The sequence below is a fragment of the Dipteris shenzhenensis genome, chromosome 6 (genome assembly GCF_047967505.1).
Source record: "Dipteris shenzhenensis isolate YYH24624 ecotype China chromosome 6, Dip_SZ_1.0, whole genome shotgun sequence".
Taxonomy (NCBI): domain Eukaryota; kingdom Viridiplantae; phylum Streptophyta; class Polypodiopsida; order Gleicheniales; family Dipteridaceae; genus Dipteris; species Dipteris shenzhenensis.
In genome coordinates this window covers 12287815-12359903 of record NC_141601.1, presented here as the reverse complement: position 1 = coordinate 12359903, position 72089 = coordinate 12287815, and the positions used below count along the sequence as shown (strand labels likewise).

At 39.8% G+C, this 72089-nt stretch overlaps 2 pseudogenes; both read left to right on the top strand.

Annotated features, from left to right (window-relative positions):
* Nucleotides 1–28825: 28825 nt before the first annotated feature.
* LOC147900799 (monocopper oxidase-like protein SKU5) lies at nt 28826–42104 on the top strand (annotated as a pseudogene).
* Nucleotides 42105–60830: 18726 nt separating this feature from the next.
* On the top strand, nt 60831–70458 carry LOC147900798 (putative serine carboxypeptidase-like 23; annotated as a pseudogene).
* The last annotated feature ends 1631 nt before the right edge of the window (nt 70459–72089 follow it).

The window sequence follows — 72089 nt, the reverse complement described above, 5'->3', positions numbered from 1 at the left end:
TGGTTTGAGACCCACATATAGGGTTCACCTATTACTTTGTACTTAGAGTTCTTTTGGCTTTCACAACTAAGAAGAGGAAAACTGTTTTCAGCCTCCACCTTTGTGTATATTCCCCCATTGTGTATGTGAGAAAACTACAAGTGAGACTCCTTCCTTCTCTCCCACTCTCTTTATATGGTATCAGAGCTCGGTTCATGGTAAGGAGCTCAAGAAAGCAAACCATGTTCGCAGTGTCCTAGTAAGAGGATCAGTGTTGCTTTCCTTTTTTTTCGAGTTTGGGAGCAAATCTCTACAGGTAGCATAGCTGGAAAGTGCAAGAGTGCACTATCTCAGATTGGGACGCCCTTTGCGGTGTGGCGAGAGGGTAGTATATACTACGGGACGGGGCAAGCCCTTGCTGAAATTATTTTTTTGATTCGAGGCCATTTCGAGGCCCTGTTTTTGCTATGCGACCACTGTTCTACAGGTCGGTGAAAAGCTATCATAGAAATTACATCGTATGCCTATGGGCAAAGATATTGGGAGTGATAGACTCATTCTTATTGCTTGTTGGTGCATAATCGTCACTAGGAAGTGACTGTGTGGTCAAATACCACTCTTGTTAGTTTTGCAGATTTGCCCTTGTGAGGTAGAAGTTGTGTTTTTTTGCAGTGACAGAATATTTTCTAGTGTTCTATAATGGTGTCTGATGCTTTTTCATAGATTGCCACAGAAAAGCTTGACAAGAACAACTTCCAAGCATGGAAGTTTAGAATGACGAATTTGCTTAAGGAAAAGGCCATTGGGAGTTCATTACTAGAGCTGAACAAGAACCAGTTATTCCTAATGTTCCCAATAAACAGGAGTTGCAAGCATTTAAAGGTTGGCATAAGAAAGCCAAAAAAGTTATGTACTGGCTGTCTATCAGTATTTTAGATTCTATGATTGTGCATATTCAAGATGCAAGCACGCTGAAGGAGGCATGGGATACTTTGACAAAAATGTATAGCACAAATACGCAGGCCAAGAAAATGTAGCTCAAGCAGGAGTTGCATAATGTGCAGAGAGAAAATATGAGCATCAATGACTACCACATGAAGGTGAAGAAGACTGCATATGCACTTGCTTCTATTGGGTTGCCAGTGGAAGATGATGATTTAGTTTCTGTGACCTTGAATGAGGATTACGCACAATTCTAGACATCCATTGCCGTCCGTTAGAATTTTCCTGATTTTGAGGAGTTGATTACTCTTCTAATTTCTGAAGAGCAGAGAAATGGTGGTGCATCTTCTTCAAGAGGAACTTCAAAAGAAGCTATCTTCTACTCAAATGCTGGAAGAGGTAGAGGCAGAGGTAGAGCAGGCTGATTTGGTGGCCATGGCAAGAATCAGAATATGCACAAAATTAAAAAAAACTAATCCTATGGAGGAGGACATGGTAACTTTAGAGGTAGGGGGAGAAAAAGAGGTCATGGTGGATGGCAGAGAGGCCAAAATGCAAACAACAATGTTGAATGCTACTACTGTGGTAAAATGGGTCATATGGTTAAAGACTGCTATAAAAAGAAGAATGACATCATGACTGGAAAATTGCAGCAAGGCAATTATGCATCCTCTAGTAGACAGGGTGATGATAGAAATGAGCATCTGTTTATGGTGCAGCACATGACCAATTCTGTGACAAGTATAGAAGAAAGCAATGATGTGTGGTAGGTTGACTTAGGTGCATCAAACCACATGATAGGTCATGCAGAATGGATGCAAGATGCAAGGAAAATGGAAAGACCAGGATTTGTGGAGACTGGTGATGATATTGCACATCCTATTATGCAGATTGGTAAAATTCCTTTGTCTATGCAAGATGGAAAAAAGAAATACCTGTCTGATGTATCTCATGTCCCGAATATCACCAAGAACCTAGTTTCTGTTGGTCAAATGGTTGAGTAGGGCTTGTAGGTCAGATTTAATCCTCATGGATGCTTTGTTGAGGATATGAAAAATAAAGGTTGCTTGATAGCAAAAGGGAAGAAGAAGGGCAGGATGTTTACGTTGGATGTGGACATGCCTGAATTGAGTGCAGCAATGTTTGCACATGGGACCAGTGTAGTTGTAGATATTGATATCTGGCATAAACACATTGGTCATGTTAATGTACAGTGACTTAAATTAATGCAGGCCCAAAATATTGTTGTAGGATTGCCTAAGTTCAAGGTTGCAGAAATGCATAAGGTATGTGAAGCCTATCAATTTGGAAAACAGGCAAGGAAACCATTTCTTAGACATGTTCAAGAGAGTAAGAGGCCATTGGAATTAATCCACTATGATGTGTGGACTACTAAAGCTGCATCTATTGGAGGCTGTCATTATTTTATCACTTTTATTGATGACTACAGTAGAAAAGTTTGGGTGTATTTTATGAAAAAGAAAAGTCAAGTTTTGGGCATTTCAAAGCTTTTAAAGCTATGGTTGAAAAAGAAACAGGCCTGCAAAATGCCTAAGGTCAGATGGAGGGGGAGAGTACCTCTCAAATGAGTTTGCAAGTTTCCTGCAAGAGCATGGCATAAAGCAGCAATATTCATGCTGTCATACCCCATAGCAAAATGGACTTGCAGAAAGGAAAAACATGCATATATTGAAGAGGTATCTCGTGCCATGCTCAACGAAAAAGACCTGCTAGATTACTATTGGGTTGAAGCAGTTGCTACAGCAGTCTACATAATGAATAGGACTCCCACTGCAACAATACATGGCATGACGCCAGAGAAGAGGTATACTGGTAGGAGACCAAATATTTCTCATTTGAAAGTTTTTGGTTGCATTGCCTATGTTCACGTGCCAGATGAATTGAGATCCAAGTTGGTGGATCCAAAAGCTAAGAAGTGCATCTTTATTAGTTATTCTCTGCAGCAGAAAGGGTATAGATGCTATAACCCTCCTACTCGTAAGTTTATAGTGAGTAGAGATGTTGTTTTTTATGAGATGAGCAGCTGGTATAAACCAGTAAATGTGATTGATGATGTAGATGCACAAAATGGTAATGCTACACAGAATTCACAACACCAATCACAAAATATTAGTAGATCTGTAGTGTCCTCTAGCAGTACTTCACATACTTCACCATGGACAGGAAGATTGAGATCAAGAGGATCTCCTCAAAGCAATGCAGATAGTGGCATGCAAGTATCATGAAAAGGAAAAGAGAAAGTATATCAGCCCATGGTTGAAGTGAATGCAGGTCACTCTTATGTGGATGGTGAATCCAGTGGCTCATGATTTATATGACTATTACCAGGCTAGATTTGAGTTATGCTATTGGGTTAGTAAGTCACTTTATGCAGGCTCCAAGGAAACCGCATTTGGATGCGGTTAGATGCATACTGAGGTATGTGAAGTCCACATTGTAGTATGGACTATTTTATGAGACTGGGGTTCAGACACAGTTGCATGGATACACTGATGCTGATTGGGTTGGTAGTATTTCTGATAGATGATCTACAAGTGGATATATGTTCTCTTTTGGGAGTGCTGCAGTCACTTGAAGCAGCACGAAAAAGCCTACAGTTGCCTTATCGAGCACAGAGGCTGAGTATAGGGGTGCAACAATGGCTGCATGTGAGGTAGCTTGGTTGCATAAGCTACTTTATGATATGCATCAGATAGATGGGCCGGTTGTCATTTATTGTGATAATATGAGCAGTATACACTTGGCAAATAACCTAGTCTATCATGCTAGAACAAAGCACATTGAGGTGCATTATCACTATATGTAGGAGAAGGTTCTAGTAGGTTTTATTGATCTAGTTTATGTCAGCACAGAGGATCAAGTAGCTGACATATTCATGAAGGCATTGGGTGTAGAGAACTTGCACAAGTTCAAAGACCTGCTTGGTGTGCAGGAATTAGGATTGAGCTTGAGGGAGAGTGTTGAGATATCGAGCTCCACTCATGATATGCCAGGGTGACCGTTGTGCATTTATGTCATCGACTTGTTAGCTGTACATGCGGTTGGTACACCGCCCATGTAGAATAGCTGGATGACAGCTATCTTTATGTACTCTAGTTAGTGGCTCAGTTAGTATGCCACCTTAGTTAGTTGAGTTTGGTTTGAGACCCACATATAGGGTTCACCTATTCTTTTATACTTAGAGTTCTTTTGGCTTTCACAGCTAAGAAGAGGAAAACTATTTTCACCTTCACCTTTGTGTATATTCCCCCATTGTCTATGTGAGAAAACTGCAAGTGAGACTCCTTCCTCTCCCACTCTCTTGACAAGAGGAAATCCCTTGTAAATTGATTGGAGTAGTTAGGGGTCTATGAGAAGCCATGGGGTTATTTTGCTCGATTTTGTTTGAGGAGGGTATTAAGGAGGTATGGGATGAGGGCACGTGTGATGGGGATAGAGCAACACCACTTTCATGTGGTATTTTTGGGTCAGGGGAACTAGATGTGTAAGGGCTAGTTGGTCGCCACCATGGTTGCCTGTCTCTGCTAGACAAGTGTCTGGCATGCATGCGACTAACAATTCGTGCATGCAGAGGCAGATCACCCAGCATTAGGAGCAGGTTGTACATCAATCATGATGCCCTAGAGGAGAGTCTTTGCACGGGATAGTCGTGCGGAGGATTAATTTCTGGTGGGCTGAGCGCTGCATGTGTTTGAGACATTGCAGCAGGTGTTTTTGATGGATTCTGGACAAGAGGAGATGGCGGTTTGGCGAAATTGTAGGATTTTTCAAAAGCGATACATTCGAAAGAATCGGAGGATGGATAGGTCCAGCTTCAAGGATTGGGGAATCTGGAACCCACCAGGAAAGAGTGGTGGAAGAACCTTGGTGTTCATGGTTGATGTCACTTTGGGTTTGCGAGGTGGAAGCTTTGTTGGCATTAGGAAAATGATTGATGTTGTTGTTGTGTTCATTTGCAGGTTAGAGAGGAGCGTATCTTCATCAAAGATGATGGTTCTTGAGTAAAGGAACTGATGACTAGTAGGGTAAAGAGTGCGGTAACCTTTAACGCCATGCGGCTCATCGTAACCAACGAAAATCATGCAGAGCGCATGGTTAGCCAATTTGTTGCGATGGGATGGGGGTATGTATGCATAGGCTATAGAAACAAAGATGCGTAGTGATGAGTAGTATGGTGGATAGCCAAACCACTCTGTGTATGGGATGGCGTCGATGTTTCTAGGATGGCTTCTTCCCAATACAGATTTGGGAGATTTGCAACTTTAAGCATGCTGTGAGCTGAGTTCATGAGAGTACGATTGCGATGTTCGGCAATTCGATTCTGTGTTGGATGATCTGGTATAGTCAAGCGAAGCAGTAATTCTATGAGGGGGGTGATTTTCAACTAAGTGTCCAAAATTTTTAAAGGCTTGTAGCACGGTTGCAGATGACTTGTTTTGCAAGAATACGAGGACTGTGAACCTTGTGAAATCATCAATGAAAGTGATGGAGTATTGACTATTACTGAAAGACTGGGTTGGTAGTTCACACATATCATTGTGGATTAATTGAAGAGGATGAGACGTTTTGGACTGGGTGCGGTTGTATTTGGCATTGGCCATCTTACCATAGATGTAATCTTCACACATGAGGAGTTTGCTACCTTTGGGTAAGTTGTTATTTATTGCTAAATTATTGGTAGTAATAAATTGCATGGTCGCAATATTCAGATGAGCATCCTGATAATGCCAAAGTAGCATATGATAGGGTTGAGGCTATTTAGCTGTGGCATTATGAGCTTCTTCGACTGGGGTTATGGTGCGACCAAGTATATATAGATGTTCAATTTTCAGACATGAAACTGTATATTGGCGACGATCAGGTAAGACATGATGGCTATGATGAAATTCAATTGAAGTCTCTGGTCTTGTAACTTTGCTCACACAGAGATCAAGTTCTTTGCAATCTGAGGAACGTAATAGACATGACTAATTCTGACAAGATTTCCATCGGACAACTCAATCATGGCATTACCTATACCTAGTGCTTTGCTAAATGCCATTGTAGATATCAATTGGTTGGAGCAATGGTCGATAGCCATTTAGCAATTCAATTCTTGATGTTAGATTGCAGGTCACTCCCGTGTCTAAGATCTAGGTGGAGGTGGAGGATTCGGGAGGATTGTGGGTGGTGGTTGTGTAAGCTAAGTACACATCTTCAGTGCTCGAGGTATTGGAAACTTCAGATTGGGCATCATAGTCGGGTGGTGATACGGATGGAATACCAGAGCCTGAGGCGCAATTTGCAGATCGAAATTTTGATTTGCCTTTGTTAGAATGGTTAAACTAGTAGTCTTTGGTCTCGTGTGATGGTCCACAAGTTCGAGAGTGTGGTTTAAAGTTAACATGAAAATTCTGATGGTTTTGATTTGAATTATTGGTCTGCATTGTGGGTTTCTGCCTGACTGTGTACTCGGAAAGAATTATAATTAGAATTTTGATTTTGTGGATTGAGTAAGTTGTTATTGTGGTTAGTGGACATGGCCATATCTTACAGGGATTGCGAGTTTTGTTGTGTCAGGGTACCATGCATAGCATGCTCCTCATGGCCATAATTAACAACGGAATTGTTAAATTGACTTGGTTTGTCTTTATTGTGATAAATGCTTGCGAGGTCCGGGGGAAGGTATGGATGCATACGTGACAAAGGTCAAGGACATCATGGAACAACTTGCCAACATTGATGAGGTGGTGCCAAATTCACAGCTTGTCAATACCACATTGAATGGAGTGCCAGATACATATCAAGGGTTTGCTACAACCCTTTGATTAGTGGCCATGGGTAATCTAGACCACTATTCTTTTGATATGCTAGTTACTTTTCTTTTGCAAGAACAGCAAAGTAGAGCTAATAGACAAGCCATTATTCCTGATCATGCATTTGCTTCACAGTAAACAGGAAGAGGCAAGGCTTCCAAGCCTATGGGCAAGCCAAAATCTGCGCATAGCAGCTGCAATTCCTCCCATGCATTTAAAAATACAGTAGATAAGTCAAAGAAGAAAAGATGCAACTATTGTTGCAAGCCTGGACATGACATTTCAGGATGTAGGAAGCGCATTGCTTTGGAGGAAAAGAAAGCAAGATTGACAGCTAATGCCTGTCATGCTATTGAATCCCATGAGCCAGAAGATGCTTCACATGCACATGCTCTTCAGGATGATTGGGCATGGGCTGTCCATTGCTCATTTGATCCCTCCAAAGCCGATGCACTCTTTACTGCTAATGATGCTCAGTCCTGGTACTTTGATAGTGGTGCTTCCAAGCATGTCACATCTTGCAGACAGTTGTTTCATTCTTTAGCTGATGCACCGCGAGGGGGAACTATCACATGTGCTAATAATGCTTCCTATGCTGTAAAAGGAATTGGAGCGTGTAGCTCACATCCATTTCAAGCCATCTTGCTACTTTGACAAATGTTCTTTTTGTGCGTGGAATTGAAGTCAACTTGATTTCAATTTCAGCAATTGCCACTTCAGGTTTCAGAGTTATTTTTGATGGCTATAGATGTCTAGTTCATGATCTTTGTGATGACAATGCCATAGTTCTCACTAGCATTTTGCAAAAAGGGCTTTATCACCTTGATCATCACTCAGCTACACTTTCTATTGAAGCATTGGCTATTTCAGATTCATAGCTTGTTGAAACTCATCTTTGGCATGAGAGAATGGGCCATCTCAATTATAGAGCTCTTGCAAAGCTACATTCACAGCAGAGGGCAAATGATGTAGCTCAAACTCACACAGTTTCCAAACATCTGTGTGAGGGTTGTCTTTTGGGTAAGATGCATCAATTTCCTTTTCAAAAGAATTGTCCAAAACTCTCACAAAGGAAATTGCAGCTAGTGCACAGTGATGTCTGTGGCCCAATGAGGACAAATGCCATTGGGGGGTACAAGTATTTCATGACTCTCATTGATGATTTCACAAGATATTGCTGGATATATCCTTTAAAAGCCAAATCTGAAGTTTTCGTATGCTTTCAGAGATGGCTGAATATGGTTGAGAATGAATTAGGATGCAAGCTTGTCACACTCAACACAGATAGGGGGGGAGAGTATATGTCAAAGGAGTTTGATGCATTTATCTCTTCACGGGGCATTATTCACTTATGTACTACTCCTTACACTCCTCAAGAGAATCCTATTTCTGAAAGGAAAAATAGGTCCACAATGGAGATGGCTAGATGCATGCTTAAGGCCAAGTCTTGCCTTGATGTAGTGATGTGTTCCAACTATGTGCTGAATAGATCACCTACACGGGCATTGAAGACTGTTACACCTTATGAAGCATGGAAAGGCAGGAAGCCTTCACTTTCACACATGAGAGTTTTTGGGTCTCTTGCATATGTTCATGTACCATCTCAGTTGAGACATAAGCTTGATGACAAGGCAATAAAATGCATATTCATTGGTTACAACCAGGAGAGCAAAGGGTATTGGTTATATGAACCAAATACTGGGAAGATTATTGTCAGTAGAGAGGTAATATTTGCTGAACATTCTACTTCTCCTCTTGTGGACTGCAAAGCTAAGCCAGATGCTGACATTTTTGATGCCTTTGAATCTTGGTTACCTCTGCCATCCTCAGAAGAGGCCTTTGAGAAGCAACATGAGCCTCCTGCAGGCCCTCCACCAAGCAATAATCAGCCACTACCCCATGCTGATTTGCAGGTTTCTCTTCCAACACAAAAGGATCCCACTATTCATGATGCAGTCATTGAAGAAAGAGCTGTCAATAGATAGCAAAGCAAGCTCCCAGATGGCTTCTTAATACATTGAGGGACAGCAAACAAGATCAGCCTTTTGTTGCCCAAACAAGATCGGAGAATAGACAGCATGGTCACTTTCTTGAGTTTGCACTCCTTGCTACAACTTGCAACGAAGAGCCTCTGTGCCATAAAGATGCTTTTGATAGCAAAGAGTGGATGGATGCAATGAGAGCTGAGTTACATTCCATTGCTAAAAATGACACATGGGAATTAGTAGATCTCCCTTCTTGCAAGCATGCCATTTGGACCCGGTGGGTCTACAAATTAAAAAGGAAATATGATGGCAGCATAGATTGATACAAAGCCAGTCTAGGGTATGCCCAACAACAGGGCATTGACACATCCAGGATTACTACCATTAGATGTGTCATTGCCATTGCAGCTCATCATCATTGGCAAGTGCACCAACTTGACATCAAGTCTGCTTTTCTTCATGGGGATCTGCAAGAAGAAGTCTATGTCACACAACCTCCTGGCTTTGAGGTTGTTAATTCTAAAAACAAGGTATGCCGGCTTAGAAAAGCCCTTTATGGTTTGAAGCAGGTACCCAGGGCATGGTATGCCAAAATTCATGCACACTTACTATCTCTTGGTTTTCAGAATAGCCCCATAGAGCCCACTCTTTATGTCTATGGGAGTGGATCTAATTTTGTAGTGCTAATTTTATATGTGGATGATATGCTCATCACGGGCCCAGATACTCAGCATATTGCAGCTTTCAAGGCTGATTTGCAGTAGGCTTTTGAAATGTTGACATGGGACAACTCCACTATTATTTGGGCATTCAGTTTGCTCATGTTGAGGGGAGTATCATGATGTCACAGTCCAAGTATATTGGACAGCTCCTTAATCATTTTTAGCTCCAAGATTGCAAGCCAATCTCTACTCCAGTGGACCTTGGCTTCAAATTCTCAGCTCATGATGGAAGGCCACCATGTGATATCACTCTTTATTAGCAGGCTGTTGGATGCCTTATTTATTTATGTCACACTAGACCTGACTTACAGTATGCAATATCTCAGCTCCGCAGATTCATGCACATGCCCAGTTCACAGCATTGGCAGGCAGTGAAGAGAGTCTTTAGATATCTTAGAGGCACTCAGGATTTAGCCCTTTTCTATGGTGATTAGGGTTCACTTACCATGCATGCTTACATGGATCGTGACTGGGCAGGATGTTCCGACACTAGAGTGTCACATACTAGCAATTGTTTTTTGCTTGGAAATTCATGTATCTCTTGGCTCAGCAAGAAGCAACCAGCAGTCGCCACATCTAGCTGTGAGGTTGAGTACAGGGTAGCTTTCACCACTATAGTAGAGTGTGTTTGGCTTTGACAATTACTTATACATCTTGGTATTCGCAAGACATCCTCCACTATTGTCTACACTGACACCCAGAGTGCTTTGGCCATTGCGCGTAACTGAGTGTTTCATGCGCACACCATGCATATTGAAGTTCATTATCATTATGTTTAGGAGCGGTTGTCAGTAGGAGACATAGAGTTGTCCTATCTTCCCACAGAGGGCATAATAGCAAATATGTTCTCGTCCCAAGTTCAAATTCTTCCGACAGGCTTTACACTTGGTTCCATTTGTTACATGATCTGTCATCCCTTGTACATTCATAGGTGGCTATATCCTTTTGGATGAACATGTGCCACCATGATCATAAAATACCATGTATTCTGAGACATTTCCAGAATACTTCAGCCCATCCAATGGAGGGGGGTTTGTAGGCCATCTCTTGGTGGTTCTAGTGATGTCCTATAGGCCATGGTATGTGCATTGTAGGCATAAATATAGGCACTTGTAGTGTTAGTGCCTTTTAGGCCACATAGGACACTTAGTCCTAGGTCTAGGTACTTGTACATTGTACTCCTTTTTCTTATAATCCCAGTTTGACATGACGGCTGATCCATTGACTCTTTTACAACCTGCACTCTCTTTTCAATCGATCCTACAAGAAGGTGAAGTGTAGAGAAGTGAAGCCACAATTTTTACAAGAATTCATGCAGGTGCATTTGCATGTCTATCAAGATGCCTCGAAAAACAAGGAGGTAGGGCAGTCTTTTCCAAAGGCATTCGTGTTGCATTGAAATGATCATAGCCCTATGTTAGTTGATTGGGCCCACTTTGCTGAGTAGGTTGTGCAACTCGTAGAGAAGCACGGAGATTTGGGAGCGAAGATTGCTCAGTGGGAGGAAAAGGAAAGACACTTGAGTAGGGATCTAGCATGGGAGGACAACGAGACAAGGTTGACAACATCCAACCCTGCACCTTCATTCACTGAATCAAATCTTTAACATGGCCACCACTGGTAGGCCTGGATTCCTACAAGTTGGTATTGGTAGGGAAGAGCTGGCTAACCTAATTGGCAATGTTGAAGTGGCTTGGGCAAAAATGGAAAGTAGGAGGAAATTGCTCCATGAGGCATAGGCCTCTTTTGAGCTATCATCTTTGGAACTCCACAGGGCTGAGGGGTTGTCCTCCAAGGCCTCCGACATATCAGAGATCCAGGCAGGCCTACTTGATAGTAGTTAAGCGCTCAAGAAGTGCTACCTGCTACGACGAGTTGCTGCCAAAAGTAGAAGCGATGTAATCCCAACCAGATGTAGAAGGTATTCGAAAGATAGTTGCAGATAAAAAGGTATTTATATTGTGCTTATTTTTCTCTTCAATGTGTTTTTCTGTGCTTTTGTTTGCTTGCATGTGCTTTCATGTATTGTTGTGTTGTGCTTTGAGTCTTGTACAACCTCTAATGAGATATGTTTAGGTGGCCCTTGAGGGCCTTTAGGGGCAAGGGCCACCTAAACTTTTTTGTCTATATGTCCCTTGCTCCTAAAGGGGACCCCTCAAGGGACATATTGACGAAGGCTACATTAATTTTATCTGCAGATTCTTTTTTGTGCTTTTGCATGCTTTTATGTCTTTGAGGTGTGCTTTTATGTGCTTTCAGGTGTGCTTTTATGTACTTGCATGCATTTTTTTGTGCTTTTATGTGTGCCTTTTTGTGCTTTTATGTGCTTTGAGGTGTGCTTTTATGTGCTTTTATGTACTTTCAAGTGTGCTTTTATGTGCTTGCATGTGGTTTTTTTGTGCTTTGTATGTGCTTTAGGCAGTTTCATGTGCTTTATTGTGCTTTTATGTGTGCTTTTGTGTGCTTTTATGTGCTTTGAGGTGTGCTTTTATGTGGTTTCATGTGTTTTTTTGTGCTTTGTATGTGCTTTATGCAATTTCATGTGCTTTATTGTGCTTTTATGTGCTTTGAGGCATGCTTTTATGTGCTTTTTGGTGCTTTTGTGTGCTTTGAAGTTTTCTTTTATGTGCTTTTTGTGCTTTTATGTGTGTTTTTTGGTGCTTTTATGTGCTTTGAGGTGTGCTTTTATGTGCTTTTTGGTGCTTTTATGTACTTTCAAGTGTGCTTTTATGTGCTTGCATGTGTGCTTTATATGTGCTTTATGCAGTTTCATGTGTTTTATTGTGCTTTTATGTGTGCTTTTTTTGTGTTTTTTTGTGCTTTTGTGTGCTTTTATGTGCTTTGAGGTGTGCTTTTATGTGCTTCCAATAGAACATTACTTGTAGCTTACAGTTTCTCCATCGCATATATCACACCAACTGTTGTAGTGTCTGATAGAGTATTCATTGGACCATACACAACATGTTTTGCATGTGGTTTCGATTTTGATTCTTCATGCTTGAAGGTATTCTCATTGCCCTGCAAACATGTCTACCACTTTTTGTGCTTTGTGCACATATGTTTGGTGAAAGAGATGTGTGTAGAGAACAACTATATGCAAACGGTTCCTCCAAGGGTGAAGAAGATGCTCGGATTGCCTGCTCTTGAAAAAGTTAACACATATATTTATCCATTGTGGGAAATTATTTACATTTGCTTCTTATCATTTCTCCTTACCAATGCCTGGTTTAGTTACTATTGTCCGTTTTTTCTTCTAGAACAATTCTCTAGTGCGACCGTGCAAAATATTGCAGATAACACCACTGAAGTTGAGCAAAATCCTGATGATTTGCATGAAAACCTAGTTCCGAAAAATCCAAGAGGAACATTGGAGGAGATGCACAGTGATTTTGTTGGACTATGGAGGGTTCACATTTGGAAGTGAATGCGAGTTTATGCAATAGCTACGTGGGAAGAGGGGGAGCAGTGTTGGTTCTAGGAAGCAAAGCCCTCTAATCACACTAGAGACCATGCCATCTAAGCATGCTGGGGACCAGCAGAGACCACCAGAGGCCACGCCATCAAAGCGGCATGCCGAAGTTGAGGGTATGCATGTGTCTCCAAAGAAGACACCATAGAGGTCTCCTAGGAGGAAAGCACAGATTAAGGAGGAAGCTCTCAAAGAGGATGGTGAAGATAAAGAGGCAGAGGATGAAGTATCTCTATCCTCTTTCTTGCATTCAAGGAAAAAAAAGGCCTCCAAAGATTTGCCTTGTTCTTTTCCAAAGACAAACAAAAGGCATGTAAGAGTGTGTGTGTTGGCATTTGCCCATATTTATGCACGGCCCTTCCATTTTGTATTGAAGTTATGAATTTCTAGCTCTCCTCCAACTCCTTGTTCAATTGATTGTATGCAAAAGCTATGTTTGGTGTATGCGTTTGCTATGTTGAATATAAATTTTGATTTCATGTTCAGTGAATGCTTTCGGTATCTGCTTAGTAGCACTTTTTTTAGATGTAGTAGCATGAGTGCCAATAAGAAAAGCCAGTGATGATGCAAAGGCTAGGGGCAATGTGGAGACGCCCGTTGATGCACAGCCAGATACTGGACAGCTCGATGATGCATAGCCAGATATTGCATAGCCCGATGATGCACAGCCAGATATTACACAGCCCAATGATGCACAGCGAGATATTGCACAGCCTGATGTTGCACAGCCTGGTGATATACCACAGCTTGATGTTTCACAACCTGATATACCACAGCTTGATGTTTCAGAATGTGATGTTGCACCACCTGGTGATGTTGCACACCATGATACACAGCCTGATCGACCAGATCCCCAGGCAGACACAGAGGAGGAAGTTGATGTGCAAATATATTATGGTAGGGCTCCCAAGTACAATGTTCAAAATCCTGCATGGATTGTTGATATGAATGGTGTGCTCATGTTTACAATAAATGTACGGAGAGGGGCGACCTTACCTAAATACTCCCCATGCTTTGCCAGGGTTCCCGAAGCTAGAGGTATCACACACTATGCCAAGAAAGATGCAAAGGCATTTTTGGTGTTGGCTCTCATTTTTATATATATACATATGGAGTTGTGCATCAAGCACAAATGTTTTCAGGAGAGTAGACTTGTGTTTTGGGGATATCAGAGAGAAGCTTTCAGGCTTACTATCCCAAGACTTGTGTCAAGGGCAGCATTCCCATTTGCGAATGGGAAACTGATTTTCTTCAAGCAACTATCTACATTTTGGGAGAGAGGGAGAGAGAATGAAACTTCTAGCAGCTGTGGCTGCCAAGAGAGGGAGGTAGAGAGAGAGAGAGAGAGAGAGAGAGAGAGAGTTCTCACAACCGTGGCCGCCAAGGGAGGGAGGGAGAGAGAGAGAGAGAGAGAGAGAATGAGAAATGAGAGAGAAGAGGGGAGGGAGAGAAAGAGAGATTAAGAGTGAGAAGAGGGACAGAGGAGAGAGAGAAAGGGAGAGAGGGAGGGAGGAAGGCTAGGAGAGATTAAGAGAGAGAGTTCAGAGAGAGAGAGAGACATAGAGAGGGAAAGAATGACAAATTCTAGCGGCCAAGAGGATAGAGGTAGGGAGGTAGAGAGGCTAAGAGAGAGAGAGAGAGAGAGGGAGAGAGAGAGAGAAGAGGAGAGAGAGAGAGAGAGGAGAGAGGTGGAGGGAGAGAGAGAAATAACTACATATCCTAGGGAGAGAGAGAGAGATAGAAAGAGAGAATGATAAATCTTAGCCGCCATGGGAGGGAGAGAAAGAGAGACTTGAGATAAACTAAGAGACAGAATGAGTGGGATGAGGACAGAGAGGGAAACACATAAGAGTTGTGAGAGAGAGAGAGAGAGATTAAGAGAGAGAATGAGGTGTCTTGACTATGGCTACAGAGAGAATTAGGAGTCGAGAGAGAGAGAGAGAGAGAGAGAGAAAGTTTAGAGGAAAGAGAGAGTTTTATATATTTACATGTTTTATATTATACTTTTAAAAAATTATAAAAGAGTAAATTTATGGTTTGTTTTGAACGTGAGATAATATTTTTATATATATTCATCTTTTAAATTGAAAAATGTTACTTTTTTTTAGATACTTGTTCTTCATTTCTCTCACATGCAGGTTTAGCCTCTACATCAAAACCCCTTCTTTTGCATATTTAAGCCTCTTAAACCCTAGCACATTAAAATGAACACAGAAAAAGAAATTATTTATTACTTCTCTTCGCTTCAATAGTTGGTTTAGCATAGTTTAACATAGATTAGATTGCCTTAGAGGAGAGACAATTCTCCAAGTTGCCAATCGAAGCCATGCTCAAATTTTTCTAACGAGTTCCTAATCGTTGTCAGTCCCTTTGCTCACATGCGGTTTAACACTCATAACATGCTATCAAATAAGACCTTTTACCATTCACCAAGAAGTTTATCAGTGGGTAGATTGCATGAGTAGATATCAGTGGACAGATTACATGTCATGGGACATATTGGAGCTTGATGATTATTGGTTATTTTTATTGCATTTGTATAAATATTTAAGCTCATTTATTGTCATAAAAAACCTTGTAAAGCCTTCTAGGCTATTCTTTACATTTATTGTCATATGAAGCGCCTTGTAATAAATGCGACCATCCCAACCATTCACTATTTAATGAGCATTAGTGGCTGCATAAGTGGATATTAGTAGAACAGTTTTGAGTGGGTAGATAACATTCCCAATGCTCTGCAAAATTTTATTCAGTTGGACAGTCTCCACTCACTTAAAGCAGAGCATTTCCAATGCTTCTCTCACTTTATTCCAACCCTTATCCTATCATAGCGAACACATTGTGCCTTAGTGCACTTGTATTCTTCCATCGTAGTCCTTCCACAAACACTCTCTTATTTCTTACATCCTAGTCCTTCTGATTAACTTGTATTCGTCTTTCACTTTACGTCTTCCCTCACTTTCTATCACTCTTGAAGGAGGGGCAGCTCACTGTGCATCCCTCGCTATCGCTCCCTCACTCTCCTTCTCCCACTTTCCCTCTAAGACAATGACTAGTTACTACCCGACTTCATTTACTGAACTCAAATTCTGTCTTACATCTCTTTTGTATGGACCAATGAAGGGAAAATCATTCGAGGAGGATATGTTACGCACATGGCTGCTTGATTTGAACTCAGCAGAAGAGGTGAATATCCTTAGCTTTCTTTTTTGCTTCTTTTAATCACGTACTTCTTATGCAAACGAGTTAAATTTTCGTATAGGATATGGCGGTGGCTAGAAGCTGTATTGAAAAAAATGGTGAAGATGAGGAAAGCCAAGAGAGAAAAGAAGAGTTGTTGAATGCTTACAAGTCGGCGGAAGATTCGAAACAAGTTGTGAGGGGAGTTTGTGAGGAGATTTGCAATGCCAGCCCTGGTTACGCATGGCCTCCAAGTTTAAAGTCTGCTTGTCTTCATGAAGCCAATGCCATAGTAGGCACTTTTGAGGACATATGCTCTCTCTAATGACTTAATAGTCAAGTGATGGAAATTAAATTCCATTGAAATTTAAAGTAACTGTGAAATTTAATTCCATAGACTTATGTGTTTTCTAAAGTAACTACAATAGACAAGAAATGAAACTACAGTTCCAAAAAGACTTTTTAGTTCTCTAATGTAAAGTTGTAATAGATAAGATAGACAAAGATGACATCTTCTAGGTTGAGCTAACGGAAGGTGTTTTTTAACACCATATGGCTTTGAGTTATATGATCCACTTCTTGTACAAATGTGTCATGCTTTTTTTTAAATGTACTCTAGTTTTTTTTCTAATTTGATTTTTTTAAATCTACTTTTTGTCTCTTTTAACAACATGAAGTCCTCTTTTTTTAATGTTTTCTAGTTTTAATAACATGCCACGTCATTTTTTCTAATTTGATTTTTTAAAATCTTACTTTTTGACTCAAAGTTTTGTTTTATAAGAGCTTTTTTTTTAAAATGCTTTATCCAAAATTATCTCACAAAACAAATTTGGACAGTGCACTAGTCCAAAATTAATGAAATAGGTGTGATTGACCTATCCATGGAAACCCTTCTAGAAAGTGAATTGGATTTTATCAACCCATTCAAAATCCCAACACATGTAGGGAGAAACAAATACATTGTGCTAGCAACCAATTATGTCACCAAATGGGCTGAATCAAAATTATGTTGAACTAAGGAATACACTTCATCAATTGGGTGATTGAGATCCTAACAAAGGAATCCCTAATCTAGTATAAGAAATCATCGAGGACCAATGGTCAAGCTAAAGCAACAAATAAGGTGGTTGAGATGATTCTCCAATTGTCTAGCTTCCTATTGAGGCCACCTGCTTGGGCCACAACCATCTTCAAGACATTTCCCCCAAAAATTTCCCATGCAATTTGGTGCCCTTCTCGGTCATCGTTGGTTGCTTTGCATTTTTCTAATGTGAACCACTTTGTAAACTTGGTGGTGAGCTCATTGTTAGGCAGAATCTCCTGGTATACTGTCTGAAAAAGTAGCCACCAAGAACTCAGGGCAAACCATGCTAAGGAAAATTTTATTGCCCTTTATGTGGCTGCTAGTGAACATCGTCAACCACTGACTCTCTAGGAGATCAATGTCACTTATATGTACCAAGAGCTTGCCCGATAAACTCAAACCATACTCTGCATTCAATTCCTTGGCTATATAGCAAAACCGACTAAGATGAGGATATTCAAATTGCTTCCCACTTCCTAGAAAACCATAAAACATAACTAAGATTCATAATTGATTGTGGAATGCTTGCCTCGATTAGAATCATGCATAAACAATGAAGGAATAAGGCATTTAAACTAATCTTGATAGAAACACCTTACCCTGCAAAAAAGATTTTGATGACGACACTCCTATTGCATCATCATCAGGGCACACATTCTTCTTGGCACACTTTCTCAGAGGAGTTTTCATTCTACACAAATGAGGAAGGCATCGTTAGATAAATGAGTACATGGAGAAAGAGAGAGAGAGAGAGAGAGAGAGAGAGATTAGAAAATTAGGTTGCTATTGTCAGGCTTGTATGCACAATGTGTGTCGGAAGTGTGTCAATAAGGACTATGTGATGAAATGGAATCAAAAACTATTGACTGCGCTTGATGTTGAAGTCGTAACAGATGAACCCCTTTTTGAGGGCCACGAAGACTTCCTCAGTCATTTGCTGTGTGAAGGTGACAGCTTTGTTGTTCCTACAGAGCTTGATAATAATGAAGGGGTAGACTTTTACATTCTGAAATGCATAGAGAAAAGGCAATTTGCCACATGTATGGTGAAGGACAAATGGGGAGGGGAGTGCAAGTGAGGTTTTGCATATGTCATTGGTTTGTACTACAAAAAACGTGATGAACATCATTATCAACTTTTGGTTGAAGGCCCCTCTGTCTCATTCTTTCTCATGTGGTGAAGTCCATTAAATTTTTTATGGATGCTAGGAACAATGACAACAACATGTACTACCTGTCTTCAGAGATGCATGAGGCCATATACAATGCAATGCCGGATATTTGTAAATGAGACCTAATGGTATGAACTTTTATGGAAGCAAAATCCTATTTTTTGTACCATTGTGTACATGTATGGATTGTTCACACAGATGCATGAACAAAGAATTCTACATCTTTTATATGTTCTTATGCTTATGCAGAATAGCTCCTTGTAGTATTTAAACAGAAGCTTGATGTTTCATCGCTCATTTGTGAGCTAAAAACATACAAATATACATGATATATTCAGAGGACATGTAAGAATAGTCTATTGTAATGACTTAAGGTGAAATAATTCGTGAAGACTTATTGCAAGCAGATAATTAGGAAGCAAGGGATAATCTTCAGAGCCTTATATGCCCAGATGGGTAAGAATAACAATTTCCATATGTACAGCAATGACAACCCTGGATTGTGACACTAGTAGTTTCTATCAGGTAAAATTTTTAGGTGAGCAGCCACAATTTAGGCAAGCGGGTACTATTTAGGCGAGCAGTCACACTCTATGCAAACGCAGGCAGTGAAAGGCTTCTCCCCACCATGGGGGCCTTACTCTCCATGCAACAAGCTATAGAATCTCCACCTCTTACCATGTATGTGTGCTCCTTTCTCTCCTAGGTGGGCTTGAATGAGCTATGGAGTTTGTGAACCCAACGCCACACAATCATCAAGCTTTTGGAACGTGTCTTTCGAATAGGACATAGTTGTGTAACTATGTTGCCTCCACCCAATTGATGATCCTTGCCTCCAAATGTACTCTTGATCCACCAAACTACATGAAGTCCAGCAAGAAGGGAGCATAGAGGAAGGAAACTACCTTTGGGTGGAGAAGTCCCCAGTGGTGAGCTCTTCCTTAAGGGAGCTGCGTACTTGGCTTTAGCTAGCTTTTGCTCTCTTAGCATTGGTCAAGGGTGTCAGCCCATGGTTGACCCCCCTCCCCTTTTTTTTGTACTCCCTTCCTCCCCTTCCAGCCTCGCCAAAAAAAAAAGGGGGATAAATTTGCAAAAAAAATAATAATAATAAAATTTTGGCTCAAGGTTGAGCCATTTGCATCGGGTGCAAATGGCCTTGACTTCAACCAGACCTTGCCTTCAACACTTGATCTCTACTGCAACACCAAACCCATGAAAATTTCCCCTCGAAGATGATCCCTTAGTCGATTGTCACTACCAGCAACAGTTGCTACTCCTCCTGCCTACTATTTTTGCTTGCCATCGATGTTTACCCCTACTCCAAGAGGACTCCATGGCATGATTTGATGCTTCCTGCTCTGTAAATCCTGACGCAGCATGCAAGCTCTTTGTCTTCTCGTCGATGCTGTGCATGAATGCTGCAACCCATCCTCTCAAAAACCAGCTCTGTCATCATAGCTGCTATGCCCTAGAGAATCTTGAGGGTGGAATGACATGGAATACATGGGGTGTCATCGATTCGTGAGCTTCAATTTTTTCATCCACAGGGTTATGGCTAGTGGTGCTGTGTGTCCAAAAGGGGAGTGTTGCTCATCATCACCTGCTGATGATGGAGAGTTTAGTGGTGACTCTAATGAGCTGCCAAATTTCTTGAGTGACTGCCACTTCCAACCATGGAATCAGCCCAAGGGGGGTGCACTAAGGCAGAGAAGGAGATAGATTTATGCGAGACACGTGACACCACATGCCCGTTTGTTGTTGAAATCCCACAATTGAGATGATTGCATCTACCAATGAGATTTCAAGGCCTTCTCAATTCCTGCTTAGTGGTGGGAGGCTAGCTAGGTAGAGGTGATGGAGGGGAGGGGCTTGAGGGGGGGTTTGAGGTGATGGAGGCGAGGGGCTTGAGTCGATGAGCTTCGAGCTCTATGTGTCAAAAAGAAGATGGTGATGAAGATGAAGATGAAGAAGATGGTCATTGTGGAGTTTTCATAAATTGTGTGTATAAATGATAACATCGAACCCTATACTTAGAGATCTAATACAAAAAAAGAACTCAGACTACTCTGTTCCACTCGCTTAAACTACAATCACTCACCTAAACTATGGCCGCTTGCCTGGGTCCGCTCACCCAAATTTCTTATTCCTTTCTGTCATATGTTTTTCTCAAATGCTTATGGGCTTCTCTTAACAGATTGTGATAGAATTGAAACATCACTGGAATAAATTCAGAATGTTACTTTTATTGTGACAGAATGTCACTGTAGTGAAATAAATTTCGAATTTAAACTTTACAAAGAAAATGGAGAAAACGTACATAATTTTATATTAATAGAAAAATTTACAATGCCTAATAAACTGGGAAGTACAAGAACAAAACTGTAGGCTCTTAGTCAATATCAATCCACCCACGTGCGAGCTTCTTTATCTTCCCATCATGGCACATCTTCTGCTTCACATATTCAAATTTTGGGGTCGAATCCCCCCATATGTAAGGCTGCTTCCTTGCCAATGCCAACCTATCAGGTGAGTGTAGCCACTCATAGAGCCACACACCAAGGTCACAAACTAGAAATGAGCCTAGGTCAGAGACTCCACCTTATCTTCGAACTTGGGCAAAATTAAGTAAGTGCCACGCATGTTCCCTTTGCATTTGTAGAGGCTATCATTAAGTAGCAAAGTGTTCTCCTTCATGTACTGGGGAAACACAGAGTTGCATAATGTGTAGAGAGAAAATATGAGCATCAATGACTACCACATGAAGGTGAAGAAGATTGCAGATGCACTTCCTTCTATTGGGTCGCCAGTGGAAGATGATGATTTAGTTTCTACGACCTTGAATGGTCTAGGAAAGGATTATGCACAATTCCAAACATCCATTGCCATCCGTGATAATTTTCTTGATTTTGAGGAGTTGATTACTCTTCTAATTTCTGAAGAGTAGAGAAATGGTGGTACATCTTCTTCAGGAGGAACTTCAAAAGAAGCTGTCTTCTACTCAAATGCTAGAAGAGGTAGAGGCAGAGGTAGAGCAGGCCGATTTGGAGGCCATGGCAGAAATCAGAATATGCAGCAAATTCAAGAAAACCAATCCTATGGAGGAGGACATGGTAACTTTAGAGGCAGGGGGAGCAAAAGAGGTCGTGGTGGATGGCAGAGAGGCCAAAATGCAAACAACAATGTTGAATGCTACTACTGTGGTAAAATGGGTCATATGGTTAAAGATTGCTATAAAAAGCACAATGACATCATGACTAAAAAATTGTAGCAAGGCAATTATGCATCCTCTAGTAGACAGGGTGATGATAGAAATGAGCATCTGTTTATGGTGTAGCACATGACCAATTCTGTGACAAGTGCAGAAGAAAGCAATGATGTGTGGTATGTTGACTCAGGTGCGTCAAACCACATGACAGGTTATGCAGAATGGATGCAGGAATGCAAGGAAAATGAAAAGACCAGGATTTGTGGAGACTGGTGATGATACTGCACATCCTATTGTGCAGATTGGTAAAATTCCTTTGTCTATGCAGGATGGAAAAAAGAAATACCCGTCTGATGTATTTCATGTCCTGAATATCACCAAGAACCTGGTTTCTATTGGTCAAATGGTTGAGCAGGGCTTGCAAGTCAAATTTAATCCTCATGGATGCTTTGTTGAGGATATGAAAAATAAAGGTCGCTTGATAGCAAAAGGGAAGAAGAAGGGCAGGATGTCTACATTGGATGCGGACATGAATTGAGTGCAGCAATGTTTGCACATGGGACCAGTGTAGTTGCAGATATTGATATCTGGCATAAACGCATTGGTCATGTTAATGTACAACGACTTAAATTAATGCAGGCCCAAAATATTGTTGCAGGATTGCCTAAGTTCAAGGTTACAAAAATGCATAAGGTATGTGAAGCCTATCAATTTGGAAAACAGGCAAGGAAACCATTTCTTAGACATGTTCAAGAGAGTAAGAGGCCATTGGAATTAATCCACTATGATGTGTGGACTTCTAAAGATGCATCTATTGGAGGCTGTCATTATTTTATCACTTTTGTTGATGACTACAGTAGAAAAGTTTGGGTGTATTTTATGAAAAAGAAAAGTGAAGTGTTTGGATATTTCAAAGCTTTTAAAGCCATGGTTGAAAAAGAAACATGCCTGCAAATAAAATGCCTAAGGTCAGATGGAGGGGGAGAGTACCTCTCAAATGAGTTTGCAAGTTTCCTATAGGAGCATGGCATAAAGCAACAATATTCATGCAGTCATTACCCACAGCAAAATGGACTTCTAGAAAGGAAAAACAGGCATATATTGAATAGGTATCTCGTGCCATGCTCAACAAAAAAGACCTGCCAGATTATTATTGGGCTGAAGCAGTTGCTATAGCTCAGTCTACATAATGAACAGGACTCCCATTGCGCGTGCAAAAATACATGGCATGACACCAGAGGAGAGGTAAACTGGTAGGAAACCAAATATTTCTCATTTGAAAGTTTTTGGTTGCATTGCCTATGTTCACGTGCCAGATGAATTGAGATCCAACTTGGATCCAAAAGCTAAGAAGTGCATCTTTATTCGTTATTCTCTGTAGCAGAAAGGGTATAGATGCTCTAACCCTTCTACTCGTAAGTTTACAATGAGCAGAGATGTTTTTGATGAGATGAGCAGCTGGTATAAACCAGTAAATGTGATTGATGATGTAGATGCACAAAATGGTAATGCTACACAAAATTCACAGCAGCAATCACAAAATATTAGTAGACCTATAGTGTCCTCTAGCAGTGGTTCACATACTTTGCCATGGACAGGCAGATTGAGATCAGGAGGATCTCCTCAAAGCAATGTAGATAGTGGTATGCAAGTATCATGAAAAGGAAAAGAGAAAGTAGATCAGCCCATGGTTGATGTGAATGTAGGTCACTCTTATGTGGATGGTGAATCTAGTGGCTCATGATTTATATGACTATTACTAGGCTAGATTTGAGCTATGCTGTTGGGTTGGTAAGTTAGTTTATGTAGGCTCCAAGGAAACCGCATTTGGATGCGGCTAGACGCATACTGAGGTATGTGAATTCCACATTGTAGTATGGACTATTTTATGAGACTGGGGTTCAGACACAGTTGCATGGATACACTGATGCTGATTGGGCTGGTAGTATTTCTGATAGATGATCTACAAGTGGATATATGTTCTCTTTTGGGAGTGCTGTAGTCACTTGAAGCAGCAAGAAAAAGCCTATAGTTGCCTTGTTGAGCAGAGAGGCTGAGTACAAGGGTGCAACAATGGCTGCATGTGAGGTAGCTTGGTTGCATAAGCTAGTTTATGATATGCATCAGTCTACAGATGGACTGGTTGTCATTTATTATGACAACATGAGCAGTATACACTTGGCAAATAACCTAGTCTATCATGCTAGAAAAAAGCACATTGAGGTGCATTATCACTATGTGTAGGAGAAGGTTCTAGTAGGTTTTATTGATCTAGTTTATGTCAGCATAGAGGATCAGGTAGCTCACATATTCATGAAGGCATTGGGTGCAGAGAAGCTGTGCAAGTTCAAAGACCTGCTTGGTGTGCAAGAATTGGGATTGAGCTCGAGGGAGAGTGTTGAGATATCGAGCTCCACTCGTGATATGCCAGGGTGACCGTTGTGCATTTATGTCACTTACTTGTTAGCTGCAGATGCGGTTGGTACACCGCCCATGTATAATAGCTGGATGACAGCTAACACCTATTTCATTAATTTTGGACTAGTGCACTATCCAAATTCATTTTGTGAGATAATTTTGGATAAAGCATTTCAAAAAAAGAGGCTCTTATAAAACAAAACTTTGAGTCAAAAAGTAAGATTTTAAAAAAGCAAATTAAAAAAAATGACGTGACATGTTATTAAAACTAGAGTACATTAAAAAAAGAGGACTTCATGTTGTTAAAAGAGACAAAAAGTAAGATTTTAAAAAATCAAATTAGAAAAAAAACTAGAGTACATTTAAAAAAAAGCATGACACATTTGTACAAGAAGTAGATCATATAACTCAAAGCCATATGGTGTTAAAAAACACCTTCCATTAGCTCAGCCTAGAAGATGTCATCTTTGTCTTTCTTGTCTATTACAGTTACTTTAGAAAACACATAAGTTATGGAATTAAATTTCACAGTTACTTTAAATTTCTATGGAATTAAATTTCCATTACTTTACTATTAAGTCATTAGAGAGAGCATATGTTCTCAGCTCGTGAGGCTAAGTATAGAGTAGCTTTCACTGCTATAATAGAGTGTGTTTGGCTTCGACAGTTACTTATAGATCTTGGTATTCGTGAGACATCCTCCACTATTGTCTACAATGACAGCTAGAGTGCTTTGGCCATTGTGCGTAACCTAGTGTTTCATGCACGTACCAAGAATATTGAAGTTCATTATCATTATGTTCGAGAGCGGTTGTCAACAGGAGACATATAGTTGTCCTATCTTCCCACAGAGGACAACATAGCAGATATGTTTACAAAGGCCTTCCTTCTCCAAAGTTCAAATTCTTCCGACATGCTTTACACTTGCTTCCCTTTGTTACGGTTTTAGGAAGGAAAGCCCTCTAAGCACACCAGAGACCATGCCATTTAAGCATGTCGAGGACCAGTGGAGACCACTAGAGGCCACACCATCAAAGTGGCATGCTGAAGTTGAGGGTGTACATGTGTCTCCAAAGAAGACACCACAGAGGTCTCCTAGGAGGAAAGCACAGATTAAGGAGGAAGCTCTCAAAGAGGAGCATTTGAGAAAAACATATGACAGAAAGGAATGAGAAATTTAGGTGAGCAGACCCAGGCAAGCGGCCACAGTTTAGGCGAGCGATTGTAGTTTAGGCGAGTGGAACAGAGTAGTCTGAGTTCTTTTTTTGTATTAGATGTCTAAGTATAGGGTTCGATGTTATCATTTATACACACAATTTATGAAAACTCCACAGTGACCATCTTCTTCATCTTCATCTTCATCACCATCTTCTTTTTGACACACAGAGCTTAGAGCTCATCGACTCAAGCCCCTCACCTCCATCACCTCAAGCCCCCCCTCAAGCCCCTCCCCTCCATCACCTCCACCCAAGTAGCCTCCCACCACTAAGCAAGAATTGAGAAGGCCTTGAAATCTCATTGGTAGATGAAATCATCTCGACTGTGGGATTTCAGCAACAAACGAGCATGTGGTGTCATGTGTCACATAAATCTATCTCCTTCTCTATCTTAGTGCACCCCCCTTGGACTGATTCCATGGTTGGAAGTGGCAATCACTCAAAAATTTGGTAGCTGATCAGAGTCATCACTAAACTCTCCATCATCAGTAGGTGATGATGAGCAACACTCCCCTTTTGGACACACAACACCACTAGCCGTAACCCTGTGGATGCAAAAATTGAAGCTCACGAATCGACGACACCCCATGTATTCCATGTCATTCCACCCTCAAGATTCTCCAGGGCATAGCGGCTGCGATGATGGAGCTAGTTTCTAAGAGGAGGGGTCACGGCATTCGTGCACAGCATCGATGGGTGGACAAAGAGCTTGCATGCTGCGTCAAGATTTACAGAGCAGGGTGCATCGAATCACACCATGGAGTCCTCTTGGAGGAGGGGTAAACATCGATGGCAAGTAACAATAGCAGGCAGGAGGAGTAGCAGCTATTGCTGGTAGTGACAATCGACCGAGGGATCATCTTTGAGGGGAAAAATTCATGGGTTTAGTGTTGTGGTGGAGATCGAGTGTTGAAGGCAAGGTCTGGTTGAACTCAAGGCCATTTGCGCCAAGCGCAAATGGCTCAGCCTTGAGCCAAATTTTTTTTATTTTTATTTTTTTTGCAAATTTTTTCCCTTTTTTTTTTGCGGGGCTGGAAGGGGACCAAGGGAGTACCAAAAAAAGGGGAGGGGGGTCGACCATGGGCTCATGCCCTTGACCAATGCTAAGAGAGCAAAAACTAGCTAAAGCCAGGTATGCAGCTTCCTTAAGGAAGAGCTCACCACTGGGGACTTCTCCACCTGAAGGTAGTTTCCTTCCTCTATGCTCCCTTCTTGCTGGACTTCATGTAGTTTGGTGGATTAAGAGTACATTTGGAGGCAAGGATCATCACTTGGGTGGAGGCAACATAGTTACACAACTATGTCCTATTCGAAAGACACGTTCCAAAAGCTTGATGATTGTGTGGCATTGGGTTCACAAAATCCATAGCTCATTCAAGCCCACCTAGGAGAGAAAGGAGCACACATACATGGTAGGAGGTGGAGATTCTATAGCTTGTTGCATGGAGAGTAAAGCCCCCATGGTGGGGAGAAGCCTTTCACTACTTGTGTTCACATAGAGTGTGACCACTCACCTAAACAATACTCGCTCGCCTAAACTGTGGCTGCTCACCTAAAAATTTTACCTAACAGAAACTACTAGTGTCACAATCTAGGGTTGTCATTGCTGTACATATGCAAATTGTTATTCTTACCCATCTGCACATATAAGGCTCTAAAGATTATCCCTTGCTTCCTAATTATTTGATTGCAATAAGTCTTCATGAATTATTTCACCTTAAGTCATTACAATAGACTATTCTTGCGTGTCCTCTGAATATATCATGTATCTTTGTATATTTTCAGCTCACAAATGAGCAATGAAACATCAAGCTTTCGTTTAAAGTACCACAAGGAGTTATTCTGCATAAGCATAAGAACATATAAAAGATGTAGAATTCTTTGTTCATGCATTTGTGTAAACAATCCATACATGTACACAACAGTACAAAAAATAGGATTTTGCTTCCATAAAAGTTCATACCTTTAGGTCTCATTACAAATATTCAGCATTGCATTGTATGTGGCCTCATGCATCTCTGAAGATAGTAGTACGTGTTGCTATCATTGTTCCTAGCATCCATAAAAAATTTAATGGACTTCACTAAATGAGAAAGAATGATCGTAGAGAGGCCTTCAACCAGAAGCTGATAATGATGTTCATCACGTTTTTTGTAGTACAAACCAATGACATATGCAAATCCTCACTTGCACTCCCCTCCCCATTTGTCCTTCACCATACATGTGGCAACTTGCCTTTTCTTTGTGCATTTCAGAATGTAAAAGTCTACCCATTCATTATTATCAAGCTTTGTAGGAACAACAAAGCTGTCACCTTCACACAACAAATGACTGAGGAAGTCTTCATGGCTCTCAAAAAGGGGTTCATTTGTTATGACTTCAACATCGGGCACATCATCCTGTATAGGTTTCAATAGTTTTTGACTCCATTTCATCACATAGTCCTTATTGACACACCTTCGACACACATTGCACATACAAGCCTGACAATAGCAACCTAATTTTTTGATCTCTCTCTCTCTCTCTCTCTCTCTCTTTCTCCATGTACTCATATATCTAACCATGCCTTCCTCATTTGTGCAAAATGAAAACTCCTCTGAGAAAGTGTGCCAAGAAGAATGTGTGCCCTGATGATGTGTCGTCATCAAAATCTTTTTTGCAAGGTAAGGTGTTTCTATCAAGATTAGTTTAAATGCCTTATTCCTTCATTGTTTATGCATGATTCTAATCGAGGCAAGCATTCCACAATCAATTATGACTCTTAGTTATGTTTTATGGTTTTCTAGGAAGTGGGAAGCAATTTGAATATCCTCGTCTTAGTTGGTTTTGCTATATAGCCAAGGAATTGAACGCAAAGTATGGTTTGAGTTTATCGGGCAAGCTCTTGGTACATATAACTGACATTGATCTCCTAGAGAGTCAGTGGTTGAGGATGTTCACTAGCAATCACATAAAGGGAAATAAAGTTTTCCTTAGCATGGTTTGCCCTGAGTTCTTGGTGGCATGAGATTCTTCCTAACAATGAGCTCACCACTTGGTTTACAAAGTGGTTCACATTAGAAAAATGCAAAGCAACCAACGTTGACCGAGAAGGGCACCAAATTGCATGGGCAATTTTTGGGGGAAATGTCTTGAAGATGGTTATGGCCCAAGCGGGTGGCCTCAATAGGAAGCTAGACAATTGGAGGAAGGCCAATGGGCCAATAAAAGTTTACTCTAGTGCAAGGACATTAATGTCCCTATAGGAGACTGCAACATCATAGCTCGAACTAGCACGGTGGTTAGCACAACAAAAGATTGTGTTGCGCAGTGACAAATTGCGAAGCTGCACAATGACAAATGTAAAGAAGGTCATCTATGAGAATCACCATCGATTCCTCCCACCTGATCATCCTAGATATGTCTCCCCTTGAAATGAATTCCCTCCATGATCACTCATTGTAGGATATTGAAAGCAAATTTTGGACCTTTCCACGACTCCCCCACATGGCATGAGCCAATAAGGGTTCATAACTATTGTGTGCTACATTGAATGGAAATAAAGATTGCATGCTAACGCCATCTTTTGTTTATATACTCCATCTTTTATCAGCTACCATATTGATCCCAAATCAAGATCAATCACTTGCTTGATCCCATGCATATCTTCAAGAATGTGGCATCTACCATTTGGGATCATTTGATTGGGACATGAGATTCCTTGAGCATAAGGGAGGCTCTAAGCATCACAGGGAGGATGCATGAAGCTTGGCCACAAGAGACACCAAATGGACATGTTTTTTTACCCTGTGCACCATGGACATTATCAAAGAAAGAGATGGTGGCGGTGGAGCGGGCTATCACTACAATTCATACTTCCACTGGATGCATGAGGTGTTTGAAGGGGGCCTTCACAAATAGCAAGAAAAGAGGTGTATAGCAATTTTGAGGTTTGAAAACTCATGATTGGCACAAGATGCTCCAAGTAATTATGAATTGGCATTATCTCTTTTTCCTTCCAAATTTATGAGTCTAGAAGCAACTAATCAACCATCGCTCATGTGTTCAGTTCTTACTACCTACTAGCATTTCTCATTGTGCATCAAAGGAAGTGAAGGATTATATTTACAAGATGGGAAAGCTTGTGAGGTACTTCACACTATACAAAATGTGAAGCGTATCAATGCTTGATGCAAGGTTTTCATATTACTAATATGGTGCACTTTTTTCTTTCTAGGTATGTGAGATCAAAGGAAATAGATCCCACCATGCTTGAGGATGCTTGAGTTATGTCAGTGGAGGTGGTTTGTTTAGTGGAGAAGACCTTTCCACATTCTATTCTCACAAGCCAACTACATCTCATAGTGCATTTGGTGGATGAGATTGCTATATGCAGCACTGTACATGCACGATGTTTGTTCTTCCTCGAGCGCTTCATGAAGACCTTGAAGGTTTTTGTGAGGCAAAATGCAAGGCCCAAAGGTAGCATGGCCAAGGGTTGTTTGGTATAAGATTCAACTGTATATATTTCTAAATTTCTTGTTGATGTGGATAGCTCTCTCCCACGACTAAGGAGATATGAAGAAGACCTAAGTATGACCTCTATTGTGCCTCAAGCGAAAGGATGGAGCAAAGTAATGGATAGGGAGTTGCTTAATAATTTAAACCTCTATTGCATGCTTAATAGTGATGTGATGAAAAGATGGGTGACAAGATATGAGGTTGCCAAAACAAGAAGACAAGGAGAAAGTGCCCTCTGTCGTACACACCCTCTACACACCATGGACCTTGTGTGCCATACCTTGAGCATCTAAGAGCACTTCCAAAGGATATTCATGTCGATTGGCTACTTGATGAAATGGAGAGAGCAGCAAGAGGGGTCTTAGCATGGGAAGGTGTCAAAAAAAGCATTGTCTAGGACACTATGCTTTGATCACTTTTCCATAGCACACAACTCACGAGTTGGTTCTGTATGTTCAAATAGTATAATATTCTAAATTTTGTTATGCTATTTAGGTAGGCTATTACAGGATTGGGAATGTGGGTTCATGGGGGGTGTTTCTCTTGCCATGCGTGGACTGCAACATTCCAAGATTATAGCAAATCGTGTATCCGTTTTGCCCCGGCACATTGCTTTGTAATTGTTTGACCTTAAGCCACAGGAAAATGAACAACCTGCCATGATCATAGGAAATCTCAAAGCTGTCAAAGGTGATGCTTGCCCATGCATGTTGTTGCCCCAACCTAAGTAGAAAAATTCGAATTCGTGATTCAAAAAAATCGAGAAAATCGCTCGAATGATTCGAATGGAAGAAAAAATCGGTTTAAAAAATAGTGACACATCACACATTTTTTATAAATCGCCATGTCATTCCCACATATTCGTACAAATAACTTTTATTTGTACGAATAAGTATTCATACAAATAAAGTATTTGTACGAATAGACTTGTAGTAGGACGAATACGTTCCTATGTTTTTGCATATAACCTCAATGTTTGCCTATGTCTCTTATCTCATGCTTGGTTCCCAGCCGAGCAAAAGAGATCAAAAAAGAAAAAAAATAAGAAAGGTCCTCAAGGTTGTGAAAGCAATCCAGAAGGTCCGAAATAAGATGGATTTTTTGTTAGGGAGCTTTAGGATCTCATTTTGAGTTCCTGAAATCTCTAATGAGGATTTTTGTTTTGGTCTTTGTTCTTTTGTTTGTGGGTGTTCTGGGTTCTCTTTATTGAGTTCCTTCGATCTCTTGTGATAAAAATATTTTAGATATTTATGTGTTAGAAATTTGTTTGTGGGAGTTCTAGGATCTCCTTGTTGAGTTTCTTTGATCTCTTGTGAGATAAATTTATTTGTGAGAGTTTGAGGATCTCCTTGTTGAGTTCCTTAGATCTCTTATGAGAAACATGCTTGTTTTGGTATCTATGAAATTGTTTATGGGAGGTCTAAGATCTCCTTGTTGAGTTTCTTACATCTCATGTGAATATTTGTTTGTGGGAGTTCTAAGATCATCTATTTGTTGAGTTTCTTAGATCTCATGCGAATAGATTTTTGTATGTGGGAGTTCTACGATCTCCTTGGTGAGTTCCTTAGATCTCTTATGATAAATAGGCTTGTTTTTGTGTCTATGAAGTTTGTTTGTTGGAGTTCTAGGATCTCGTTGTTGAGGTCCTTAGATTTCTTGTGAGGATTTTTGTATGTGGGAGTTCTAGGATCTCCTTCTTGAGTTCTTTAGATCTCTTGTGAGAAATGGGCTTGTTTTTGTGTCTATGAAATTATGAAATTTGTTTGTGGGAGTTCTAAGATCTCCTTGTTGAGTTCCTTAGATCTCTTGTGAGAAATTTTGTATGTGGGAATTCTAGTATCTCCTCATTGAGTTCCCTAGATCTCATGTGAGAAATATGATTTTATTTTGTGTTTGTATTCTCACACTTTCTTTGAATGAATATGTAATATTCTTTCAATAGAATGTGAAAGAATACAAAGAGTTTTAAAGTGTACAAATTGAAAGTTTTAAAAGTTATTAGATGCGTTTTCTCATTCTTACACTTTCTTTTGAATGAATGTTTAATATTCTTTCAATAGAATGTAAATGATTTTAAAAGAGCATGATTGAATGACAATTAATATATTGCATGCTTGAATGCATTTTTCAAAGGATATGTGTTGTTTTTTATAAAATGTGTATTGCAATATGTTTCTATTGTATACTCAAATTAGTTTTTTTGCATTTGGTTTTTGGCAACTTCAAAAGCATAGTGTGTGGCAAGATTTGGTCATACGTGATGGAGATATGAAAAGTACATGCCTCAGTTTCTTTCTTGCAGTGTAAATATTGTGGACACAAGTTCACAGGTGGTTCTACTCGTATCAAGCAACATTTTCTCAGAATAGGCAGTGACATTGGAGCTTGCACATGCACTCTGTGTGATGTTCTTCTGTTATGCAAATCATATTTAGAGAAAGTGAAGAAAGTGCTTAATCCGACCCTAATAAGAAATTGTGCAAATCAACAAGATGTGAGCACTGAGGTTGATGAGACGGTTGAAGGAGAAGCACCAATAAATGCGAGGAGTGTATCCATACATGAAGGTGATGTAGATATGCTACCGAGCGGGTCACAGGTGAGCTTTGACATGACTAATTTCTGTCAGCTAAAGAAGAGAAAAAAGAAAAAATTTCTTCGACAACAAGTGCATGAAGAGAACTTAATATGGACAAAAGCATTTGTTAAAAATGGTATACCATTCAATGTCATGAGAGATGACACGTTCTGTAATGCCTTGAAATCATGTGCTAGACTAGGATTTATTTTGCCATATTATAATAAAATACATACGGATCATCTTGATAGAGTCAAACAAACTATGGTGGATTGCTTGAAAAAAAAGATATTGGACTTTATTCCTACATATGGGTGCACTCTTGCATTTGATGGATGGACTAGCAAGTAGGCCAGACCCTTGATAAATGTAATGTGCATTACTCCCAAGGGAACTATGTTTTTGGAAAGTATTGATACGTCTCTAAAAGAAAAAACTTCGGCATATATTATAAAAATATACGAAAGAGCAATTCGCAAAGTTGGTGGTAGTGAGAATGTTACTGCATTAGTAATAGATAATACATTGAATTACAAGACCGTAGGTGAGATGGTCATGCCAAAGTATCCCACTCTGACATGGGTGCCATGTGGTGCTCATACTCTCAACTTATTGTTGAAGGATATTGGACAATTGCCATTTGTGCAACTAGTACTGCAAGATGCTAATGCCATAGTGAGTTTTATAAAGAGTCATCAATACTTGCATGCAGTATTCAGAGAGCACTCTATGAAGCAACTCAGGCAATTTTGCCAAACTAGATTTGCCACTTCTTTTCTAGTTCTTGCTAGATTGTTGGAAGCTTTAGTCGAGACTGTTGCTGATAGACGATAGTCGAATTGGCTAGAGAAAAAGATGCAATATGCAATACCAGGCTCTAAATGTGTGCATCTTGTTCAATCATCTCTATTCTGGAAAAATGTTGAAAGAATAAAAGAAGGGGTAGTGCCATTTGTAACAGTATTAAGGATGGTTGATGCTAATGCCTTTCTTATGGGTAAAGTGTATTGGAAGATGTCAGAAGCAATACGGTAAGTTAAAGAATTTGTGCGCTTTGCCCCTAGGGAGAAGCAACAAGTGGTATATATGGTCAATAAGAGATGGAAGCAAATGGACACACCTTTGCATGGAGCTGCATTTGCAGTACATCCACAATATCAAATGCATGCTCAATCACATAATCCAGAAGTCATAAGTAACTTTCGAGAGGTTTGTAAAAACTTACTTCCGGGAGATCAAGGAAAACTAGCTTACCAGCAATGAGTGAGGTATATGAATCGCGAAGGCTCTTTTGGAGATCCTTGGAATCTTGATGCTATTAAGATGACTATTGCACCTACTTGGTGGAAGGAATATGGTGGAGAGACATTGGAATTGTAGCATGTTGCAACTTGTGTGCTCTCTGTTGCTGCATCATCGCGTGCATGTGAGCAAAATTGGAGTGTATATGATTTTATTCATTCTAAGAGACGCAATCGCTTAAAGCCATCAAGAGCTACAGATTTGGTATTTTTCTTTGGAAAGAAATTAGCATCCTCTTCAAAGAAGAAAGGTTCAGAGGTACTTCAACAAGTGCTTCATGACCCATGCATCTCAAAGTATACAGGGGAGCAGAATGCAAGCACAACACTGCTTTCTGCTCTGAAAGAATCTCTACAAATCCTAAAGAATCCCAAATCAGGTGATGAATTGTTTGTCAAAAGAAGCAATCTCACTTGCTTGTTGAATGCATTGCCAAGAGACCATGAGGTATCCATTGGCCAGGTCTCTAGAATTTTAGATGTACATCCAAGAGCTTTTCATCATGCCCATGGAGAGAAGCTTCCATTGGATTTATGCAAACGTCAGCTTCTAGTTTTTGCTTTTGATGAGGAAGTCATGAAACTTGTCAGCTTCTAGACAAAGAACACTTGAGCGTCTCCAAGAAAAAGGATATATGTCGCCAACGTGTTGCTAGAAAGTAATACATTAAGCATCCAACTCATTTCCTTGAAGAGTCACAGGTAAGATTTTCATGTTTGTCTTGTGCTTAAATCCTTTTTGTGTGCTTTTATATGGGGGACGAGCATTTTCCAAGCAAAAACGTACGAGCGATCTGAGCAGTGGACCTTTAGTTAAGTCTAATTTGATACCTTCAATATATATATTTTTTCAATAAACATCATGTGCAAAAAAATAAAGTAAAAATAATATTTCTTCCAAACAATTTATAGTCAAATGGTCTAGAATCTCAGGAAGATTGAATTGAGAGACATGGATAGATTTCTATAAAAGGACCATTCAAACACACCAAAAGGTCACCGAAAACTATAGTGTGGTGAGTAATACATTGTTCATACACAACTCTTAAAGAAGCTGTGGGCAACAAAATACTGTTTACATACATATAGCTATATTGTGTCAAGCAAATGACTATCAAAATGCACCCAAAAAGTCAACACAAGCTACAATGGTCATACAATATTTGTATGCACCTATGCAAGTTCCTTTGATATAACCACAAGTAGAGATAAACGCCCTTCTTAGCAAGCAGGTAGAGCTTGGTAGAGTTCTTGCCTACTTAGTGCAGATTGGTGAATGAACATGTGTATCTTCTCATCTAGACCCAAGTATTGCATATAAATGTAATACAGATGTTTGCATGGGATATATCTGTTTTGCCCTTGAGAATGGCCCATAAAGTCCAGACATGTGCATGATGGAAACACTGAAACCACAACATTGTACTTGCTCCCTTTTCTACATGATCCTGGAGTGGAAACTAGGTACTCCACATGCTCTCTAGGGACAACTATATTAACATTGTGAACAACACATTCCAAGGAAATAGACTTAGCTATCCTTGTTCTCATTTCACATGTCACCTCAGTTACCCATTCCACAACCATGCCATCCCTTGTGCTCGGTCTACTTGTTAAATCAGCAGATTTGGCCCTAGTGCATTGCTTTTTTAATCTAAATCCTCCAGCTACTAATAACCTCATTTCTTCCTCATCCAGGCTTGTCCCCTTCTCAATAGGCCACTCCCTTGGCACCTCAGGTGGTTTTCCTTCAATGCAATTTGATGGTGTCCATGTGTGGTCCATGTTATCCCCACAAAACCAAATCAATTGCCTTCGAATGCCTGCTTTGGTGTTGATTCTCCCAAAAAAGCTAGGTGCAGGAACACCTCTCTTTCCCGTCCTACCCTTGTGATCTATCAATTTGTGGCATTTGATTCCTTTGTCCTCTAAGTATCCTTGACACCTCACCTCACTACCTGCATTAGTTCTTCTTATAGCCCACATAGTCTTGTGTACTACCTCTTCTTCAACATATTGATTTGTTTTCAAGATTGGTGTGGTATTTTGTTTTCTCTTTCTTGGCTGATTTACATACTGGTATTCTGGACGATGTGAATCATTTGCATACACTGCTTCTGAGAAAGATTTTGACCGCTTCCTTCTCACAGTCTTCAAATCACCCATACAATCTTGACCTCCAATAGTTGCATCCACCTTGCTAGCCACCTCATTACTGAGATCAATGAACTTGCATGAGTTGCTCCCTATGTCCCCATAAGAGTGCCTTCGAGATAGCTTTTCCAAACTAGGTCCACAACCCAAGTGTAGTCCCTTTAGATATTCTGTGTATCTTGCAGTTTGCAGCAAAGCACCCGTCATATCTGTCTCACAAGCATTTTTTAGTGTGACATATTTCACTCCGTCATTCGATGCCAACCAACTTCCATGGACTGACTCTGCAAGGTTGGCTCTAGGAACTAAAAACTGGTCAGATCCCTCCATGCCCTGTGCCACAACATAGATTAGTTTCCAATAATCAAAAAACAATAAAGTTGTGAATGAAATAACAATAGACCTACCTTGAGAATGTATTCTCCCCAATGAGCCACTCTTGCATGCCACCACACAATCCATGTTTCTAAAATGGAGATGTCCTTTTTATGTGCATGATGCTTGAACCACGAACGGAGGTTTTTCAACTCAATGTCTGCAGCTTCTTGAGATGGAGCATTCTTCCACTGTCTACACCTTAGCTTGAACTCCTCACGATCAAATGATGGAAGGAACTTAGCATGGTTTTCCAAGCTTTGCTCCCAATGGAATAAGCAAGATCTCTCTTTTTCTTTGAGCACCTTATTGGCATCACCATTGAATACCATTCTAATTGCACGCCAATTTGCTTGTGCCTCATCAGCCATAAACCCTTTAAATTGAGGCTTTGGGAATCCCTCCTTCTCCATGACTCTATTTAACATTTCCCAAAAAAGGATCTGGGCTTCTGTATCCTCAACCTTGAAATCCCCAATAGCAATAGTCTGTAGCTCTTGAACAAAAGGGTTGTAAACATGGCATGCCATTGTATTCCAATCATGCATACGTTAGACAAAATCAAAGCAAACCCAGCACGATCCTAACTCTCCACCTGGCCTCATCTTGTTCACTAGATCAACACCACTACCATGTCCCTTGGTAGACATCTTGAAAACATGACATCTTTCAAATGAAGAAAATTCAAGTTGTCCAGGGAACACCATGCTCTGAAAATAATCATATACACACTTTCTTTTCAGTTGTAAAAGAGCATCATAACCATCTGCAAAGGATCCACTTTCAATTTGGGCCTCCCTTTTCCAACGTGCGAGCCTACAGTTAAGAACATGTAGCATCAAAATCCCATTACTTATTTTTCATAAAAACTTGAGTACTTTTAATCACATTAAAAGGACAAGTATGCACATACCTTCTCTTGTCCAAAGTTGGAGTAATCTTCTCTAGTAATGATGTCAATTCAGCATCACTCATGGCTTTCGGATCATCTTGAATGACGGCATCCAATATTATTTTTTTTGCTAATGTTTTTTGCAAGGCTTTAGGTCTTCCCATCCCATCTATTTGTATGAGCTTAGTCAACCTAGCCTTAACTTCCTTCACAGCACCTCTAGAACTTCCTTCACCAACGGGATGCAAATGATACCCTGAGTGTATAACACACCTCTTAAATTGTGTATCACCCTTGGGGTGTGGGTAACATAAGAATAGCCTACATGGGCACTCTTGCTCGCAGAAAGGACGAGCACCACAATGCAAACACTTAAGAGTACTATTTTCGCCAACATATGATCTTTGAGGACACACTCGTGAAAGTCTCCCTTGCCAATGCTTCTCATTGGCCTCTTTGGTTCTCTCCAAGTAAGGACAAAATATGTTTTTGCATTGTAGATGCCCACCACATCTTCGAATTCTAACTAAACCATCAAATCTTGTCATATTACTTGTTATATCATCCGTCCAAACATGGCTGTCGTATTTGGTTTCTGTCCCCTCAGCACGGTTAGGGAGGTCCGAAGCGGGAAGCTCAAACAAAATATCGCCATCATACTTTACTGGAAGTGCATCAACTTCTTGTATTGTTGTTACAATGTCCATAGCTTTTTTGAGTGCACTTCTTGCAGGAAGGTTTTTCAAGAGAGGAACCAAACTCATGGTCTTATCGGATTGTTCATCTACTTGTTTTTTATCCGACACTTCCTTACTGATTTCTGTCAAAAGCTTTACACCTCTAACAATGAAGGTGGTTCCAAACTGAGTGTCAAGATGAAACAAGGACTCCTCACCTACAAAGGGAACCTCAAAGGACAAGTCGTCACACTTGCTATCAAGTAGTTGATGCAAAGAGATTGAGCTCGGTGAAAGTCCAAATGCTAAGTGAAGGTATTCCCTACTAATGCGTGCAACACCATTAGTTGTTGCAACTTGCAGTGTCTTCGACCTATTGTCATTGGACACCATTGCAAAATCCATGGAGCTTGTGGAACACAATCTCCCTTCCTTCAAGTGAAAGGAAAATTAGTCATTACCAGTTTTGAGATCTATTGCTAGCAAACGAGGCACAAGTGAGTAAGCATGTGAGCAATAGTAGTTCATGCACTTGTCTCCTTTCGAACTCTATACTAACCAACTCTGCACTTGTAGTGCAAAAGCATAGAAAGAGGCCATCATTGTTCTTTGATACTAAATCAGCTAGACGATCAAACTCATAATATAACCACATTCATTGCCACCGCCACGTCCCAAGCACACAAGTCCTTGTAACCGCCAATTCAAAAGAATCTACTCATATAATCTTTGCCGAAGAGGCCTTAAATGGGTGTGTATCCCTAGTATAATTTTTACTCTAAAAACAATCATACCAAAGGATGGAATAGTTGCGAGAGAAAAATCATGGACATGATGCCATCATTAGTTCTAATGAAATAATAGAGCTCAAGAAGGTTAATGGATTGAAGGTGGTAGGAAAAAGTAAAGACATCATAGTTTCGCTGGCGAAACACTATTGGAGACCATTTCATTTGGAGTTCACAACTATAGTTTCGCTGGCGAAACTAAACGGGGCGGAAAAAATGAAACTAAGCGAAGGAGGAAGGTCGAAGGGAAACGGAAGTGGAAGAAAGGAGGGTGGAGAGGGAGAGGGAGAAGAAGAGGCAGAGGCAGAGAAAGAGAAACTAGTTCAGAGAAAGAGAAGGGGAGGCAGAGCCAGAGAAAGAGGCAGAGAAGACTAGTTTCGTTGGCACTAGTTTCGCTGGCGAAACTAGTGAACACGCCTACGCCTACGCCTACGCCCACGCCCACGCCTATGCCCACGTCCACGCCTAGTTTCGTTGAACACGCTCACGCCTACGCCTACGCCTATGCCCGTGCCCACGCCCACGCCTACGCCCATGCCTACGCCCACGCCCACGCCTACGCCCACGCCTACGCCTACGCCCATGCCTACGCCTTCACTAGTTTCGCTGGCGAAACTAGTGAACACTAGTTTCGCCAGCGAAACTAGTGTTCTTTTGCCAGCGAAACTAGTGAACACTAGTTTCGCTGGCGAAACTAGTAATAGGCTGCCTTCTCCTCTCCTTGGAACTAAGGATTCATAGGTTACTTTTCACCTTGCTAATTCTTATTAACTACCCCCCCTCCCCTCTCTTAGATCTCGAAAAACCCTGTTCCCTTCTTTTTTTACAATCCTCCCTTCTTCTTACTTTATGTAAACTGATTTTGCCTTGCTTTGCTTTTATATAAATTTCATTAAACTCTAAGCTCCCCTTTTTTTCATAACATATGTCCTTTTATAATGTTTTAATTTCTTTTCTATATATTAGGACCTTAACCCTTAGTTTTAGCTTACTTTGCGCTATGGAGTCATGCCCCTCCCCTCCCCCCTTTTTTTCATATTGTTAGTAATTCCCTTATTGATAAATCTATACCCCCTCCCTCCCTCTTTAAATCCTTTACTTTAATTCCTTTATTATAACCCCTCCCTCTTTTTTAGATTTGCTATAACTCTAAGCTCTATTTAACCTTTTTAATGTATTATTGGTCTTTCTCTAACATGAGCTTGCACCTTAGTTAATTCTTTTTTTATTACTTGTTCCAAAGCGCTTTTTAATTTTACGCTCTCATAGAAGCTGTCACTCCCTTTTCTTTTTTCGTTACTTTTGCTAAAAGGTAAAATTTCCCCCCTAGTCTTTAAAGAAAAAAAAAAGGAGTCTTTTAACCTTTTTTCTATATATTTTTACAACCTTGTTTCCTCTTCTTAATATTCCCCCTTCTATATGGTTACATCTAATTCCCCTAGTTTCGCCAGCGAAACTAGTGTTCACTAGTTTCGCTGGCGAAACTAGTGGCGTGGCGAACTAGTTTCGCCAGCGAAACTAGTGTTCACTAGTTTCGCCAGCGAAACTAGTTCGCCACTAGTTTTCGCCAGCGAAACTAGTATTCACTAGTTTCGCTGGCGAAACTAGTTCGCCACTATTCATCCTTTAAGGTGATATGTTCAGGCCTCGTGCCAACAGTGGAACAATGCGTTGAGCAGGAGTTGAGAAACGCACTGGACAATGGCCAGCCTCTTGGAATACCCAACGGAATACTGATCAACAGAAAGGCTCCTTACAATAACAGCAAAGGTCTTCCTTATGAGACATTCACTGTCACAGGTGAGCTGAGCGATCGTCCTCCTTGAAATCTCATTACTCTTTCCATCTTGCTGTATCTTGTATAAATAAGAGCCCTATCCATTTTGTCAACAGGTAACAATAAATATCGTTTCAGAGTATCAAACGTGGGTATCACTATGTCCTTCAATCTGAGAATTCAGGGCCATAAGCTACATTTGGTGGAAACCGAGGGATCATACGTCCAACAGCAGGATTATGACTCTTTGGACATTCATGTCGGTCAGTCCTATTCATTTATGCTAACAGCCAATCAACCTGCAAACGACTACTACATTGTAGCCAGCCCTCGTGTTGTCAACATTACCACCTACGCAGGAGTAGTAGGCATCGCCGTTCTCCACTATTCAGATTCGAACTCGGTTGCAACGGGTCCTCTCCCTCAAGATCCTGGCATCTATGACCGGTCCTTCTCGTTGAATCAAGCACAGTCTATCAGGTAATATAACCCTCGCGCTTCACTGATTTAGTGGCTTGGGCTAGTACAGTGGCAGCGATCTCACTTTTCGAATGCCTTGGCTTTGCACGCAAAAGGTGGAACCTCACCGCTGGCGCAGCTCGGCCAAACCCTCAAGGATCTTTCCAGCAAGGGAAGATATCAATCAATACCACATTTTTATTGGAAGGCTCGACGACAGTAATCAACAATAAACGACGCTTTGTTGTCAATGCCCGATCATACTTGACAACTGATACTCCGCTGAAGTTGGCTGATTACTATAATGTCAGTGGCGTATTTGAGCTTGGCTCATTTCCAATTAAGCCAGTAAATATTACGCCTACGCTGCTAACGTCAGTGATATGGGGACCTTACAAAGCGTTCACGGAATTCGTCTTTATAAACAATGACACCGATCTGTTGCAGTCTTGGCATATCGATGGCTATTCATGCTTTGTAGTCATATGCGAGACGAAACCTAGGTGCAGGACTGGATCACATAGTTTCGCCAGCGAAACTAGTGGTGAACTAGTTTCGCCAGCGAAACTAGTGAATACTAGTTTTGCCACGCTGGCAAAACTAGTATTCACTAGTTTCGCTGGCGAAACTAGTTCACCACTAGTTTCGCTGGCGGAAACTAGTGGCGAACTAGTTTCGCCAGCGAAACTAGTGAACACTAGTTTCGCTGGCGAAACTAGGTGATCCAGTCCTGCACCTAGGTTTCGTCTCGCATATGACTCGTGACATCGAGATTGATAAGAGCTATGCCACAAATGCTCCCTCCACAGCTCGTGCGCACCTTTGATCAATCGACCTCCATTCAATTGCACAAGTGGTAGTTTCGCCAGCGAAACTAGTGTTCACTAGTTTCTCTCGTTGTCTCCCTCTGGCTGCCGCCTTCATCACTCAGTCCTTCCTCTTCCTCTTCATCACTCAATCCTTCCTCTCTCTCCCTCCATACTCCCTTCATCACTCGTTTCGCTGGCGAAACTTATAATGGATGATTTAGCTGACTAAAAATTATTTATTTATATTTTATAATGTTAAAACCTTCAATAAAAATATTTGGAAATTTAAAAACCTTTGTTATTAAAATTGTTCGAATAGTATTACGTTCAAATCCTATTTGTTCCCTTAAAATAACTCTAGGACCTTAAAACTTTCAATTTCTAGAAACCTTTTGAAATTACAGGAACCCTTGAATCCACCATGCAAACAATTCCATTATAAGTTTCGCTGGCGAAACTAGTTTCGACTCCGGTTGCGCCCACGCCTACGACTCCGGTTCCGCCTACGCCCACGCCTACGCCTTCACTAGTTTCGCTGGCGAAACTAGTGAACACGTAGGCGTGGGAGTAGGCGGAACCGGAGTCTACGCCCACGCCTATGCCTAGTTCTTTTTTTGCCTACGCTTCTTGTGAGTGTTATCTCACGCCTTCACTAGTTTCGCTGGCGAAACTAGTTTCGCCAGCGCCCACTCCCTCTTTTTTCGCTTCTTTTTTCGCTTGCATGCTCTTTTTTCGCTTGCATGCTCTTTTTTCGCTTCTCTACCATAGCCTCGGCTTCCTTACGCTTGCAAGACATCTTTGCCTTCACTTCGCTGGCTCCTACTTCCTTCCTTCACGTTTGCTTGTTCGCAGGTTACTCTCTTAACCTTCCTTCACGTCTTCAAGCTTCTTACCTGTTTGAAGGTCACTTCTAGACATCTTTGGGGTGACTCGCTTTCACTGCATCCCAGGCCGGCACCAACACCACCGCGGGAATGCCCTGTTTCTTCGCACTTTTTGAGCAGACAGGGATTTCTAGTTCAGGTGAGAGCCATGAAGGAGGTCTGTGAAAAAATCGGCTCAGCCCTCTTCCATGCTAGACACAATGGGCCGGTAGGATACTCTGCTCGTGTAGGAGAGGGCACCCTGATACAGAAGCACAAGAATAAGATTAGCGCTCTTCAAAGCAAGCTACGTCCCGCAGAGAAAACCCTGAGGCATTGCGGAAACAAAATCAGACCTTAGGGAGATTTCAGAACAAGAAAATAAATGACCAAGAAAGCTGGGTGTGGCAAGAGCCTGGGAAAGAAACACGACTCGCACTTGGTCTAGAACTCACGCAAGCGAAGGGGAAAGAAACACCACTCGAAGTTCATCTAAAATCTCAACTCTGTCCCGTCCCAAGAACCTGTTAGCCGGTGTCAGGAGGCAGGCGAGGACGGCAAACAGTCTTAGCGGCAAGAAAAATGGGTCCTTGAGGCAAGCAAAGTTGCTTCTTGTCGCTCCTACTTTGCTTGCCTGTTTGAAGGTCACTTCTAGACATCTTTGGGGTGACTCGCTTTCACTGCATCCCAGGCCGGCACTTACCTTCAAGCTTCCAGCACCTGTAAATGGACTTGAGGTGCTTCTTACCTTCAAACAGGCAAGCAAAGTACTCTACTTACGGGAAGTTGCTTCTTGTCGCTCCTACTTTTCGGCATTTCGAGGGTATTTCCTGCCTTCATGGTTCACAGCTCCTTGACGTTCTTCTTCTTAGTATGGTTTGGCTCCTTAATATTGTTTTCTCTTAACTTCTTTGCTCACTACCTTCATGGTGTCTTGGCATATTTACTAGCGACGGATTTGTTCCTGAGCTCCCTTTCAACCTTCTCCGCCTTTGACTGATTCACCATCAGGATTCTTCGGTTGCTCTCATCCACTTCTCCGTCTTCAGTATCACTCCTCCACTTCTCCTTCTTCGCCCACGCCTACGCCCACGCCTCCTTCTCGACCCTCCTTCTCCGCCTACTTCTCCTTCTCCTTCTCGACCCTCCTTCTCCTTCTCCTTCTCCTTCTCGACGGAAAGCGGCCAGTTCAGTCCTTTGGAGAAGAAAATCTTGTCTCATGGGTAAAGCTTCTCTCATCCTCAAGATCTTTGGAGCTCGCTGATCTCCTGCTCATGGATAGGGATTACTAGGGAACTTCAAGCTTCATCATTGATACGACCCTCCATCTGTGAGACGAGTAAAGGGACTTATCGTTCACCTTTCATTAAGAGGTCGGCAGAAAGTTCTCTTACTCTATGACGAAGAACCACTTACCTATTTATAGTAAGAACAAGTGGCCTCTCGCCTTCATTTCCATTCCTGAGCTGTTGATGGACAAGAGTAAAGAAACCTTACGCTGTAATTGTTTAGAGATTTGCATAAGTTTTCCCTTTCTCTACGTAAGTGACAGATTGCTCACGGGCTTGTTCGCAAGGATTAAAGGGAACTAAAGGAGACTCCAGCTTTAGGATGTGCGCATAATTCTGTGCTATCTCTGATATGTTCTATAGATTTTGTCTTGTTTGCTCTTCATAATCTCGCTCTTCGTGCAGCGTAAATCCTGAATACTGAGGCACTTCATTGGTTTCAAATCTTTAGGCGAAGGATCCTAACCTGAAGGGCTTGTATACCCCCTCACGAATGCAAAGAATGCTCTGCATAGCCGCCCTCTGTGTTCATCCGATTGACACTATCCGGCCCTCTAGCATGGCCCCTTCCCCCTTTGGAGGCTTGACAAGCCTTTGCACAAATTGGAAGAACCAAATGGCCCCTTCTCCCTTTGGAGGCTTGACAAGCCTTTGCGCTGGGCGCAAACGAGTGTTGGAAGGACCAAATGCCATATATGGATAGTTTGGCGAAGGGAGGACGGGGCCATTTGCACAGAGCGCAAACAGCTCAGAGCCCAGAGCCAAACGGAGCCCAGACTTGGGACAGGCTAGCCAGCATCATGCGAACATATGCATCTCTGGCCTTCGAATAAGCATCATGGGAGAAAGGGCAACAATACGAAATTTGGAAATCAGTCTGAATTTCCATGCTTTCTTCTGTTCAGCAGAATTTCTCCCGTGCCTTCACTCTGTCATTTTTCAGATGGTTACACTCTGTCATTTTTCATTTAATCATTTCAAAGATGGTTTCACTATATCATTTATTTGTTTTTCTTCTTGTGCAGGTGAGCTTATTGAAAGTTGTGCAACAAATGCCTCCAGTAAGTTTGGTTTCTTTTTTTTTTTCTAGTTGCATTTCACCTTTGCATTTTTGCAAATCTTGTAATTGAGTTCTTCAAACGTGTAGAGAAAGAAACGTGATGTGTCTAGTCCTATCACAAGGAAAGGTGGCAAAAGGAAGAAGCAAGAGTCAGAGGTCAAGAATGAACTGAAGGAGCTTGAGCAAGTTGACATTGAAAATGATATTGAGGATCCTGAGGACAACAAGGATAAAACTATAGATGATCCATCCAACAAAGTAGGAGTTAAAGATGATGTGGAGGATATCATTCCAAAGTGTGTTGAGAGACCTTCAGGTGCAGATATTTTAGAGCTTCTTATAGTAACTAAAGAAATTCCACCTCCTCGAATTCCCTTGTGTCGTTGTCTCATAAACCCAGTTGTGCGTCAAATTAGGAATGATTTGACCATTTTGAAAAGAGCATTTGAAATAGAGGGATACATTCCGACAAAAGGATCTTTTATTCTATCTATCAAAATGCCTGATGGGTCTTCCAAGGATGTTGATGATGTCTCAAGAGAACGTTGGGACAAGAATTGGAGCTTAGTTAATGATGAGTTTGAATCAGAGATAATTGGCACACCATGGAGCTTTCTATCAAACAAAATGTTCTTCGTGTGGGAAGGAAATCATCATATGGCATCTTGGATGGAAAGCATAGAAGAGCTTTACACAAATATCAAGTCTAAACACATTAGAGTGCAAGCTCAAATTATTGAACTGGAAGAAAAGGATGAGCTTAAGCTTGTGGCTGCTCTGCAAAGATTTAACTTGTAAGCCTTGTTGTTTATGTTTACTATATTGAGATGGTAAGTGCTTGTAAATGAAACCAATTTTGATCCATTTAAGTCAATGGTTGCACGCTTAATGAAGATGCAATTGTTGTTACTAATCTCAAGGATTATTTGTACCACACAAGCACACTCGTATCCTGTGATGCTCAATATTTTACTCAGGATTTTAGTGAGGAGGAGAAAAAAGCTATTGAGTTAGCAAGACAGAAAGAGGTTGGAAGTGGACCAAGGGTGTGGTATCCCCTCACCTAAACTATTCTTGGGAGGATGGTATTTGCTGTAAGTATTAGTTCTTTAGTTTATATATTTTCTTTTTTTGTGACTTTGCTTTGTGTTCCAATAACATTATGATGAGATTATCTGTTTATGTTGAAAGGGGAAATGGAAATCAGATTTTGAGGCTCAATGCAAGAAATTGCATTCTTCCATGCCAAAGGATGAGAGAGAGTCCAAGATTCATGAGATTAAAAAGACTGTGGGAGCAACATATCGAAGAAAAATTACACGGGTAAGTTTTCAATTTACCAAATTTTGTATTTATAGATCACAAATTTGAATTTGTAGTCCACAAAATTCTACGTTTTATATCTCAGATATTTGAATTTATAGTTTGCAAATTTGAATTTATAGTTTTCAAATTCTAATTTTACAACTCATAAACCTTAATATATGGTTTGTTGTGTGTATCAAAGTCTCTTCTAAAACTTTACTATTTGGTAGATGCTTTCAATAGTCAATCCTTCCCATGGCAAGGAGTGGTTTAATATCCTTTGGAATTTACCATTTGAGGATACATCAATGAAGATCACTTTGGAGAAGCTTTACCAAGTATCAATTGCAACCTGTTCCAAGGCAAAGCAACTATCTATTCTTTCTCTTCTTGGTGCAGATGACAATCTAAAGGAGAGTTATGGGATGCCTATGACTGACCATGGTTTCATACCTTGGCTTGCAAAAGAAGTATGGATGGACCATGTGTTGGCAGATGCTGGGCGATTGCTTGACCAAGTGATGAAATCATCAAGCATTGAGGGTGCAGCTACACTTCCAGACAGTCCTTCTATTCTAGAATACTGTGATGGCATTATAGTGAGACACAGGCCTTTTTTGTTTGAGCCTTTTGCTTCATTGATGACAGTTGCTGTTGTTCCATCCAAGCAAGTTGATCTTACAAATGCCAGCAGACGATTGGTTTACAGGTGCGTTTTGGCTTTCGTTTTCAATGGAAAGATATCTTTGTAATACCTTGCATTCTCTTATATTATTCTAAAAATCATTTAGGTATCTCCATTATCTGGTTGCAAATAAGAGTCTTAAGGTGGTACCATCCATTTGCAAGGCTTGGACTATGCTTGCACCTGCTACTTATTGCATGTACACCTCTCATATTTTTAGAGAGAATAAGCATAAGGATGGTCATATATTGCTTACGGAGTGGGAAAGGAAGCACTGCCCTTGGTGGATTGAGATGAAGGCTGGAACATGTATCGAGGAAGAGAAGGAAACTTATGATCGCCATTTAAAAGGTGAGTGCAAGTCAAACTCGGGTTCGTCGGGCAACATGGATGAGGCACAAAAGAAGAGGCTTGAAGAGGAGCAAAAAGCAATAGTAGAAAAGCAAAAGGCAAGTCATGTGACTCCAAATAACAAACGAGGTGGAAGACCTAAACCAACGGGCACTTCTAACATAGGTCTATTTTCTTATAACTCTTTCTTTCATGTTTCAAAGTGATTAGAAGCTTCCTACAAATTTAATTTAGGATTCTTTGTTATTGTAGACAATGATCCACGAAAGGAGGAGTCTCTTCTTAGCAAGAAAGTGTGTAATACGGATATGGTTTATGTTCCTTTGTCCACTTTCTCATCATTTGCAACTCGTATCTCACAAGAAAACTACAAAGTTTGGGAGTATGATTATGTATCACTTGGAAAAGAAGTTAAGCAATACAAGTACGATGGGGCTTTTCAAATCATAAGAAATTTTTACCATGAACTTGGTGGCATGAAGAAGTCACGCAATGGAAAAAATGCTGCATGGAGTGTGGATTTTTGCTTGATTGACCTTCCTACAGGATCTATAGTGAGTGGAATCAAGGGTGGAATCCCTGGATGGAACATTCTAAATGAGGAGCATATCTCATGCTCACTTGCTATTGCTTCATCTGTGATGGATGATTATGGATGGACATTGGTGATGTGTTCACCTGTATCCACTTCATTCGTTGAGCATTTGGCAAGACAAATGAGACTAGAGGTTTCTTGTAGGTGAGCAATATATCACAGTTGATAATGTCTGTTTATGTGAATTGCATTCAGCTATTGGTATCTTATAGTTAGTACATGTAGATGGATCGTGGAGACGGGAGATTGCATTGATGTTGCGGATAATGTTGGCTTTGGTGTCAAGGTATGTCATTTGGCTATTTACATGATTGTCATGTTCTTGTTTGTTCGTATTTTAGCATTCTCCATTAACTTTTTCAATCTATGTTTTATGTAGATTACTGCCTTTCAAATCCTATTGTTCTCTAGGATTGGCAAGAAGGCACATCACTATCTTGATAGGGCAAATAAAGTTTCCCAATCCCTTAAGGTGTGCATGGACAATTATTTCATCACTCATTACTTGCCTTCAAGTGTACGGTGCATAAAAGAGGGAAAGGGTGGACAGTGGCGTGGTGGGTTGGAGAAGAGTAGCTCCATGATGTTGATGTTCATGGAGTTGTTGTGTCCGATTGGAGGCTCTGTGCTTGAGCTTGGTGCAGGTACAGCACCTGGGATGAAAGCAGCAATTCACTCAGGACGTCCATGCATGGCAGTGGACAGTGACAAAGAGATTTGCACAGGATACTTAGAAGGCATGCTTAGAGACAACTTCACAGAGGCAGGGCCTTCAAGTGTGAATCAAGCAGTCCTCATGATAGATGATGAGAAGACAGACTATGACTTTGATGCACCTCTTGATTAGTGAGTAATTTATTTGATCTATGTGTATAATTTAAGCATGGTTAGATACTGACTAATTGAGCTTAGTGTTCTGCCTTGCTATGCAGAAGATGTGGCTACCCAAATGGCAGGAGATAGCACATTCGATTATGAGTTGGTGGAGAGGCATCATGGACATCTAGACTACATAGATGACTTGGCTGATGAGGTCTAGAGAGCATGTCCTGGCTTTTTATGGATTGATGCAAAACTTAATTTCTCATGTTTTCATTATCATCTCATGTAGACTTGGTTTCTTATGGATGGATAGCCATTACCTTCTTATGCAAACCTTAACTTCTTATGGATTGATAGATTATGGCTTCTGAATCATGTGATTTTAATGTTCTTTGACCTAATAATATGAACATGTCATAGTTGTTTTGGAAATGTATGGCAAGTTGTAATTTTTAGGTTTGAATTTTTAGGTGAATTCATAGTTTACATCTTTGATTGTTAAAATATATATCCGTCCCTCTATTGAGTTTCGAAAGACTAAAAACAAATAATTGTTGGCAATCTCACAAGCTTGAGGGGAGGTATTAATAAGCATATGTACTTAAAAGTGAACAATGCCACTAGTCCTAATTTTGTTGGCATGTTGAGGCTTATAGAAAATACAATGAATGTGCAAATATAATACACACAATTGCATCATGAGAGCATTCAAACCAAGGGTATATGTCTTTGGCTCTTTGTACCTTGGTACATGCATGCAGCTAATATGAGAGCTGTCGATTGAGGTTTTTAAAAAAAGATATTTCATAAAAAAACATTCATTCAAGTATAACTCCATTGAGTGTTGCTTGGATAATCCGCTCAAGGGTTTCCGCTCATAATATGTACGCACCCCTTTTATATGCTTGGTTGTGCTTTCATGTGCTTTTATGTGCTTTTGTGTTCTTTTATGTGCTTTGTGCTTTTCTAGTTCATATGCTTTCATGTGCTTATGTGGTGTGCTTTTATGTACTTTCATATGCTTTCATGTGCTTATGTGGTGTGCTTTTTTGTACTTTCATATGCTTTCATGTGCTTATAAAGTGTGCTTTTTTGTACTTTCATATGCTTTCATATGCTTTTATATGTTTTTGTGTACTTATTTATGCTTTCATGTGCTTTTGTGAGCTTTTATATTCTTGGTTGTGCTTTTTTGTGCTTTCATGTGCTTTAATGTGCTTTTGTGGTGTGCTTTTATGTGATTTTATATGCTTTTTTGTGTACTTATTTGCTTTAATTTCATGTGCTTTTGTGGTGTGCTTTTGTGAGCTTTTATATTCTTGGTTGTGCTTTTTTGTGCTTTCATGTGCTTTCAAGTTCTTTCATGTGCTTTTGTGGTGTGCTTCCATGTTCTTTCATGTGCTTTTTTATGCTTTCATGTTCTTTCATGTGCTTTTGTGGTGTGCTTTTATGTGCTTTTATATGCTTTTTTGTGCTTTCATGTGCTTTTGTGGTGTGCTTTTGCGTGCTTTTATATTCTTGGTTGTGCTTGTTTGTGTTTCATGTGCTTTTGTGGTGTGCTTTTATGTGCTTTTATATGATTTTTTGTGCTTTCATGTGCTTTTGTGTGCTTTTAGATGCTTTTTTGTGCTTTCATGTGCTTTTGTGGTGTGCTTTTGTGTGCTTTTATATTCTTGGTTGTGTTTTCATCTGCTTTTGTGGTGTGGTTTTGTGTGCTTTTATATTCTTGGTTATGCTTTCATGTGCTTTTGTGGTGTGCTTTTATATTATTGGTTGTGCTTTTTTCTTCTTTCATGTTCTTTCATGTGCTTTGTGGTGTGCTTTTATATGCTTTTTTGTGCTTTCATGTGCTTTTGTGTGCTTTTATATGCTTTTTGTGCTTTCATGTGCTTTTGTGGTGTGCTTTTGTGTGCTTTTATATTCTTGGTTGTGATTTTTTGTGCTTTCATGTGCTTTTGTGTGCTTTTATATTCTTGGTTGTGCTTTTTTGTGCTTTCATGTGCTTTTATGTGCTTTTTTGTGCTTTCATGTGCTTTTGTGTGCTTTTATATTCTTTGTGTGCTTTTATATGCATTTTTGTGCTTTCATGTGATTTAGAGTGCTTTTATATTCTTGGTTGTGCTTTTTTATGCTTTCATGTTCTTTCATGTGCTTTTTTGGTGTGCTATGCTTTTATGTGCTTTTGTGGTGTGCTTTTGCGTGCTTTTATATTTTTGGTTGTGCTTTTTTTTGCTTTCATGTGCTTTTGTGATGTGCTTTTATATGCTTTTTTGTGCTTTCATGGGCTTTTGTGTGCTTTTATAGTCTTTGTGGTCTTTTATATGTTTTTTTGTGCTTTCATGTGCTTTTGTGTGCTTTTATATTCTTTGTTGTGCTTATTTATGTTTTCATGTTCTTTCATGTGCTTTTGTGGTGTGCTTTGATGTGCTTTTATATGCTTTTTTGTGCTTTCATGTGCTTTTGTGGTATGCTTTTATGTGCTTTTATATGCTTTTTTGTGCTTTCATGTGCTTTTGTGTGCTTTTATATGCTTTTTTGTGCTTTCATGTGATTTTGAGTGCTTTTATATTCTTGGTTGTGCTTTTTTATGCTTTCATGTTCTTTCATGTGCTTTTTTGGTGTGTTGTGCTTTTATGTGCTTTTGTGGTGTGCTTTTGCGTGCTTTTATATTTTTGGTTGTGCTTTTTTTTACTTTCATGTGCTTTTGTGATGTGCTTTTATATGCTTTTTTGTACTTTCATGGGCTTTTGTGTGCTTTTATAGTCTTTGTGGTCTTTTATATGTTTTTTTGTGCTTTCATGTGCTTTTGTGTGCTTTTATATTCTTTGTTGTGCTTTTTTATGGTTTCATGTTCTTTCATGTGCTTTTGTGGTGTGCTTTGATGTGCTTTTATATGCTTTTTTGTGCTTTCATGTGCTTTTGTGGTATGCTTTTATGTGCTTTTATATGCTTTTTTGTGCTTTCATGTGCTTTTGTGTGCTTTTATATTCTTTGTGTGCTTTTATATGCTTTTTTGTGCTTTCAAGTGCATTTGTGGTGTGCTTTTATATTCTTGGTTTTGCTTTTTTGTGCTTTTATGTGCTGTCATGTGCTTTTGTGGTGTGCTTTTATGTGCTTTTATATGCTTTTTTGTGCTTTCATGTGATTTTGTGTGCTTTTATATTCTTGTTGTGCTTTTTTATGCTTTTTCATGCTTTCATGTGCTTTCATGTGCTTTTCTATTCTTAGTTGTGCCTTTGTGTGCTTTTATATTCTTTTATGTGCTTTTGTGGTGTGCTTTTATGTGCTTTGTGCTTTTCTAGTTCTTGAATGTGCATTTATATCATTCTTTTTGGTGCTTTTGTATTGTGCTTGGTGCTTTTCCAGTACTTAAAAGCATTTTATTGTTGTGCTTTTGTGTGCTTTAATATACTTGGTTGTACTTTTTTGTTTTTTCATGTGCTTTTTTTTGCTTTACAGTAGTGTGCTTCTTTGTGCTTTTATGTGCCTTGTGATTTTGTACTTCTCAAATTTTCTTAGAAGTGATTTTATGTTGTGCTTTTGATGTGCTTTTATTTTCTTTTTGATGCTTCAATTTTTTTCTCTGTGCTTTTATAAGATTTCTATGTTGTTTGAAGAAGTGAATATATGCTTTTATTTGCAGACAGAGTTCTTCTTGAGGTTCAAATCAATGCATCCTGATGTGATTATAGGGCGACATAGTTTCGAGAAGTACAAACCATATTTTGTGCAAAAGCTGAAGGACAGGAATACTTGTTGTTGTATTCAACACATGCAAATGATATACTTTAAAGAGGCCATCAGTCGTGTTTGGTCCCCTTCGTTTGGTATGCATGGAGCAACATGTGCTTGTTCTTGCAAGATCTGCTTATGTGATAGAGAGAATGGTATATGCACAGCTTCAGATTATGTCTTCAGTGGAATCACAGTATTCTAGGAGTCATATCTTTGTAGTAAACCAATAAATGCAACATTCCATCAGTTGGAATGCCTCATGGCACATTGTGCGCAATGTAATGCCGTTAGAGACAGTCTTAGGTGCCCACTTGAAGTTGCAAGCTTGGGGGTTGTCAATGTGCAGATTTTTGAGGATGCTATTGTGGGAAAAACCAAGGTAGGAAAAGATCAAACTAGATTTGTGGCAGGCACTCTTTCCATCGTAACTACTAACTCAAAATTGAAGCCGAATCCTACTATCTTATCAATTGTTTAAAGAGAAAAGAGAATAAGTAAAATAGTGGACATGAGATGTGACATAGGGTCCATTAGGACCTGATCCTCCCTACAAATGTTAGGGGTGGTGATTTATTATTGATTTTGTGATGTCCATATTTTGGAAGCTGAAGTTTAACAAATACATGAATAAGGCGATACAATAACTAATCCTCATTGCAATTTTTACAATATTGTCACATGGACTATGCCCATATGAATAAAGGTGTAGCCATCCTTCAATCTTGCATCCGTTTTGGATTTCCTTGCTCCTTCGCATCGATAACATGCATTAAATGAGAGGAATGTTGTAAGAATTCAGATTCAAAATAAGAAATTTTAAATGGCCCAGTAATTGAAAATATTTATATTATAATATATAATATATAATTATTATAATAACACAGTGTGGGCAGGGAGGCAGCGTGCTTCCTTTCCCAAAGAGTTATAATCCGAGGGAACATACCCTTCCTTGGGTGTCGAGATAACGCCGAGAATATAAACGTCGAGAATATTAGCATCAAGGATAAGTCTCGTGAATGAATAAGAAATTGGCAAATTACCTGAATGTCAATAGTCGTAATCATACTCGAACGCCGAGAGATAATATCTAGAAAACTTGCCAATGTGACCCTGAGAGGATTTGCATGTGTCCTTGAGCGGGATGATTCCAACATTCTTAGATCGTTTAGTAGACTTTGGACAGCACAAAAAGGCAACTATCATTAAAGGAAATCCAAAGTAGAGCAGGTAACATTCTCACTCTCCATTTAGCCAGTGTTACATGTCTCTTCAACCTTGGGAAAATGGGATTTTGATCACTATAGTAAGTCAAGCTTTTAGGCTTGTGAGAGTAGAGCATAAGGTCATTGCGAGGTTCTCCAAAGCTTCACATGCCAATAAGCGCAAACTTGCAAATCAAGCAGACCATATCTTGAAATCGAATAGGTTTGAAAAACGTTTATATAGTATTTTTATTGTGAAAAGCACCTATAAACACCATATTAGAGAATTTGGGAAAATCATGATAATTTGGGAACTTTTGAGGGGTTGTAATCATGTAACATTCAATGTTTTTCATTGATTTTTCCCATAGATTTGGCAGTCCATCCAAATCTCGCAAATGTGCATGGTTTGCATCAACATAAATAAAATGTCAAATGTTGAGGTTTCGACCAATGCATGGTATTTTTTGAGGGGTTGTAATTACAATGCATTGAGTGCACTCCATTGACTTTTTCCCTAGATTTGGCCATGTATATGAAACTCACAATTTGGAGTGTGCCTATTTTGCATTAGCCGAGAAAAAAACATCATATGTTTGAGTTTAACGAAGCATTTTTTGCCTCTTCTCAAAAAAAGGTGGTGTTCAAAAACACCATTTTAGTTTAGTTGGAGAAAAAGTAAGAATGCAACACTAGTCCTTGATATTTTGTCGAGTGTGCAGAACTTGCAACCACAAAGCAATGGTCTGCAAAAAAAAAGATAAAGAAAAAAGATCAATGTCAACACCTATTTCATTATTTTTGGACTCGTGCATTGTCCGAATTCATTTTGTGAGATAATTTTGGATAAAACATTTAAAAAAAAGAGGCTCTTATAAAACAAAACATTGAGTCAAAAAGGAAAATTGTAAAAAATCAAATTAGAAAAAATGACATGAGATGTTATTAAAACTAGAGTACATTAAAAATAGAGGACATCACATTGTTAAAAGAGACAAAAGGTAAGATTTTAAAAAATCAAATTAGAAAAAATGGGGTGATATGTTATTAAAACTAGAGTACATTTCAAAAAGAGCACATCACATTTGTACAAGAAGTAGATCATATAACTTAAAGCCATATGGTGTCAAAAAACACCTTAATATAGTCTCTCTTTTCTTCTTAATCACCCAAAGTCTAGAAGATCTCATCATTGGTCTCTCTTATCTTCTCAATAACCCAATCTTTCACTGCCTCCACAGTTGTATCCTCAACATAATTACATGCAAAGAAGAAATTTAAGCAATCACAAATTGTTTCTTTATAATTTCTCTATGAGGCTCTTATTGTTCTCTCAACATCCGCATCAAATCGCCCATGACGAGAGCTACGATAACAAAGGTTACTTAAGAAGTCTAAGAGATCTTGTCATGCTTTTATCATACGTCTTAAAAGTCTTTCACTCTCTGCTATCTTGAGAGTCTCCTCCCTCTCTGCATGCCCTTGTGCATCAAATTCCTCTCTCTCCATGTGTGTCAAAGGAGAACCTTGTCGAATTCTGGCCTCTCTCTGTGCTCCTTAGTTAGCAATCCATTCTTTGAGACTGTTAATTCTGAACTCCACGTCTTCGACAATGCCAAGGACATCCACGGGTGGGGAGATGATAAAGAAAGGGAGATGGACTAGGATGGAAGAAAGAAGAGAGTATTTGTGGAAGGACTAGGATGGAAGAATACAAGTTAATGAGAAGCACTAGGATGGATGAAAGAAGAGAGTGTTTGTGGAAGAACTAGGATCATAGAAGAATACAAGTTACTAGGATGGATGAAAGAAGAGAGTGTTTGTGGAAGGACTAGGATAGAAGAATACAAGTTACTGAGAAGGACTAGGATGTAAGAAATAAGAGAGTGTTTGTGGAAGGACTAGGATGGAAGAATACAAGTGCACTAAGGCACGATGTGTTCACTATGATAAGGATAAGGGTTGGAATAAAGTGAGAGAAGCATTGGTAATGCTCTACTTTAAGTGAGTGGAGATTGTCCAATTGAATAAAATTTTACAGAGCATTGGGAATGCTATACTTTAAGTGAGTGGAGCATTGGGAAGACGTAAAGTGAAAGACGAATACAAGTTAATTAGAAGGACTAGGATGTAAGAAATAAGAGAGTGTCTTGAAGGGATAGAAAGTGAGGGAAGATTAAAGTGAAAGACGAATAAAAGTTAATCAGAAGGACTAGGATGTAAGAAATAAGAGAGCGTTTGTGGAAGGACTAGGATGGAAGAATACAAGTGCACTAAGGCACGATGTGTTCGCTATGATAAGGATAAGGGTTGGAATAAAGTGAGAGAAGCATTGGGAATGCTCTACTTTAAGTGAGTGGAGACTGTCCAACTGAATAAAATGTTACAGAGCATTGGGAATGTTGTACTTTAAGTGAGTGGAGCATTGGGAAGTGATACTCGCGAGTGAAATATATTACAAATATTACATCATCACATATTCATATCAAAATTCTCATCACACAAGGATTTATTTCCAAATAATCACATCATCACACATTCATATCATAAAATTGTGTGCATGAAATAATTATATAAATATCATCAGTAAATGCCACTTAAGTAATAAGTCACAAATTGGTGTATAATCAACAAAAACTACAAACATAACATCATACATGCATCACAACTCTTTTGATGCTTCTAGTGGAGACTGTGGCAACTCTTCTGATGCTTTCAATGGAGGTTGTAGTGCTCTAGATGTACACTCAGTCTCTACTTCTTCTGTAGTATGTAGTGCTTTCAGAGTACACTCAGTATCCTCTTCCTTAAATGCAAGCGGAGGCTGTGGCAACTCTTCTGATGCTTCCAGTGGAGGCAGTGGTGTTATAGGTGTACACTGAGTCTCTACTTCTTCTGTAGTGTGCAGTGCTTTCACAGTAGACTCAGTCTCCTTTTCCTTAAATGCAAGATCTGATATTGCTTCAGTTGCATGTTGTATTCTAATGGCAGCAATTAGGTCTCGAATGATTTTAGACCTAAACAATTGTATATCCTCCTTTGAATATTTGAGCTCCAAAGAGTCTTCCGATGAGATCTATGGCTTAAGTGAGAAAATTTCTTTGAAAATCAACATGCAATTGTAGGCAACTCTCCACCCACAACTATGCCCATCTTCCTGCTCTACTACTTAACACTTTTGGAAGTCTACCGAGTCTTTGTACTGTCCTGCTTCTCTGATAGCAGATACCAACTTCTCAATCGACCTGCTCATCATGACATATTAAAAAAACTTAGTGTGTCTATTACATAAGTTACATAATATAGAAGTAACAACAAATTAATAGAATACTTACGTTTGCACTGAGCCATGGAAGCCTGCAATCGAGTTAACAAACCAACAATAGTTGTCTTCAAGGTCCCAAACCACCAGACTCCAATGTTCCCTACACGAATAATTAAGAACCATTATTATTTAACACAATGTTGCCAGTATAAGATGAAAATAAAGGTTGCCATGATACTTACATCTCCTAATATGCCATAAATAGGACTCGCACGCCATGTAAATGTAAAGGATTAACCATTTACAAACATCGGTTATCATCTTTATGCTATTGCTAAGTATAGGAGAAAGGAGGGAATCCAACATATACACACGGTTTTGTACGGCTCTACCAAATCATGAGATAACTATACTGCACCAACAAATAAATGAATATTAGCTTATTAGATTTAATCAAAATATTGAATTATCAAGCAGAGAAAAAGTTTGTATCAAACCTGAGAATGGCCATCATAACATTGTTATTGACCTCATTTGAAGCTCTAGAGAGGATTGAAATCTCCTCTCCCCCAAATTCAAGATACTGAGGTCTATGTTGAATCATAACCCTAACATTAAAAGAGCTTCCCAATTCTTCCAATGAAGCCATGTTTGTAAAGTTGAGGTCTTCTATCCCCTTTGACTCTTTGACGGCATTCATTTCGCACTCCTCTGAGCCATTATCATCTATTTGCCTTGTGGGAGGTTCCATAATGTCTCCCTTAATGATTGCTCTAATGGTACATGTTATAAATGCATAGAGATGCAAATCCGTATATGTTGACAGTGTTGTGTCATTTTGTATCTCAAAAATTTGACCAAGTGCCAAAAAGCAATTGTAGCCCACCCTCCATCCACAATTATAGATGTGGCTATTCTCTTGATGTGATACCTGACATGTTATATACTCTATTTTTTGTGCCAAGTCACATTGCTGCATTACTGTGTCGATAGCACCTACTAACTTTGGAGCTGATCTGCACATCAAAACATATAACAACAGTGAATATGTGCATTTCATATCAATCTACATGTCAAGAAGTGACAACAAGTGTAGTCTATATTTACTCTAACACAGTGCCATGGACGGATGTCATTGAGTTGGCAAAGAAGCACTTCTTCGCAAAGATTTCCATGACTACCAAACTCCAATGTGATCTGCATTATCAATAAAGAATAATTACTATGTTTGAGACAATTCTAGTAATGCAATAGAAAAGACAAGTAGGGTTTGATGCTTACTTCTCATAATATGCTGTAAAAATAACTCGTGCATCATTCATAGGAACGCGCTTCAACCACTTGCAAACATCCTCTATGGTTTCTTCTTTGTTGCTAAGCACTTCCGAAATACGAGGATCGAGCATATATGAAACACTTTGTATATTTTGTGGAAAATTTGCTATAACATTACTATATTAAAAAAAAAAGTATTAGCTTCTTGGGTTTAATCAAAATAAGCAAAGTATAAAGCCAAGGAAAAGGCTGCATCAAACCTGAGGATGGTTGTAATGACTTTGACATTAACCTCTTTCTTAGGATTCAAGAGGATTGAAATCTCTTCTTCACCAAATTTAAAAGGGAATTTCAGCGTGCTATCCCACTTGCATATCAGCCATATTTGGCTCATCATTTCCACCAATAGATGATCCATCATCTACCCTTGATTGTATACCTGTGGGAGTACTTGGTGGTACCATTTCTTGCACATTTGGTGCATGGACAGCTTGCTGTCTATCAACATATGCAGGTGGATTCACATCTTGGAAAGTGATTCTTCTCATTTCCACATCCCTCATGGGTGTCTTATGCATCTTTTTCTCATTGAAGACTACATCATGGCTGCGTATGATCTTCTTTGCTTCTGGATCCCAGAGACGATAGCCCATCTCTCCACTTTCACCATAACCCAGAAAGATGCATTTCCTAGACTTAGGATCTAGCTTCTTTCGAAGCTCTTTTGGCACATGTGCATATGCCTCACACCCAAATATACACAAATGAGAGTAAGAGGGCTTCTTGCCACTCCATGCCTCTTCAGGAATACCACCATCCAAACTCTTACTAGGTGATCTATTGATCACATGCACTGCAATCTTCATTGCCTTAGCCCAAAAACCACCAGAAAGACTTGCATTGGAAAGCATGCATTGCAACCTTTCTTGAATGGTACGGTTCATCTTTTCTACAACTGGATTTTGCTCTGGATTACAAGGGGATGTGAGCTCCCTCTTAATCCCACGTGTATCACAGAAATGTTGAAAGTCATGAGAGAGATACTCTCCACCATTGTCAGTCTGTAGGCATTTAATCGTTCTACCTGACTGATTCTCAACCAAGGCCAGCCATTTCTGAAATACCTGGAACACATCATTCTTCCGAGCTATAGCATAAGCCCACGCTTTCCTAGTTGCATCATCAATGAATGTCACATAGTATTCAGCCCCGCCTAATGACCGTGTAGGCATGGGACCACATACGTCTGAATGCACCAAATCAAGCTTTTCAAACTCTTTCTTTCCCCTTCTTTTATGGGCTGATTTAGTCTGCTTCCCATAGAGACAGTGCTCACAAAATTCAAAATCAGAGAAACTCAAATGCAGTACATAACCCAAACGGCATAAGAGTTTCATTCCATTCTGGCTCATGTGCCCCAACCTGCAACGCCACAGAGAAGTGCTTGGCTGCTCGGTTATTGCAACAACATGATCAAATACCCCTGATACATGTAAGGGATACAAAGTCCCACACTTGGCACCCCTGGCCAAAAGCATAGAGCCCTTATGAATTTTCCAACTCTGAAAGTCGAAAGTGGTGTGAAAACCAGCTTCATCTAGCTGACCCACTGAAATAAGACTCTTGGTCAGCTTAGGCACATGTCTCACATGTTTTAGAAAAAATGCAGACCCATTTGCAAAAGAAAAATTTATGTCACCTGCTCCCACTATGTCACATGCATAGTCATTTCCAAGATGCACACAATCTGTCTTTCCACTGTCATAAGTGGAGAACCATTCCCTATGGGGAGTAACATGGAATGAAGCACCAGAATCCAAAATCCAATCCTGGGAATATGCATCATCTGAAGTGGTAAGCAACTCTACAGATAAACTAGACATGAAGAGAACGTCATTGTCACTATCATGTGTGATTGCATTGATCTCCTCGATCTTCACTTTTCCTTTGTCCTCCCTTGGACTCTCTTTCTTTTGATTTGCACCCCAATTTTCATTCTTTTCCTTATCCTTTTGCTCTCTTTTTAGCTCGTAGCAATCATTTTTCATATGGCCCTTCTTGCCACAGTGGTAACACTCAATGTTCCATGCCTTGGATTTGCTACATGACTTCCCTCTTTCTTGGGACTTCCCCCTGAACTCTGATCTACCCCTTTGCACATTTAGGGCTGCATCTTGCTTGTTGCCATCCATAGACTTCCATCTAATCTCCTCGGCCAACAAGCTACCCACAACATCATCAAATTTCAGTACTCCACCAGGTGCAAAGTTACTGACAGCTGTACGGAAGGTATCCCATGAGGATGGCAATGAACATAAGAGAAATATTGCCTTAGTCTCCACATCAAAATTCATCTTCTGAGCCTGAAGCTGGCTGAAAATAATATTGAATTCATTCAAGTGAGAAGCAATGGAGACCCCTTTCTTCATCTGCAGCTCAAACAACCTCTTCATGAGGTAGGTTTAAAGTGTAATCATGTTGACTTTACAAAGGCACAACATAAGCTAGTTAACCAGATGCTTTAACATCGATTGTTAGAGTAGATAAATAGTATGCCCAAGAGAGATGGAGGCAACAAAAAAGAGCTAAAAAATATTGCATAAGTTGTAGGCCAAAACTTATGGAGGATACGAAGAGGATGTTAGAAGATGATGCCTATACTCATGTGCTTGTTGATTGATTTGTGTTCAATCCTTAGTTGTTATTGTCTACTCATTGTTTGGGTAACCGTGTGCTACAATACTAACATTAAACAACAATCACGTAACATCACGGATGAAACGATGGCATGCAATATGGGCTTCATATAAAACTAAAGTCCTAAAATTTGACAAGAATAACCTCTTGATTGAAGTTGGGAGAATAAGTCAGCAATAAAGTTTGGAATGGTAGAGCTGCAAGATGAACAAGATGAGTATGGAGGCACTGTATTCTTAAAGGGAGAGGTGCCGAGAGTCGAACCTCGGCTCAAATTTGCACATTGCCCTTTATTCAAATTGATACCTCTTGTTCATATATGTAGGTTTAAATAACACATATGATGTATGCGTAACCAGGGCTGGCATCGCAAATCTCCTCACAGACTCTCCTCACAACTTGTTTCGAATCTTCCGCCGACTTGTAAGCATTCAACAACTCTTATTTTCTCTCTTGGCTTTCCTCATCTTCACCATTTTTTTCAATACAGCTTCTAGCCACCACCATATCCTGTACAAAAATTTAACTTGTTTGCATAAGAAGTACGTGACTAAAAGAAGCGAAAAAGAAAGCTAAGGATATTCACCTCTTCTGCTGAGTTCAAATCAAGCAGCCATGTGCGTAACATATCCTCCTCGAATGATTTTCCCTTCATTAGTCCATACAAAAGAGATCTAAGACAGAATTTGAGTTCAGTAAATGAAGTTGGGTGGTAACTAGTCATTGTGTTAGAGGGAAAGTGGGAGAAGGAGAGTGAGGGAGCAATAGCGAGGGATGCACAGTGAGTTGCCCCTCCTTCAAGAGTGATAGAAAGTGAGGGAAGACATAAAGTGAAAGATGAATACAAGTTAATCAGAAATAAGAGAGTGTTTGTGGAAGGACTACGATGGAAGATTACAAGTGCACTAAGGCACGATGTGTTCGCTATGATAAGGATAAGGGTTGGAATAAAGTGAGAGAAGCATTGGAAATGCTCTACTTTAAGTGAGTGGAGACTGTCCAACTGAATAAAATTTTGGCGAGCATTGGGAATGTTGTACTTTAAGTGAGTGGAGCATTGAGAATTGATACTTTGCCATGAAATATATTGCAAATATTACATCATCACATATTCATATCAAAATTCTCATCACAAAAGGTTATATTTCCTAATAATCACATCATCACACATTCATATCATAAAATTGTGTGCATGAAATAAATATATAAATATCATGACTAAATGCCACTTAAGTAATAAGTCAAAAATTGGTGTATAATCAACAAAAACAACATCATGATTCATACATTGCAACAAATAAATGTCAACCATAATATTCATGGAGTAAACAACATCATGAGAATATGCTCCTCATGCATATATACAAACACAACATCATACATGCATCACAACTCTTCTGATGCTTCTAGTGGAGACTGTGGCAACTCTTCTGATGCTTCCAATGGAGGCTGTGGTGCTCTAGATGTACACTCAGTCTCTACTTCTTATGTAGTATGTAGTGCTTTCGGAGTAGACTCAATATCCTAGTCTTCCTTAAATGCAAGCGGAGGCTATGGCAACTCTTCTGATGCTCTAGTGGAGGCTATGGTGCTGTAGGTCTACACTGAGTCTCTACTTCTTCTGTAGTGTGTAGTGCTTTCACAGTAGACTCAGTCTCCTCTTCCTTAAATGCAAGCTCTAATATTGCTTCAGTTGCACGTTCTATTCTAATGGCAGTAATTAGGTCTCGAATGATTTTAGCCCTAAATAATTGTATATCCTCGTCTGAATATTTGAGCTCCAAAGAGTCTTTCGATGAGATCTGTGGCTTAAATGAGAAAATTTCTTTGAAAATCAACATGTAGTTGTAGGCAACTCTCCACCCACAACTATGCCCATCTTCGTGCTCTACTATTACATGCTTTTAGAAGTCTACCGAGTCTTTGTTCTGTCATGTTTCTCTGATAGCAGATACCAACTTCTCAATCGACCTGCTCATCATGACATATTAAAGAAACTTAGTGTGTCTATTACATAAGGTACATAATATAGAAGTAATATTAAATTAATAGAATACTTACATTTGTACGGAGCCATGAAAGCCTGCAATCGAGTTGACAAACCAACAATAGTTGTATTCAAGGTCCCAAACCACTAGACTCCATTGTTCCCTACACAAATAATTAAGAACCATTATTATTTAACACAATGTTGCCAGTATAAGATGAAAATAAAGATTGCCATGATACTTACCTCTCGTGATATACCATAAATAGGACTTGCACGCCATGTAAATGTAAAGGCTGTAACCATTTACAAACATCGGCTATCGTCTTTTTGTTATCGCTAAGTATAGGAGAAAGGAGAGAATCCAACATATACACACAATTTTGTACGGCTCTACAAAATCGTGAGATAACTATACTGCACCAACAAATAAATGAATATTAGCTTATTAGATTTAATCAAAATATTGAATTATCAAGTAGAGAAAAAGTTTGTATCAAACCTGAGAATGGCCATCATAACATTGTTATTGACCTCATTTGAAGCTCTAGAGAGGATTGAAATCTCCTCTCCAACCAAATTCAAGATACTGAGGTCTATGTTGAATCATAACCCTAACATTAAAAGAGCTTCCCAATTCTTCCAATGAAGCCATGTTTGTAGACTTGAGGTCTTCTATCCCCTTTGACTCTTTGATGCATTCATTTCGCACTCCTCTGAGCCATTATCTATTTGACTTGTGGGAGGGTCCATAATGTTTCCCTTAATGATTGCTCGAATTGTACATGTTATAAATGCATAGAGATGCAAGTCTGTATATGTTGACATTAACCTCTTTCTTAGGATTCAAGAGGATTAAAATCTCTTCTTCACCAAATTCAAAAAAATGAGGTTATTGTCAAATTAACAACATAGCGGTGAATGAACTTCCAATCTGCTGCAATAGAGTCATATTTTCATATGACATCTTTTTGAGAGAGTAGTCTACATCGTATTCTTCTTCACTTGCTATGTCTTCTACATCCTCCTTCTGCTATAAAAATATAAAAAAGTTATGAGATGTACACATCCCAAATAAAGGCTTAAACAAGCATAGAAATATAAAGATAAAGATAAGATTTCATACATGCTGCAATGTAGTCATATTTTTAGGTTGTTCCCCATTATTAATATGGTTTTTTCATTAGACTGCATAGAAGTATATAGATAAGGTTTCATACATGCTTTCATTAGAGTGAGTCTCTCCTCCTCTTGGAGCAAAAATTTAAAAAGTAAGGTTTCATACATGCTTTCATTAGAGTGAGTCTCTTCTCCTCTTGGAGGAGAAATTTGAAAAGTTATGAGATTCACACATTCCAAATAAAAATAAAGGTTTAAATAATCATAGAAGTATAAAGATAGCATGCTTTCATTAGACTCAGTCTCTTCTTCTCTTGGAGGAAAATATAAAAAAGTTATGAGATTTACACATCCCAATTAAAGGCTTGAACAAGCATACAAGTACAAAGATAAGGTTTTATACATGCTGCAATGTAGTCATATTTTCAGGTTGTTTCCCAATGGTAGCAATTAGATGCTAAATATTCTCAGCCCGAAACACCAGTAGATCGGCTTCTATATATGATTCCATTTTGATTGGTAACTCCAAATCAAAAATCTCTCTAAGAAACAATAGCAGTTGTAGGCAACTCTCCACCCACAGTTGTGCCCATCTTTTTGCTCCACTGGTAGACCTCGTTTAAATTCTACTCAGTCTTGTTGCTCCGTGGTTATTCTGACAGCAGATACTAGCCGATATGTAGCACTATCGATCATGACATATTAAATATATTAATATGTCATGATCATAAGATACAAAATAAGAAAGTAACAAAAATATTAAGAGAATAATTACCTTGGGGAGTTGGCATGATAGCCTTCCATTGAATTCACAAACCACAAATGGTTGACTGTAAGGTCCCAAGCGATCACACTCCAATGTGAGCTACATGACCAGATTAAAAATGATTATTGTTTTACACAAACTTGCCAAAGAAATAGCAAAAATAAGGTTGGAGCTTACTCCTCATGATAAGGCATAAAGATGACTCGCACCCCATCTAAATTCAAAGGGCTTAACTAGGTACAAACATCTTCTATAGTCTTTTGAGGAGAGATAAGAATAGAAGAAAGGAGAGCATCAAGCATGTAGACACGATTCTGCACTGCACTAGGAAGCTGAGAAATAACTACACTGCACCAAGAAATAAACAAACATTAGCTCATAGAATTGATATGCATTCTACACTAGGAAACTGAGATATAACTACACTATAAACAAATAAACAAATGTTAGATCATTGAAGTAGCAACAAATAAACAAACGTTACCTAAGAATGGTCAGGATAACATTGTCATTAACCTCTTTTAAAGGATTGGAGAGGATTGAAACCTCCTCTCTACCAAAGCTCAAATACTGAGGTTCTCGTTTCAAAACGATCCTAACTTCAAATGAGCTTTCCATTTCATCCAATGCAGCTAAATTTGCAGAATGGGTCTCTGTCATAGCTTGTATTCTATGTTTGCGGTCATTCTACTTTTCCATGGTGAATAAGCTATATTTTTTCTTGCTTTACTTTTTTTGCAATAAGTGAGACTTATTTTAGCTATGTATTTGTGCATAAGATTGATATTATTTTGTCTTACAGATTCATTCTCGATTCGAATTTTTTGATGGAACTCCAAGTTTGAGACTATGTTTTGGGGGATACATGCACCAAGGATATTATCGTATTGTTCCTGGACGAGTTGCGGGCACCTATGGACCACAAAGGATATTTGTGTGCTTCTTGGGATACGAAGAGCATGTAGGATGGCATGCATTTTTTTGTGGGCAAAATGGAGATTACATCTATCAAATTTTGCATCTTATTTTTGCTCTTGTGTGTAAGTATTCTGAGTAATGAGTTGCAAAAGCCTTTTGATTTGACAATTGTAATTCTTGACTTGATTTATTTTCCTTGCGTCAGTACAATATGGAGTTTTGAGACTCCACAGTACAATTGTGACTTGACACCTACGTGGGACTATAGTAAATAGACGTAGGGTTTTTTGATTAGGAATATAGTTCATTTTTTGCATGATTAGGATGTAAGAGCTATGATTAAAGGTGTTTATGAACACAACCAAGGTTCATGAGATGATTCTCACTCCATAAATTCCAAGGTGTTTTAAAAGACTATGACTTCAGAACCATTCTCCCTGCATAGAATTATGGAGGAATGGAATTGGTTCGATTCTCCGAGAAATACTACAAATTGAGAATTCAATGATGTTTGATTTCACAATACTATGTTCAAGTTTTTAGTGTAATATTATTGCATGATTTGTCTTACGATTCAATTATTAAGGGAGAACATAGTTAATATTTCATGATTTTGTGAATGATAATGAAGTTTATTTCGCCTAATTCTCTAGTTTTTCATGGAGAAAGGCTACAATTTATTAAAATACTTCCAAGCTAGAAATTGGGATTTTTTTGAATAATCTAATACGATCTTCAAGGGCTCCAAGTTGCCCACATGGCTTAAGGGGGGGCCTCCTTTATCATGCATGGACTAGGTTGGTCATACAATTACACACATGAGCAAAAATTTATCTTCCTAAAATCGTGATTATTTATTCTAGGCTCTGTATGGATGCCTCTTTGACATTTTTTGAGATTGTGAAATTTTTATTTTAGAAAGACTTTCAAGGTTTATTTGGTGTTTGTTTCAGCATTTATATGGATGCTTATGTTCCCAAAAATAATGATGCTTATTTTGATGCCCATCAAACTCAAAATTTATTGGATGTTTATAAGTCTTTAAGAACTATTGAGATATTAGTATCAAAATAGTGTTGGTGATAATTAATATGTGCATTGGTGATGCTTTCTCTACAATGGCATTGATATTCACTACATAGGAGTGCCATCTCATCATCTACTACTAGTGCTAACTTCTACAATGTACTATGGCATGATCTTAGACATGTGGTGAATATTTATAATGAGGTTCTATTTCACATATAGGTAGGCATACTGGTCCCAACAAAGAGACAAGCCAATGCTAAATGTACTTTAAAACTGATAATAGAGCCAAAAATACCTGAGGCTCATATAGAAGGTGTAGAAGTCACTTTTATGTATGACTTCTTGTCTCTTCACTACCTACACATAGGTCCTTTTTATTAGGTGAAACTTGAGTCTACTTAGTTTGAACTGTAGCCACAATGTGTGGCACTCCTTTGTGAAGCCCATTTGATCATGCCTACCTTTTAGAGCACTCTAATGGCAATTCTTTGTTGTTTTTTAGTTTAAAGTGATCTCTATCCATAGAAAATCCTCTTATGGATATCTAGTATCCTTGAGGCTATGGAAACACTCAAATTACCTTCATTTCCACATCATCATCATCAGGCTCTATCTTGCCAAGAGTAGATGTTCTTAAGAAGATGGAACCTTCATGATTTGCAAGAGATTTGCAATTAGTTGTAGAACTAGAAATGAGAGCTAGTTGGGTTTGTGAATTCTTTCTGAGGTTTGTTATGAAAGTCTCTTACTTATAAGGACCATAAAATTTTCTTCTTACATAACTTACCCAAATCTATAGACAACTTGTTGATATATTTGATAACATCTTTTTTTTTCCTTTTCTTTTGTGTGTTTCTCTCCCTGCCTATATGCTTTTGTAGCTTCTTATGTTGTCTCTATCTTTGAGTGCATTTTCCATTGAATTTGATGAATAATGTTATGTATCGAAAAATAAATATGTTCTCTATCTTTGAATGCACATTCCATTGAATTTGATGAATAATGTTACATATCGGAAATTGGATGTGATCACACCTTAGATATAGACACTCAAGGTTAGTTTTCTGAAATGTGAACTCTCGAACAGGGCCAGGCTGTTCCTCAGTAGGTCGGAGCGCTTTTTGAATTAGGTCCCTTTCACATCGATAACACTCGACTCACTCTGATCAAGCACTCGTGGACCAAAGGTCAGCTGGCAGATTCGGCCCTTTTCTTTAAACATCTCACACTTTTTCGATTTCCTTGGTTTGCACCAAAGCTATACGTAAGAAATGATGCATACCCTCAACCAAATGGCGCATGGTCAGACATGTCAGATTACTATGCTATCAGTTGGTTACTTGGCGAAATAGCCAACTTTCTTGTGGGCTGCAGGTCCGCACTATCAAGCGATTACTCATGGCATGTAATAAAGATTTTATGGGCTTTTATCGGCTGCAGGTCCACACTATCAAGTGATCAATTATACTCAAGGCATGTAATAAAGCTTTTATGGGATTGTAAACTCTAATTGTGCCGGAATGAGCCCCGAGAATGGATGACAATGGACTTGTTGCTAACTAAACTACACGCACACAATGTTGATGAAAATGACGTAATGTGTTTTGACATCTCGTCATATCTCAATTTACAAGGTGGATAGCCTAGTATTCACAGAGTGATGTTGCCAGTTGGCCTGCAAACATTGTTCATTTATAAGTTGTGTACTTTTTAAATATCCCTAAATCATAGTTTGCACTGTTTTGAAATGGATGTTGGATAACATGATTGGTTATTTAGGGTTTATGGTTTGATATTTCTAGGAAACAATCTTCTACACTTGTATGAGAAGCAAATGTTGGAATGTATGTATGTCTCATGTCCTGAACTTGTTTCTTTCCTATTAGGTTTAGCATTTCCACGATCTGTGTTCACGAATCAAAACAATGCAACATCATCAAGAACATCCCCATCCACACAGACCGAGTACCAAGCCCAAGACGAATGCACACGCTATAGTCAAGCGGATGAATATCCGTGCATTTATAAGGAAGCTGCATTGCCCGTTGTTTTATTCCGTGACACTCAAGGAATGTCGGTGTGATCCTCTGCACAGCTGCCAACATAATTTTCTTGGAATCACCCTTTGGAGTTGGTTTTTCCTATTCGAACACCTCATCGGACTCATCGGACTATAGTCAATACGCAGACAAGGCTGTTGGTAATAACGTCCAAATATTCTTCTTCAGATCAATTAAGGTCCTCAAATTTCCGGAATACAGGCACAATGACTTCTACATCATAGGCGAAAGCTATGGAGGTGAGTGACCAATGTGCAACAGATGGGGCTGTTGATCTCAGGTTGCAACCATCATAGGGCGAAGGGGAGTTCCAATCAGACTGCTTGCAGGACTAGAAAGGGGCTATCAGGACGGCTATCGGCTTCATAAATTTGAAGTGATACAGGCGCCTTAATTTTGAGTGTATTCGTTCTTTTGCAGGGCACTACATACCCACTCTGGCGCGCGTCATCGTGCAGCAGAACAAAATGTCTGAAGGTTTTCACATCAATTTTAAAGGCTTCGCTGTAAGCTCTTGCGCCCTGTGCTGGTATGAATGCTCTTCAGTAGTTCTAATTAGGAAGAGATCCCAAGAGAGAGTTTGGATTGAAAGAATGTTCTTCGCCTTACACAGATCGGTAACGCATGGACCGACCCCTACAGTGACAACTCCGGCACTTCACTGTTTTATTTCTCTCACTCTCTCATCTCTGATGAAACGTATGGACAAATTGTGGCCAACTGTGACTTTGCTCATGATCTGCCCATCGACGTAGGATCGAACCCAATCTGCGACCAGGCAGTTCAGCAAGCCAATGCTGATATGGCCCAAATTGACATCTACAATGTCTATGGTCTCGGCAACTGCAATCCGAATTCAACCTCTCGCACACAGGTCGATTCCAAGTCGAATCGTTTCCTCAATGGCTAGTCTAATTCACAATCAGGAGGCAGGTTTATTCCTGCCACTTTATTTGCCCTTACACAGTCAATAAATTTGTGATTTACAGAAGGCCTTCTTCTCCAACTTAGCTTACAATCCATGCCTCGATTCAGTTACGCCATTTCTCAACAGTCCGGAAGTGCAGGCTGCCTTGCATGTGACAACACCAGTTGTATGGGAAAATTGCAGGTTTGAGTCGCACTCTGGCCGGAGAAAGTGGTCACATCCCCACGTTATTTATCTGGGCTTTGAAAATGAGCGATCGTTTTTCGTGTGGCTACCCAAGGCGCAATGACATGACTTTGAAACCTTCTTATAACTGGCAGTGCCATAGTGTTCCACAATTATGAAACAGCAGATATGTTGCAGTCAATGATACCATTATATCGTGAGCTACTCAAAGAAGGGCTCAAGATCTGGATCTACAGGTATCGTCTAGCTGTAATCTTGTCTTTCGAGACTTGCCGAGACGAATTGAGATAATTTTAAATATTATACCGAATGCCGCCTCGTCTTGACATATCTTAAAGTCAGTCGATTACGATTATATTCAATATGGCTAACTGGGTTTCTGTAGCAAACGGCAACAGCTTCCCGATTCAAGATAATTGACCCGGCTGAGCTTGTGATCAGGGAAAAGTCTCTGACCTCACTAATTGTGTCTACAGTGGCGATACCGACGGAGTCGTGTCAACACTGGGGACTAGACAATGGATTAAGAAGCTGGAGCTTCCTGTGGAGGTTCCATGGTACCCATGGAACTACAAGAATCAGGTAGGAGGGATGAAGCTAGGCGAGGGGGATCCTGGATGAAGATTTGGTGGTGTATATACATGAAATGGATAATGATTGTGAGTGCGCGTTGCAGGTGGGAGGTTGGACGCAGAAATAGAAAGGGAACTTCACGTTTGCTACCGTGAGGGGAGCCGGGCATCTTGTGCCTGCAATACAACCTGAACGGGCACTGGCTTTGTTTAGGAGCTTCCTGGCTGGGGAAACATTACCCACATTCTAATTCACTACGCCAACTTACAAGCTAGGCAAGCACTCCTTATTCTTTCAAAATATACATATTTAAACAGTATAAGGGGCTTTATTTTCTTATGACTTACACATCATATATGGAGTATCCAAATCCCTTTTGTTGCACGCATGTGATAACGGGCGGGTGAATATACGGTTAAGTCGCCTCAATGGTAATCTTTTATTTAGAAACACATTGAATTTCTCTATCTCCAAGATTGCATTTAGTTCCCCCCCCTTCTCTCTATCTCTCTCTCTCTCTCTTTCTTTGCGAGTGCACACACACACACACACACGCACGCACATTGAATCTTCTTGCAATGGAAGATTTGATAAGGAGTGACACATTCTTTCAGTACTTTGAACACGAAGTGCCTCCATAGGGGTACCGTCTTGCACTCAGCCATGCCAAATGCCTTCAGTATCTCTCCAGCATACTTCAGCTGTGAAATGAAGATCTATTTCGGCTCTTGCCAAACTTCAATCCCCAAACAGAAATGCATCAGTCCGAAGTCTGTCATTTCAAACCCTCTTCCTAGCAAATGCTTTGTCTACGAGATCTTCTCTTTATGGTTCCCTGTTATGACAAGGTCGTCCACATAAAGGACCATGATCATACACCTGCCTTCTTCTCTGAAGATATACAAATTTGCATCAGATGGGCTCCTCCTGAACCCGTTTTGCAGAAAGTAGGCATCAATTCACTAGTACCACGCTCGTGGGGCCTCTTTCAGCCCGTAAAGTGCCTTCTTCAGTTTACAGACTTTACCTTCTGAACTGGGGATCTCAAAACCTGGTGGTTGTTCCACGTATACCTCCTCCTTGAGATCTCCATTCAAAAAGTTGGATTTTACATCCACCTAAAACACGAGCCAACTTCCCTTTGGGCAACTAAAGCCAAAACACTACAAATTGTGGTTAGTCGAGCTATGGGAGCAAAAGTATCCTAATAATCAAAACCATGTACCTGTGTGAATCCTTTTGCCACGAGCCGAGCCTTGTACTTATCCAACGTGCCGTCGGACTTGTACTTGGTCTTGTACACCCACATGGTGCCGATTACCTTGCGTTTTGGTGGTCGATCCACAAGGTCCCAAGTGTTGTTCTTTATTATGGAGCCATACTTCGACTACAGAGCCTCCATCTACCTATCATCACCTTGTGCCTCTTCAAGACACTTGGGTTCTTCAGCACGGATCACCTCTATCATCAACGCATAGTTGACCAAGTGTTCTTGTGCCCTTCTTTGCTCCTCTAATCTCTTGGACCGGCGGTGTTCGGATGGTTCCTCCTCAATGGCTGGAGGTTCTCTGCCATCCAAAAGCTACTTTACCCACTTCGAGAATGGCCGTTGCCATTGTGGTTCTATAGGCTCTTCTTCCTCTTCTTTATCTTGAATCCTCCCAAGCACCGTTGGGGGAGTTTGTTCTACTGTTGGTGATTGTACTCGATGGATATCCTGGTCCTGGTTGTCTGGGAAGGAAGCATCCTCCTCCAATTGATGCGGTTGTTCTTAGAATACCACATCGCAACTTATAATTACCTTCTTGGTAATAGGGTTATAGGGATGGTAACCCTTTGCCTCTTCACTATAGCCCAAGAAAATACACTTTCGGCACTTCG